Source organism: Lathyrus oleraceus, chromosome 3 (assembly GCF_024323335.1).
Source record: "Lathyrus oleraceus cultivar Zhongwan6 chromosome 3, CAAS_Psat_ZW6_1.0, whole genome shotgun sequence".
Classification (NCBI taxonomy): Eukaryota; Viridiplantae; Streptophyta; class Magnoliopsida; order Fabales; family Fabaceae; genus Lathyrus; species Lathyrus oleraceus.
The window spans coordinates 406,846,211-406,918,299 of record NC_066581.1 but is presented as its reverse complement, the minus strand read 5'-3'; positions in this window follow the sequence as shown (position 1 = coordinate 406,918,299).

The following is a 72,089-nucleotide window of genomic DNA, read 5'->3' as shown; positions in this document are numbered from 1 at the left end:
TTTTTTCTCCAAGGTCCTTTTACCTTGTTTGACCTATGATAAATCTCATAGCCTTTTATTTGGTGTCTTGAGGAGGTTTTAGGATTTTGACCAACCATACTTTAATTTAATGCATTTTTTTAATTAATTTTAATTGTTTAATTGCAAAATAATTTGTGTTGAGCTATTTATGTTTACTTGTTGAATTTGAATATTGTTGTTGGGCCTTGGTCAAGGTTGATTTGACTTTGTTGAGATAAAATCATTGGATTTAGGGGACTAATGAAATGTACATTTCATCTCCCAAAATGAATGAATGATTTTAATTTGATAAAAGTCCTCCTTTGACCAATTTGTGTTGATTCCATTTCCCCTCCCTCTTCGTATCAATCCTATTTTATTCCCATTCATTTCTTTGACCTATGATATCTCAATATCGTAAGGCTAGTTGATTGCAAAATAAACATAAGTATGGATGAGATTAGGTCCACCCCTTTTGCCATTTTCTTTTAAGTGTGGTATGTTTTAGGAGTATGGTTCATAATACCATATCTCTAACATGCATTAACACTAAAATTTCTATTGCCCAACCTCAAATAGTTGTCACTTCTACATAAGTCCAATTACGATTGTTTAACATATCGCTAAAGTTTGACCCGAAAGCATAGCATTCTAGTAAGTGAGATTGTAAGTCTCCCCCCTTTCATGGTATTGTGTGGAAACATGGTCTTTTTTCCTTCCTTTAGAAGATGTCTTGGTTCAAGGATCCATGCTTGTGAATAGAGGGTTGAGTGTTCCCAAAAGAATGACTTAAACATTGAAAAGCAAAAGCAATACTAACTTCTAATCAACTAACATTCAACTAAGATTTAATTTCAAGCACTTTACTTTTATGCACTTTAAATTCAAGTCTTTATTCATTTTCCATTATTCATACCATTTAACTTGTTTATTTTAATGTCATTTTCACTTTGCTCACTTGAGTTTTATTTTGTGATTATATTATGATTGTATATATTTCATTGTGTATTTTGTTTGGTTTGGTGGTCTTTTGACCTTAATGTACATAATAACAACAAAAACTCTAAAAAAGATTTGTGTGGACTGTTGGTTTTGATCTGAGACATTGGACTTAGAATTAGGCAACATTCCCTATGTAAAAGGACTTGGCCAATGCCAACTTTTCTGAAACCAAGTGCTTGTGAAGTGAACTTTCATCTGAAGCAATTATTGAAATCCCACTTGAGTTCACCTGCTACATGGTCTTATTGAAGCTGTTACTTTGAGCCTGTGACTAATGCCTATCTCTGAGCCATTCAAGGAGTATGTCATCTGGTGCATGGGAGATTATAAAGAAGATCATGAAGTTTCTAAGCTTGAATGTGGCTATCTTTATTTGATGTCTTTCTCTTCATCTTGCTATTTGTGTATTGATATTGCTTGATTCTAAAGTCCAAGGGAAATTTGGGTTTCTATATGACATTCTTGTCTATTGGATTGCAGCCCATTGGTCAGATCTTTTCAACTCTTAACTTTTAAATTTTTGCTTAGGATTAGCCTCTTCATCTCCGCCCACTTCTTTAATTTCAAATCTCTCACTCCTTTTAAAAATCTTCTTTGCTTGTGTTTTCTAAACCTTGACTTTATTGCAAATTAGAAACTTTGGCCTTATGCCATTGCATTTTTAAACTTCTTATTCTTAATCAAACTTGTAAAAAAATCTAACTATATTGACTTAAAATTTCAAAAAGACAAAAAGAACTAGCACTCATTCAAACCTTTTTAGGTCCACATATTTTAGCATTTTCTGGTTTTTAGTTTAATTTCTTTATTTTCATTAATTCATATTAATTTTAATATTGATCCAAAAAATATGAGACTTTCACCAAATAAATTCAAATAAATTCCTCTTTCATTTTCTGAATTAAAATTATTTTTTGGATCATTATTAATATTTTTCAGCATTTAATTGTTTCTGTGGATATTTTTAATTGTTTAAAAATACTTTTAAGTTTCAAGAAATGATGAAATTTTTTCTCCAAGGTCCTTTTACCTTGTTTGACCTATGATAAATCTCATAGCCTTTTATTTGGTGTCTTGAGGAGGTTTTAGGATTTTGACCAACCATACTTTAATTTAATGCATTTTTTAATTGATTTTAATTGTTTAATTGCAAAATAAATTGTGTTGAGCTATTTATGTTGACTTGTTGAGTTTGAATATTGTTGTTGGGCCTTGGTCAAGGTTGATTTGACTTTGTTGAGATAAAATCATTGGATTTAGGGGACTAATGAAATGTACATTTCATCTCCCAAAATGAATGAATGATTTTAATTTGATAAAAGTCCTCCTTTGACCAATTTGTGTTGATTCCATTTCCCCTCCCTCTTCGTATCAATCCTATTTTATTCCCATTCATTTCTTTGACCTATGATATCTCAATATCTTAGGGCTAGTTGATTGCAAAATAAACATAAGTATGGATGAGATTAGGTCCACCCCTTTTGCCATTTTCTTTTAAGTGTGGTATGTTTTAGGAGTATGGTTCATAATACCATATCTCTAACATGCATTAACACTAAAATTTCTATTGCCCAACCTCAAATAGTTGTGACTTCTACATAAGTCCAATTACGATTGTTTAACATATCGCTAAAGTTTGACCCGAAAGCATAGCATTCTAGTAAGTGAGATTGTAAGTCTCCCCCCTTTCATGGTATTGTGTGGAAACATGGTCTTTTTTCCTTCCTTTAGAAGATGTCTTGGTTCAAGGATCCATGCTTGTGAATAGAGGGTTGAGTGTTCCCAAAAGAATGACTTAAACATTGAAAAGCAAAAGCAATACTAACTTCTAATCAACTAACATTCAACTAAGATTTAATTTCAAGCACTTTACTTTTATGCACTTTAAATTCAAGTCTTTATTCATTTTCCATTATTCATACCATTTAACTTGTTTATTTTAATGTCATTTTCACTTTGCTCACTTGAGTTTATTTTGTGATTATATTATGATTGTATATATTTCATTGTGTATTTTGTTTGGTTTGGTGGTCTTTTGACCTTAATGTACATAATAACAACAAAAACTCTAAAAAAGATTTGTGTGGACTGTTGGTTTTGATCTGAGACATTGGACTTAGAATTAGGCAACATTCCCTATGTAAAAGGACTTGGCCAATGCCAACTTTTCTGAAACCAAGTGCTTGTGAAGTGAACTTTCATCTGAAGCAATTATTGAAATCCCACTTGAGTTCACCTGCTACATGGTCTTATTGAAGCTGTTACTTTGAGCCTGTGACTAATGCCTATCTCTGAGCCATTCAAGGAGTATGTCATCTGGTGCATGGGAGATTATAAAGAAGATCATGAAGTTTCTAAGCTTGAATGTGGCTATCTTTATTTGATGTCTTTCTCTTCATCTTGCTATTTGTGTATTGATATTGCTTGATTCTAAAGTCCAAGGGAAATTTGGGTTTCTATATGACATTCTTGTCTATTGGATTGCAGCCCATTGGTCAGATCTTTTCAACTCTTAACTTTTAAATTTTTGCTTAGGATTAGCCTCTTCATCTCCGCCCACTTCTTTAATTTCAAATCTCTCACTCCTTTTAAAAATCTTCTTTGCTTGTGTTTTCTAAACCTTGACTTTATTGCAAATTAGAAACTTTGGCCTTATGCCATTGCATTTTTAAACTTCTTATTCTTAATCAAACTTGTAAAAAAATCTAACTATATTGACTTAAAATTTCAAAAAGACAAAAAGAACTAGCACTCATTCAAACCTTTTTAGGTCCACATATTTTAGCATTTTCTGGTTTTTAGTTTAATTTCTTTATTTTCATTAATTCATATTAATTTTAATATTGATCCAAAAAATATGAGACTTTCACCAAATAAATTCAAATAAATTCCTCTTTCATTTTCTGAATTAAAATTATTTTTTGGATCATTATTAATATTTTTCAGCATTTAATTGTTTCTGTGGATATTTTTAATTGTTTAAAAATACTTTTAAGTTTCAAGAAATGATGAAATTTTTTCTCCAAGGTCCTTTTACCTTGTTTGACCTATGATAAATCTCATAGCCTTTTATTTGGTGTCTTGAGGAGGTTTTAGGATTTTGACCAACCATACTTTAATTTAATGCATTTTTTAATTGATTTTAATTGTTTAATTGCAAAATAAATTGTGTTGAGCTATTTATGTTGACTTGTTGAGTTTGAATATTGTTGTTGGGCCTTGGTCAAGGTTGATTTGACTTTGTTGAGATAAAATCATTGGATTTAGGGGACTAATGAAATGTACATTTCATCTCCCAAAATGAATGAATGATTTTAATTTGATAAAAGTCCTCCTTTGACCAATTTGTGTTGATTCCATTTCCCCTCCCTCTTCGTATCAATCCTATTTTATTCCCATTCATTTCTTTGACCTATGATATCTCAATATCGTAAGGCTAGTTGATTGCAAAATAAACATAAGTATGGATGAGATTAGGTCCACCCCTTTTGCCATTTTCTTTTAAGTGTGGTATGTTTTAGGAGTATGGTTCATAATACCATATCTCTAACATGCATTAACACTAAAATTTCTATTGCCCAACCTCAAATAGTTGTGACTTCTACATAAGTCCAATTACGATTGTTTAACATATCGCTAAAGTTTGACCCGAAAGCATAGCATTCTAGTAAGTGAGATTGTAAGTCTCCCCCCTTTCATGGTATTGTGTGGAAACATGGTCTTTTTTCCTTCCTTTAGAAGATGTCTTGGTTCAAGGATCCATGCTTGTGAATAGAGGGTTGAGTGTTCCCAAAAGAATGACTTAAACATTGAAAAGCAAAAGCAATACTAACTTCTAATCAACTAACATTCAACTAAGATTTAATTTCAAGCACTTTACTTTTATGCACTTTAAATTCAAGTCTTTATTCATTTTCCATTATTCATACCATTTAACTTGTTTATTTTAATGTCATTTTCACTTTGCTCACTTGAGTTTTATTTTGTGATTATATTATGATTGTATATATTTCATTGTGTATTTTGTTTGGTTTGGTGGTCTTTTGACCTTAATGTACATAATAACAACAAAAACTCTAAAAAAGATTTGTGTGGACTGTTGGTTTTGATCTGAGACATTGGACTTAGAATTAGGCAACATTCCCTATGTAAAAGGACTTGGCCAATGCCAACTTTTCTGAAACCAAGTGCTTGTGAAGTGAACTTTCATCTGAAGCAATTATTGAAATCCCACTTGAGTTCACCTGCTACATGGTCTTATTGAAGCTGTTACTTTGAGCCTGTGACTAATGCCTATCTCTGAGCCATTCAAGGAGTATGTCATCTGGTGCATGGGAGATTATAAAGAAGATCATGAAGTTTCTAAGCTTGAATGTGGCTATCTTTATTTGATGTCTTTCTCTTCATCTTGCTATTTGTGTATTGATATTGCTTGATTCTAAAGTCCAAGGGAAATTTGGGTTTCTATATGACATTCTTGTCTATTGGATTGCAGCCCATTGGTCAGATCTTTTCAACTCTTAACTTTTAAATTTTTGCTTAGGATTAGCCTCTTCATCTCCGCCCACTTCTTTAATTTCAAATCTCTCACTCCTTTTAAAAATCTTCTTTGCTTGTGTTTTCTAAACCTTGACTTTATTGCAAATTAGAAACTTTGGCCTTATGCCATTGCATTTTTAAACTTCTTATTCTTAATCAAACTTGTAAAAAAATCTAACTATATTGACTTAAAATTTCAAAAAGACAAAAAGAACTAGCACTCATTCAAACCTTTTTAGGTCCACATATTTTAGCATTTTCTGGTTTTTAGTTTAATTTCTTTATTTTCATTAATTCATATTAATTTTAATATTGATCCAAAAAATATGAGACTTTCACCAAAAAATTAAAATAAATTCCTCTTTCATTTTCTGAATTAAAATTATTTTTTCATCATTATTAATTTAATTTTTTGTGGATATTTTTAATTGTTTAAAAATACTTTTAAGTTTCAAGAAATGATGAAATTTTTTCTCCAAGGTCCTTTTACCTTGTTTGACCTATGATAAATCTCATAGCCTTTTATTTGGTGTCTTGAGGAGGTTTTAGGATTTTGACCAACCATACTTTAATTTAATGCATTTTTTAATTGATTTTAATTGTTTAATTGCAAAATAAATTGTGTTGAGCTATTTATGTTGACTTGTTGAGTTTGAATATTGTTGTTGGGCCTTGGTCAAGGTTGATTTGACTTTGTTGAGATAAAATCATTGGATTTAGGGGACTAATGAAATGTACATTTCATCTCCCAAAATGAATGAATGATTTTAATTTGATAAAAGTCCTCCTTTGACCAATTTGTGTTGATTCCATTTCCCCTCCCTCTTCGTATCAATCCTATTTTATTCCCATTCATTTCTTTGACCTATGATATCTCAATATCTTAAGGCTAGTTGATTGCAAAATAAACATAAGTATGGATGAGATTAGGTCCACCCCTTTTGCCATTTTCTTTTAAGTGTGGTATGTTTTAGGAGTATGGTTCATAATACCATATCTCTAACATGCATTAACACTAAAATTTCTATTGCCCAACCTCAAATAGTTGTGACTTCTACATAAGTCCAATTACGATTGTTTAACATATCGCTAAAGTTTGACCCGAAAGCATAGCATTCTAGTAAGTGAGATTGTAAGTCTCCCCCCTTTCATGGTATTGTGTGGAAACATGGTCTTTTTTCCTTCCTTTAGAAGATGTCTTGGTTCAAGGATCCATGCTTGTGAATAGAGGGTTGAGTGTTCCCAAAAGAATGACTTAAACATTGAAAAGCAAAAGCAATACTAACTTCTAATCAACTAACATTCAACTAAGATTTAATTTCAAGCACTTTACTTTTATGCACTTTAAATTCAAGTCTTTATTCATTTTCCATTATTCATACCATTTAACTTGTTTATTTTAATGTCATTTTCACTTTGCTCACTTGAGTTTTATTTTGTGATTATATTATGATTGTATATATTTCATTGTGTATTTTGTTTGGTTTGGTGGTCTTTTGACCTTAATGTACATAATAACAACAAAAACTCTAAAAAAGATTTGTGTGGACTGTTGGTTTTGATCTGAGACATTGGACTTAGAATTAGGCAACATTCCCTATGTAAAAGGACTTGGCCAATGCCAACTTTTCTGAAACCAAGTGCTTGTGAAGTGAACTTTCATCTGAAGCAATTATTGAAATCCCACTTGAGTTCACCTGCTACATGGTCTTATTGAAGCTGTTACTTTGAGCCTGTGACTAATGCCTATCTCTGAGCCATTCAAGGAGTATGTCATCTGGTGCATGGGAGATTATAAAGAAGATCATGAAGTTTCTAAGCTTGAATGTGGCTATCTTTATTTGATGTCTTTCTCTTCATCTTGCTATTTGTGTATTGATATTGCTTGATTCTAAAGTCCAAGGGAAATTTGGGTTTCTATATGACATTCTTGTCTATTGGATTGCAGCCCATTGGTCAGATCTTTTCAACTCTTAACTTTTAAATTTTTGCTTAGGATTAGCCTCTTCATCTCCGCCCACTTCTTTAATTTCAAATCTCTCACTCCTTTTAAAAATCTTCTTTGCTTGTGTTTTCTAAACCTTGACTTTATTGCAAATTAGAAACTTTGGCCTTATGCCATTGCATTTTTAAACTTCTTATTCTTAATCAAACTTGTAAAAAAATCTAACTATATTGACTTAAAATTTCAAAAAGACAAAAAGAACTAGCACTCATTCAAACCTTTTTAGGTCCACATATTTTAGCATTTTCTGGTTTTTAGTTTAATTTCTTTATTTTCATTAATTCATATTAATTTTAATATTGATCCAAAAAATATGAGACTTTCACCAAATAAATTCAAATAAATTCCTCTTTCATTTTCTGAATTAAAATTATTTTTTGGATCATTATTAATATTTTTCAGCATTTAATTGTTTCTGTGGATATTTTTAATTGTTTAAAAATACTTTTAAGTTTCAAGAAATGATGAAATTTTTTCTCCAAGGTCCTTTTACCTTGTTTGACCTATGATAAATCTCATAGCCTTTTATTTGGTGTCTTGAGGAGGTTTTAGGATTTTGACCAACCATACTTTAATTTAATGCATTTTTTAATTGATTTTAATTGTTTAATTGCAAAATAAATTGTGTTGAGCTATTTATGTTGACTTGTTGAGTTTGAATATTGTTGTTGGGCCTTGGTCAAGGTTGATTTGACTTTGTTGAGATAAAATCATTGGATTTAGGGGACTAATGAAATGTACATTTCATCTCCCAAAATGAATGAATGATTTTAATTTGATAAAAGTCCTCCTTTGACCAATTTGTGTTGATTCCATTTCCCCTCCCTCTTCGTATCAATCCTATTTTATTCCCATTCATTTCTTTGACCTATGATATCTCAATATCGTAAGGCTAGTTGATTGCAAAATAAACATAAGTATGGATGAGATTAGGTCCACCCCTTTTGCCATTTTCTTTTAAGTGTGGTATGTTTTAGGAGTATGGTTCATAATACCATATCTCTAACATGCATTAACACTAAAATTTCTATTGCCCAACCTCAAATAGTTGTGACTTCTACATAAGTCCAATTACGATTGTTTAACATATCGCTAAAGTTTGACCCGAAAGCATAGCATTCTAGTAAGTGAGATTGTAAGTCTCCCCCCTTTCATGGTATTGTGTGGAAACATGGTCTTTTTTCCTTCCTTTAGAAGATGTCTTGGTTCAAGGATCCATGCTTGTGAATAGAGGGTTGAGTGTTCCCAAAAGAATGACTTAAACATTGAAAAGCAAAAGCAATACTAACTTCTAATCAACTAACATTCAACTAAGATTTAATTTCAAGCACTTTACTTTTATGCACTTTAAATTCAAGTCTTTATTCATTTTCCATTATTCATACCATTTAACTTGTTTATTTTAATGTCATTTTCACTTTGCTCACTTGAGTTTTATTTTGTGATTATATTATGATTGTATATATTTCATTGTGTATTTTGTTTGGTTTGGTGGTCTTTTGACCTTAATGTACATAATAACAACAAAAACTCTAAAAAAGATTTGTGTGGACTGTTGGTTTTGATCTGAGACATTGGACTTAGAATTAGGCAACATTCCCTATGTAAAAGGACTTGGCCAATGCCAACTTTTCTGAAGCCAAGTGCTTGTGAAGTGAACTTTCATCTGAAGCAATTATTGAAATCCCACTTGAGTTCACCTGCTACATGGTCTTATTGAAGCTGTTACTTTGAGCCTGTGACTAATGCCTATCTCTGAGCCATTCAAGGAGTATGTCATCTGGTGCATGGGAGATTATAAAGAAGATCATGAAGTTTCTAAGCTTGAATGTGGCTATCTTTATTTGATGTCTTTCTCTTCATCTTGCTATTTGTGTATTGATATTGCTTGATTCTAAAGTCCAAGGGAAATTTGGGTTTCTATATGACATTCTTGTCTATTGGATTGCAGCCCATTGGTCAGATCTTTTCAACTCTTAACTTTTAAATTTTTGCTTAGGATTAGCCTCTTCATCTCCGCCCACTTCTTTAATTTCAAATCTCTCACTCCTTTTAAAAATCTTCTTTGCTTGTGTTTTCTAAACCTTGACTTTATTGCAAATTAGAAACTTTGGCCTTATGCCATTGCATTTTTAAACTTCTTATTCTTAATCAAACTTGTAAAAAAATCTAACTATATTGACTTAAAATTTCAAAAAGACAAAAAGAACTAGCACTCATTCAAACCTTTTTAGGTCCACATATTTTAGCATTTTCTGGTTTTTAGTTTAATTTCTTTATTTTCATTAATTCATATTAATTTTAATATTGATCCAAAAAATATGAGACTTTCACCAAAAAATTAAAATAAATTCCTCTTTCATTTTATGAATTAAAATTATTTTTTGGATCATTATTAATATTTTTCAGCATTTAATTGTTTTGTGGATATTTTTAATTGTTTAAAAATACTTTTAAGTTTCAAGAAATGATGAAATTTTTTCTCCAAGGTCCTTTTACCTTGTTTGACCTATGATAAATCTCATAGCCTTTTATTTGGTGTCTTGAGGAGGTTTTAGGATTTTGACCAACCATACTTTAATTTAATGCATTTTTTAATTGATTTTAATTGTTTAATTGCAAAATAAATTGTGTTGAGCTATTTATGTTGACTTGTTGAGTTTGAATATTGTTGTTGGGCCTTGGTCAAGGTTGATTTGACTTTGTTGAGATAAAATCATTGGATTTAGGGGACTAATGAAATGTACATTTCATCTCCCAAAATGAATGAATGATTTTAATTTGATAAAAGTCCTCCTTTGACCAATTTGTGTTGATTCCATTTCCCCTCCCTCTTCGTATCAATCCTATTTTATTCCCATTCATTTCTTTGACCTATGATATCTCAATATCGTAAGGCTAGTTGATTGCAAAATAAACATAAGTATGGATGAGATTAGGTCCACCCCTTTTGCCATTTTCTTTTAAGTGTGGTATGTTTTAGGAGTATGGTTCATAATACCATATCTCTAACATGCATTAACACTAAAATTTCTATTGCCCAACCTCAAATAGTTGTGACTTCTACATAAGTCCAATTACGATTGTTTAACATATCGCTAAAGTTTGACCCGAAAGCATAGCATTCTAGTAAGTGAGATTGTAAGTCTCCCCCCTTTCATGGTATTGTGTGGAAACATGGTCTTTTTTCCTTCCTTTAGAAGATGTCTTGGTTCAAGGATCCATGCTTGTGAATAGAGGGTTGAGTGTTCCCAAAAGAATGACTTAAACATTGAAAAGCAAAAGCAATACTAACTTCTAATCAACTAACATTCAACTAAGATTTAATTTCAAGCACTTTACTTTTATGCACTTTAAATTCAAGTCTTTATTCATTTTCCATTATTCATACCATTTAACTTGTTTATTTTAATGTCATTTTCACTTTGCTCACTTGAGCTTTATTTTGTGATTATATTATGATTGTATATATTTCATTGTGTATTTTGTTTGGTTTGGTGGTCTTTTGACCTTAATGTACATAATAACAACAAAAACTCTAAAAAAGATTTGTGTGGACTGTTGGTTTTGATCTGAGACATTGGACTTAGAATTAGGCAACATTCCCTATGTAAAAGGACTTGGCCAATGCCAACTTTTCTGAAACCAAGTGCTTGTGAAGTGAACTTTCATCTGAAGCAATTATTGAAATCCCACTTGAGTTCACCTGCTACATGGTCTTATTGAAGCTGTTACTTTGAGCCTGTGACTAATGCCTATCTCTGAGCCATTCAAGGAGTATGTCATCTGGTGCATGGGAGATTATAAAGAAGATCATGAAGTTTCTAAGCTTGAATGTGGCTATCTTTATTTGATGTCTTTCTCTTCATCTTGCTATTTGTGTATTGATATTGCTTGATTCTAAAGTCCAAGGAAATTTGGGTTTCTATATGACATTCTTGTCTATTGGATTGCAGCCCATTGGTCAGATCTTTTCAACTCTTAACTTTTAAATTTTTGCTTAGGATTAGCCTCTTCATCTCCGCCCACTTCTTTAATTTCAAATCTCTCACTCCTTTTAAAAATCTTCTTTGCTTGTGTTTTCTAAACCTTGACTTTATTGCAAATTAGAAACTTTGGCCTTATGCCATTGCATTTTTAAACTTCTTTTCTTAATCAAACTTGTAAAAAAATCTAACTATATTGACTTAAAATTTCAAAAAGACAAAAAGAACTAGCACTCATTCAAACCTTTTTAGGTCCACATATTTTAGCATTTTCTGGTTTTTAGTTTAATTTCTTTATTTTCATTAATTCATATTAATTTTAATATTGATCCAAAAAATATGAGACTTTCACCAAAAAATTCAAATAAATTCCTCTTTCATTTTCTGAATTAAAATTATTTTTTGGATCATTATTAATATTTTTCACCATTTAATTGTTTTGTGGATATTTTTAATTGTTTAAAAATACTTTTAAGTTTCAAGAAATGATGAAATTTTTTCTCCAAGGTCCTTTTACCTTGTTTGACCTATGATAAATCTCATAGCCTTTTATTTGGTGTCTTGAGGAGGTTTTAGGATTTTGACCAACCATACTTTAATTTAATGCATTTTTTAATTGATTTTAATTGTTTAATTGCAAAATAAATTGTGTTGAGCTATTTATGTTGACTTGTTGAGTTTGAATATTGTTGTTGGGCCTTGGTCAAGGTTGATTTGACTTTGTTGAGATAAAATCATTGGATTTAGGGGACTAATGAAATGTACATTTCATCTCCCAAAATGAATGAATGATTTTAATTTGATAAAAGTCCTCCTTTGACCAATTTGTGTTGATTCCATTTCCCCTCCCTCTTCATATCAATCCTATTTTATTCCCATTCATTTCTTTGACCTATGATATCTCAATATCTTAAGGCTAGTTGATTGCAAAATAAACATAAGTATGGATGAGATTAGGTCCACCCCTTTTGCCATTTTCTTTTAAGTGTGGTATGTTTTAGGAGTATGGTTCATAATACCATATCTCTAACATGCATTAACACTAAAATTTCTATTGCCCAACCTCAAATAGTTGTGACTTCTACATAAGTCCAATTACGATTGTTTAACATATCGCTAAAGTTTGACCCGAAAGCATAGCATTCTAGTAAGTGAGATTGTAAGTCTCCCCCCTTTCATGGTATTGTGTGGAAACATGGTCTTTTTTCCTTCCTTTAGAAGATGTCTTGGTTCAAGGATCCATGCTTGTGAATAGAGGGTTGAGTGTTCCCAAAAGAATGACTTAAACATTGAAAAGCAAAAGCAATACTAACTTCTAATCAACTAACATTCAACTAAGATTTAATTTCAAGCACTTTACTTTTATGCACTTTAAATTCAAGTCTTTATTCATTTTCCATTATTCATACCATTTAACTTGTTTATTTTAATGTCATTTTCACTTTGCTCACTTGAGCTTTATTTTGTGATTATATTATGATTGTATATATTTCATTGTGTATTTTGTTTGGTTTGGTGGTCTTTTGACCTTAATGTACATAATAACAACAAAAACTCTAAAAAAGATTTGTGTGGACTGTTGGTTTTGATCTGAGACATTGGACTTAGAATTAGGCAACATTCCCTATGTAAAAGGACTTGGCCAATGCCAACTTTTCTGAAACCAAGTGCTTGTGAAGTGAACTTTCATCTGAAGCAATTATTGAAATCCCACTTGAGTTCACCTGCTACATGGTCTTATTGAAGCTGTTACTTTGAGCCTGTGACTAATGCCTATCTCTGAGCCATTCAAGGAGTATGTCATCTGGTGCATGGGAGATTATAAAGAAGATCATGAAGTTTCTAAGCTTGAATGTGGCTATCTTTATTTGATGTCTTTCTCTTCATCTTGCTATTTGTGTATTGATATTGCTTGATTCTAAAGTCCAAGGGAAATTTGGGTTTCTATATGACATTCTTGTCTATTGGATTGCAGCCCATTGGTCAGATCTTTTCAACTCTTAACATTTAAATTTTTGCTTAGGATTAGCCTCTTCATCTCCGCCCACTTCTTTAATTTCAAATCTCTCACTCCTTTTAAAAATCTTCTTTGCTTGTGTTTTCTAAACCTTGACTTTATTGCAAATTAGAAACTTTGGCCTTATGCCATTGCATTTTTAAACTTCTTTTTCTTAATCAAACTTGTAAAAAAATCTAACTATATTGACTTAAAATTTCAAAAAGACAAAAAGAACTAGCACTCATTCAAACCTTTTTAGGTCCACATATTTTAGCATTTTCTGGTTTTTAGTTTAATTTCTTTATTTTCATTAATTCATATTAATTTTAATATTGATCCAAAAAATATGAGACTTTCACCAAAAAAATGAAAATAAATTCCTCTTTCATTTTCTGAATTAAAATTAATATTTTTCACCATTTAATTGTTTTTGTGGATATTTTTAATTGTTTAAAAATACTTTTAAGTTTCAAGAAATGATGAAATTTTTTCTCCAAGGTCCTTTTACCTTGTTTGACCTATGATAAATCTCATAGCCTTTTATTTGGTGTCTTGAGGAGGTTTTAGGATTTTGACCAACCATACTTTTATTTAATGCATTTTTTAATTGATTTTAATTGTTTAATTGCAAAATAAATTGTGTTGAGCTATTTATGTTGACTTGTTGAGTTTGAATATTGTTGTTGGGCCTTGGTCAAGGTTGATTTGACTTTGTTGAGTTAAAATCATTGGATTTAGGGGACTAATGAAATGTACATTTCATCTCCCAAAATGAATGAATGATTTTAATTTGATAAAAGTCCTCCTTTGACCAATTTGTGTTGATTCCATTTCCCCTCCCTCTTCATATCAATCCTATTTTATTCCCATTCATTTCTTTGACCTATGATATCTCAATATCTTAAGGCTAGTTGATTGCAAAATAAACATAAGTATGGATGAGATTAGGTCCACCCCTTTTGCCATTTTCTTTTAAGTGTGGTATGTTTTAGGAGTATGGTTCATAATACCATATCTCTAACATGCATTAACACTAAAATTTCTATTGCCCAACCTCAAATAGTTGTGACTTCTACATAAGTCCAATTACGATTGTTTAACATATCGCTAAAGTTTGACCCGAAAGCATAGCATTCTAGTAAGTGAGATTGTAAGTCTCCCCCCTTTCATGGTATTGTGTGGAAACTTGGCCTTTTTTCCTTCCTTTAGAAGATGTCTTGGTTCAAGGATCCATGCTTGTGAATAGAGGGTTGAGTGTTCTCAAAAGAATGACTTAAACATTGAAAAGCAAAAGCAATACTAACTTCTAATCAACTAACATTCAACTAAGATTTAATTTCAAGCACTTTACTTTTATGCACTTTAAACTCAAGTCTTTATTCATTTTCCATTAGTCATACCATTTAACTTGTTTATTTTAATGTCATTTTCACTTTGCTCACTTGAGCTTTATTTTGTGATTATATTATGATTGTATATATTTCATTGTGTATTTTGTTTGGTTTGGTGGTCTTTTGACCATAATGTACATAATAACAACAAAAACTCTAAAAAAGATTTGTGTGGACTCTTGGTTTTGATCTGAGACATTGGACTTAGAATTAGGCAACATTCCCTATGTAAAAGGACTTGGCCAATGCCAACTTTTCTGAAACCAAGTGCTTGTGAAGTGAACTTTCATCTGAAGCAATTATTGAAATCCCACTTGAGTTCACCTGCTACATGGTCTTATTGAAGTTGTTACTTTGAGCCTGTGACTAATGCCTATCTCTGAGCCATTCAAGGAGTATGTCATCTGGTGCATGGGAGATAATAAAGAAGATCATGAAGTTTTTAAGCTTGAATGTGGCTATCTTTATCTGATGTCTTTCTCTTCATCTTGCTATTTGTGTATTGATATTTCTTGATTCTAAAGTCCAAAGGAAATTTGGGTTTCTATATGACATTCTTGTCTATTGGATTGCAGCCCATTGGTCAGATCTTTTCAACTCTTAACATTTAAATTTTTGCTTAGGATTAGCCTCTTCATCTCCGCCCACTTCTTTAATTTCAAATCTCTCACTCCTTTTAAAAATCTTCTTTGCTTGTGTTTTCTAAACCTTGACTTTATTGCAAATTAGAAACTTTGGCCTTATGCCATTGCATTTTTAAACTTCTTTTTCTTAATCAAACTTGTAAAAAAATCTAACTATATTGACTTAAAATTTCAAAAAGACAAAAAGAACTAGCACTCATTCAAACCTTTTTAGGTCCACATATTTTAGCATTTTCTGGTTTTTAGTTTAATTTCTTTATTTTCATTAATTCATATTAATTTTAATATTGATCCAAAAAATATGAGACTTTCACCAAAAAAATTCAAATAAATTCCTCTTTCATTTTCTGAATTAAAATTATTTTTTGGATCATTATTAATATTTTTCACCATTTAATTGTTTTTGTGGATATTTTTAATTGTTTAAAAATACTTTTAAGTTTCAAGAAATGATGGAATTTTTTCTCCAAGGTCCTTTTACCTTGTTTGACCTATGATAAATCTCATAGCCTTTTATTTGGTGTCTTGAGGAGGTTTTAGGATTTTGACCAACCATACTTTTATTTAATGCATTTTTTAATTGATTTTAATTGTTTAATTGCAAAATAAATTGTGTTGAGCTATTTATGTTGACTTGTTGAGTTTGAATATTGTTGTTGGGCCTTGGTCAAGGTTGATTTGACTTTGTTGAGTTAAAATCATTGGATTTAGGGGACTAATGAAATGTACATTTCATCTCCCAAAATGAATGAATGATTTTAATTTGATAAAAGTCCTCCTTTGACCAATTTGTGTTGATTCCATTTCCCCTCCCTCTTCATATCAATCCTATTTTATTCCCATTCATTTCTTTGACCTATGATATCTCAATATCTTAAGGCTAGTTGATTGCAAAATAAACATAAGTATGGATGAGATTAGGTCCACCCCTTTTGCCATTTTCTTTTAAGTGTGGTATGTTTTAGGAGTATGGTTCATAATACCATATCTCTAACATGCATTAACACTAAAATTTCTATTGCCCAGTCTCAAATAGTTGTGACTTCTACATAAGTCCAATTACGATTGTTTAACATATCGCTAAAGTTTGACCCGAAAGCATAGCATTCTAGTAAGTGAGATTGTAAGTCTCCCCCCTTTCATGGTATTGTGTGGAAACTTGGCCTTTTTTCCTTCCTTTAGAAGATGTCTTGGTTCAAGGATCCATGCTTGTGAATAGAGGGTTGAGTGTTCTCAAAAGAATGACTTAAACATTGAAAAGCAAAAGCAATACTAACTTCTAATCAACTAACATTCAACTAAGATTTAATTTCAAGCACTTTACTTTTATGCACTTTAAATTCAAGTCTTTATTCATTTTCCATTATTCATACCATTTAACTTGTTTATTTTAATGTCATTTTCACTTTGCTCACTTGAGCTTTATTTTGTGATTATATTATGATTGTATATATTTCATTGTGTATTTTGTTTGGTTTGGTGGTCTTTTGACCTTAATGTACATAATAACAACAAAAACTCTAAAAAAGATTTGTGTGGACTGTTGGTTTTGATCTGAGACATTGGACTTAGAATTAGGCAACATTCCCTATGTAAAAGGACTTGGCCAATGCCAACTTTTCTGAAACCAAGTGCTTGTGAAGTGAACTTTCATCTGAAGCAATTATTGAAATCCCACTTGAGTTCACCTGCTACATGGTCTTATTGAAGCTGTTACTTTGAGCCTGTGACTAATGCCTATCTCTGAGCCATTCAAGGAGTATGTCATCTGGTGCATGGGAGATTATAAAGAAGATCATGAAGTTTCTAAGCTTGAATGTGGCTATCTTTATTTGATGTCTTTCTCTTCATCTTGCTATTTGTGTATTGATATTGCTTGATTCTAAAGTCCAAAGGAAATTTGGGTTTCTATATGACATTCTTGTCTATTGGATTGCAGCCCATTGGTCAGATCTTTTCAACTCTTAACTTTTAAATTTTTGCTTAGGATTAGCCTCTTCATCTCCGCCCACTTCTTTAATTTCAAATCTCTCACTCCTTTTAAAAATCTTCTTTGCTTGTGTTTTCTAAACCTTGACTTTATTGCAAATTAGAAACTTTGGCCTTATGCCATTGCATTTTTAAACTTCTTTTTCTTAATCAAACTTGTAAAAAAATCTAACTATATTGACTTAAAATTTCAAAAAGACAAAAAGAACTAGCACTCATTCAAACCTTTTTAGGTCCACATATTTTAGCATTTTCTGGTTTTTAGTTTAATTTCTTTATTTTCATTAATTCATATTAATTTTAATATTGATCCAAAAAATATGAGACTTTCACCAAAAAATTAAAATAAATTCCTCTTTCATTTTCTGAATTAAAATTATTTTTTGGATCATTATTAATATTTTTCACCATTTAATTGTTTTTGTGGATATTTTTAATTGTTTAAAAATACTTTTAAGTTTCAAGAAATGATGGAATTTTTTCTCCAAGGTCCTTTTACCTTGTTTGACCTATGATAAATCTCATAGCCTTTTATTTGGTGTCTTGAGGAGGTTTTAGGATTTTGACCAACCATACTTTTATTTAATGCATTTTTTAATTGATTTTAATTGTTTAATTGCAAAATAAATTGTGTTGAGCTATTTATGTTGACTTGTTGAGTTTGAATATTGTTGTTGGGCCTTGGTCAAGGTTGATTTGACTTTGTTGAGTTAAAATCATTGGATTTAGGGGACTAATGAAATGTACATTTCATCTCCCAAAATGAATGAATGATTTTAATTTGATAAAAGTCCTCCTTTGACCAATTTGTGTTGATTCCATTTCCCCTCCCTCTTCATATCAATCCTATTTTATTCCCATTCATTTCTTTGACCTATGATATCTCAATATCTTAAGGCTAGTTGATTGCAAAATAAACATAAGTATGGATGAGATTAGGTCCACCCCTTTTGCCATTTTCTTTTAAGTGTGGTATGTTTTAGGAGTATGGTTCATAATACCATATCTCTAACATGAATTAACACTAAAATTTCTATTGCCCAGTCTCAAATAGTTGTGACTTCTACATAAGTCCAATTACGATTGTTTAACATATCGCTAAAGTTTGACCCGAAAGCATAGCATTCTAGTAAGTGAGATTGTAAGTCTCCCCCCTTTCATGGTATTGTGTGGAAACTTGGCCTTTTTTCCTTCCTTTAGAAGATGTCTTGGTTCAAGGATCCATGCTTGTGAATAGAGGGTTGAGTGTTCTCAAAAGAATGACTTAAACATTGAAAAGCAAAAGCAATACTAACTTCTAATCAACTAACATTCAACTAAGATTTAATTTCAAGCACTTTACTTTTATGCACTTTAAACTCAAGTCTTTATTCATTTTCCATTATTCATACCATTTAACTTGTTTATTTTAATGTCATTTTCACTTTGCTCACTTGAGCTTTATTTTGTGATTATATTATGATTGTATATATTTCATTGTGTATTTTGTTTGGTTTGGTGGTCTTTTGACCTTAATGTACATAATAACAACAAAAACTCTAAAAAAGATTTGTGTGGACTGTTGGTTTTGATCTGAGACATTGGACTTAGAATTAGGCAACATTCCCTATATAAAAGGACTTGGCCAATGCCAACTTTTCTGAAACCAAGTGCTTGTGAAGTGAACTTTCATCTGAAGCAATTATTGAAATCCCACTTGAGTTCACCTGCTACATGGTCTTATTGAAGCTGTTACTTTGAGCCTGTGACTAATGCCTATCTCTGAGCCATTCAAGGAGTATGTCATCTGGTGCATGGGAGATTATAAAGAAGATCATGAAGTTTCTAAGCTTGAATGTGGCTATCTTTATTTGATGTCTTTCTCTTCATCTTGCTATTTGTGTATTGATATTTCTTGATTCTAAAGTCCAAAGGAAATTTGGGTTTCTATATGACATTCTTGTCTATTGGATTGCAGCCCATTGGTCAGATCTTTTCAACTCTTAACATTTAAATTTTTGCTTAGGATTAGCCTCTTCATCTCCGCCCACTTCTTTAATTTCAAATCTCTCACTCCTTTTAAAAATCTTCTTTGCTTGTGTTTTCTAAACCTTGACTTTATTGCAAATTAGAAACTTTGGACTTATGCCATTGCATTTTTAAACTTCTTTTTCTTAATCAAACTTGTAAAAAAATCTAACTATATTGACTTAAAATTTCAAAAAGACAAAAAGAACTAGCACTCATTCAAACCTTTTTAGGTCCACATATTTTAGCATTTTCTGGTTTTTAGTTTAATTTCTTTATTTTCATTAATTCATATTAATTTTAATATTGATCCAAAAAATATGAGACTTTCACCAAAAAAATTCAAATAAATTCCTCTTTCATTTTCTGAATTAAAATTATTTTTTGGATCATTATTAATATTTTTCACCATTTAATTGTTTTTGTGGATATTTTTAATTGTTTAAAAATACTTTTAAGTTTCAAGAAATGATGAATTTTTTCTCCAAGGTCCTTTTACCTTGTTTGACCTATGATAAATCTCATAGCCTTTTATTTGGTGTCTTGAGGAGGTTTTAGGATTTTGACCAACCATACTTTTATTTAATGCATTTTTTAATTGATTTTAATTGTTTAATTGCAAAATAAATTGTGTTGAGCTATTTATGTTGACTTGTTGAGTTTGAATATTGTTGTTGGGCCTTGGTCAAGGTTGATTTGACTTTGTTGAGTTAAAATCATTGGATTTAGGGGACTAATGAAATGTACATTTCATCTCCCAAAATGAATGAATGATTTTAATTTGATAAAAGTCCTCCTTTGACCAATTTGTGTTGATTCCATTTCCCCTCCCTCTTCATATCAATCCTATTTTATTCCCATTCATTTCTTTGACCTATGATATCTCAATATCTTAAGGCTAGTTGATTGCAAAATAAACATAAGTATGGATGAGATTAGGTCCACCCCTTTTGCCATTTTCTTTTAAGTGTGGTATGTTTTAGGAGTATGGTTCATAATACCATATCTCTAACATGCATTAACACTAAAATTTCTATTGCCCAGTCTCAAATAGTTGTGACTTCTACATAAGTCAATTACGATTGTTTAACATATCGCTAAAGTTTGACCCGAAAGCATAGCATTCTAGTAAGTGAGATTGTAAGTCTCCCCCCTTTCATGGTATTGTGTGGAAACTTGGCCTTTTTTCCTTCCTTTAGAAGATGTCTTGGTTCAAGGATCCATGCTTGTGAATAGAGGGTTGAGTGTTCTCAAAAGAATGACTTAAACATTGAAAAGCAAAAGCAATACTAACTTCTAATCAACTAACATTCAACTAAGATTTAATTTCAAGCACTTTACTTTTATGCACTTTAAATTCAAGTCTTTATTCATTTTCCATTATTCATACCATTTAACTTGTTTATTTTAATGTCATTTTCACTTTGCTCACTTGAGCTTTATTTTGTGATTATATTATGATTGTATATATTTCATTGTGTATTTTGTTTGGTTTGGTGGTCTTTTGACCTTAATGTACATAATAACAACAAAAACTCTAAAAAAGATTTGTGTGGACTGTTGGTTTTGATCTGAGACATTGGACTTAGAATTAGGCAACATTCCCTATGTAAAAGGACTTGGCCAATGCCAACTTTTCTGAAACCAAGTGCTTGTGAAGTGAACATTCATCTGAAGCAATTATTGAAATCCCACTTGAGTTCACCTGCTACATGGTCTTATTGAAGTTGTTACTTTGAGCCTGTGACTAATGCCTATCTCTGAGCCATTCAAGGAGTATGTCATCTGGTGCATGGGAGATAATAAAGAAGATAATGAAGTCTTTAAGCTTGAATGTGGCTATCTTTATCTGATGTCTTTCTCTTCATCTTGCTATTTGTGTATTGATATTTCTTGATTCTAAAGTTCAAAGGAAATTTGGGTTCCTATATGACATTCTTGTCTATTGGATTGCAGCCCATTGGTCAGATCTTTTCAACTTTTAACATTTAAATTTTTGCTTAGGATTAGCCTCTTCATCTCCGCCCACTTCTTTAATTTCAAATCTCTCACTCCTTTCAAAAATCTTCTTTGCTTGTGTTTTCTAAACCTTGACTTTATTGCAAATTAGAAACTTTGGACTTATGCCATTGCATTTTTAAACTTCTTTTTCTTAATCAAACTTGTAAAAAAATCTAACTATATTGACTTAAAATTTCAAAGAGACAAAAAGAACTAGCACTCATTCAAACCTTTTTAGGTCCACATATTTTAGCATTTTCTGGTTTTTAGTTAAATTTCTTTATTTTCACTAATTCATATTAATTTTAATATTGATCCAAAAAATATGAGACTTTCACCAAAAAAATTCAAATAAATTCCTCTTTCATTTTCTGAATTAAAATTATTTTTTGGATCATTATTAATATTTTTCACCATTTAATTGTTTTGTGGATATTTTTAATTGTTTAAAAATACTTTTAAGTTTCAAGAAATGATGGAATTTTTTCTCCAAGGTCCTTTTACCTTGTTTGACCTATGATAAATCTCATAGCCTTTTATTTGGTGTCTTGAGGAGGTTTTAGGATTTTGACCAACCATACTTTTATTTAATGCATTTTTTAATTGATTTTAATTGTTTAATTGCAAAATAAATTATGTTGAGCTATTTATGTTGACTTGTTGAGTTTGAATATTGTTGTTGGGCCTTGGTCAAGGTTGATTTGACTTTGTTGAGTTAAAATCATTGGATTTAGGGGACTAATGAAATGTACATTTCATCTCCCAAAATGAATGAATGATTTTAATTTGATAAAAGTCCTCCTTTGACCAATTTGTGTTGATTCCATTTCCCCTCCCTCTTCATATCAATCCTATTTTATTCCCATTCATTTCTTTGACCTATGATATCTCAATATCTTAAGGCTAGTTGATTGCAAAATAAACATAAGTATGGATGAGATTAGGTCCACCCCTTTTGCCATTTTCTTTTAAGTGTGGTATGTTTTAGGAGTATGGTTCATAATACCATATCTCTAACATGCATTAACACTAAAATTTCTATTGCCCAGTCTCAAATAGTTGTGACTTCTACATAAGTCCAATTACGATTGTTTAACATATCGCTAAAGTTTGACCCGAAAGCATAGCATTCTAGTAAGTGAGATTGTAAGTCTCCCCCCTTTCATGGTATTGTGTGGAAACTTGGCCTTTTTTCCTTCCTTTAGAAGATGTCTTGGTTCAAGGATCCATGCTTGTGAATAGAGGGTTGAGTGTTCTCAAAAGAATGACTTAAACATTGAAAAGCAAAAGCAATACTAACTTCTAATCAACTAACATTCAACTAAGATTTAATTTCAAGCACTTTACTTTTATGCACTTTAAACTCAAGTCTTTATTCATTTTCCATTATTCATACCATTTAACTTGTTTATTTTAATGTCATTTTCACTTTGCTCACTTGAGCTTTATTTTGTGATTATATTATGATTGTATATATTTCATTGTGTATTTTGTTTGGTTTGGTGGTCTTTTGACCTTAATGTACATAATAACAACAAAAACTCTAAAAAAGATTTGTGTGGACTGTTGGTTTTGATCTGAGACATTGGACTTAGAATTAGGCAACATTCCCTATATAAAAGGACTTGGCCAATGCCAACTTTTCTGAAACCAAGTGCTTGTGAAGTGAACTTTCATCTGAAGCAATTATTGAAATCCCACTTGAGTTCACCTGCTACATGGTCTTATTGAAGCTGTTACTTTGAGCCTGTGACTAATGCCTATCTCTGAGCCATTCAAGGAGTATGTCATCTGGTGCATGGGAGATTATAAAGAAGATCATGAAGTTTCTAAGCTTGAATGTGGCTATCTTTATTTGATGTCTTTCTCTTCATCTTGCTATTTGTGTATTGATATTGCTTGATTCTAAAGTCCAAGGGAAATTTGGGTTTCTATATGACATTCTTGTCTATTGGATTGCAGCCCATTGGTCAGATCTTTTCAACTCTTAACTTTTAAATTTTTGCTTAGGATTAGCCTCTTCATCTCCGCCCACTTCTTTAATTTCAAATCTCTCACTCCTTTTAAAAATCTTCTTTGCTTGTGTTTTCTAAACCTTGACTTTATTACAAATTAGAAACTTTGGCCTTATGCCATTGCATTTTTAAACTTCTTATTCTTAATCAAACTTGTAAAAAAATCTAACTATATTGACTTAAAATTCAAAAAGACAAAAAGAACTAGCAGTCATTCAAACGTTTTTAGGTCTACATGTTTTAGCATTTTCTGGTTTTTAGTTCAATTTCTTTATTTTCATTAATTCATATTAATTTTAATAGTGATCCAAAAAATATGAGACTTTCACCAAATAAATTCAAATAAATTCCTCTTTCATTTTCTGAACTAAAATTATTTTTTGGATCATTATTAATATTTTACATGATTTAATTGTTTTTATGGATAATTTTAATTGTTTAAAAATACTTTTAAGTTTCAAGAAATGATGAAATTGTTTCTCCAAGGTCCTTTTACCTTGTTTGACCTATGATAAATCTCATAGCCTTTTATTTGGTGTCTTGAGGAGGTTTTAGGATTTTGACCAACCATACTTTAATTTAATGCATTTTTTAATTGATTTTAATTGTTTAATTGCAAAATAAATTGTGTTGAGCTATTTATGTTGACTTGTTGAGTTTGAATATTGTTGTTGGGCCTTGGTCAAGGTTGATTTGACTTTGTTGAGTTAAAATCATTGGATTTAGGGGACTAATGAAATGTGCATTTCATCTCCCAAAATGAATGAATGATTTTAATTTGATAAAAGTCCTCCTTTGACCAATTTGTGTTGATTCCATTTCCCCTCCCTCTTCATATCAATCCTATTTTATTCCCATTCATTTCTTTGACCTATGATATCTCAATATCTTAAGGCTAGTTGATTGCAAAATAAACATAAGTATGGATGAGATTAGGTCCACCCCTTTTGCCGTTTTCTTTTAAGTGTGGTATGTTTTAGGAGTATGGTTTATAATACCATATCTCTAACATGCATTAACACTAAAATTTCTATTGCCCAGTCTCAAATAGTTGTGACTTCTACATAAGTCCAATTACGATTGTTTAACATATCGCTAAAGTTTGACCCGAAAGCATAGCATTCTAGTAAGTGAGATTGTAAGTCTCCCCCCTTTCAAGGTATTGTGTGTAAACTTGGCCTTTTTTCCTTCCTTTAGAAGATGTCTTGTTCAAGGATCCATGCTTGTGAATAGAGGGTTGAGTGTTCTCAAAAGAATGACTTAAACATTGAAAAGCAAAAGCAATACTAACTTCTAATCAACTAACATTCAACTAAGATTAAATTTCAAGCACTTTACTTTTATGCACTTTATATTCAAGTCTTTATTCATTTTCCATTATTCATACCATTTAACTTGTTTATTTTAATGCCATTTTCACTTTGCTCACTTGAGCTTTATTTTGTGATTATATTATGATTGTATATATTTGTTTGTGTATTTTGTTTGGTTTGGTGGTCTTTTGACCTTAATGTACATAATAACAACAAAAACTCTAAAAAAGATTTGTGTGGACTGTTGGTTTTGATCTGAGACATTGGACTTAGAATTAGGCAACATTCCCTATGTAAAAGGACTTGGCCAATGCCAACTTTTCTGAAACCAAGTGCTTGTGAAGTGAACTTTCATCTGAAGCAATTATTGAAATCCCACTTGAGTTCACCTGCTACATGGTCTTATTGAAGCTGTTACTTTGAGCCTGTGACTAATGCCTATCTCTGAGCCATTCAAGGAGTATGTCATCTGGTGAATGGGAGATTATAAAGAAGATCATGAAGTTGCTAAGCTTGAATGTGGCTATCTTCATTTGATGTCTTTCTCTTCATCTTGCGATTTGTGTATTGGTATTGCTTGATTCTAAAGCCCAAGGGAAATTTGGGTTTCTATATGACATTCTTGTCTATTGGATTGCAGCCCATTGGTCAGATCTTTTTAACTCTTAACTTTTAAATTTTTGCTTAGGATTAGCCTCTTCATCTCCGCCCACTTCTTTAATTTCAAATCTCTCACTCCTTTTAAAAATCTTTTGCTTGTGTGTGTTTTTAACCTTGACTTTATTGCAAATTCGAAACTTTGGCCTTATGCCATTGCATTTTTAAATTTCTTTTTCTTAATCAAACTTGTAAAAAATCTAAGTATATTGAATTAAAATTTAAAAAGACAAAAAGAACTAGCACTCATTCAAACCTTTTTAGGTCCACATATTTTAGCATTTTCTGGTTTTAGTTTAATTTCTTTATTTTCATTAATTCATATAATTTTAATATTGATCCAAAAAATATGAGACTTTCACCAAAAAATTCAAATAAATTCCTCTTTCATTTTCTGAATTAAAATTATTTTTGGATCATTATTAATATTTTTCACGATTTAATTGTTTTTGTGGATATTTTTAATTATTTAAAAATACTTTTAAGTTTCAAGAAATGATGAAATTTTTTCTCCAAGGTCCTTTGGCCTTGTTCAACCTATGATAAATCTCAGAGTCTTTTATTTGGTGTCTTGAGGAGGTTTTAGGATTTTGACCAACCATACTTTAATTTAATGCATTTTTTTATTGATTTTAATAGTTTAATTGCAAAATAAATTGTGTTGAGCTATTTATGTTGACTTGTTGAGTTTGAATATTGTTGTTGGGCCTTGGTCAAGGTTGATTTGACTTTGTTGAGTTAAAATCATTGGATTTAGGGGACTAATGAAATGTACATTTCATCTCCCAAAATGAATGAATGATTTCAATTTGATAAAAGTCCTCCTTTGACCAATTTGTGTTGATTCCATTTCCCCTCCCTCTTCATATCAATCCTATTTTATTCCCATTCATTTCTTTGACCTATGATATCTCAATATCTTAAGGCTAGTTGATTGCAAAATAAACATAAGTATGGATGAGATTAGGTCCACCCCTTTTGCCGTTTTCTTTTAAGTGTGGTATGTTTTAGGAGTATGGTTTATAATACCATATCTCTAACATGCATTAACACTAAAATTTCTATTGCCCAACATCAAATAGTTGTGACTTCTACATAAGTCCAATTACGATTGTTTAACATATCGCTAAAGTTTGACCCGAAAGCATAGCATTCTAGTATGTGAGATTGTAAGTCTCCCCCCTTTCATGGTATTGTGTGGAAACTTGGTCTTTTTTCCTTCCTTTAGAAGATGTCTTTGTTCAAGGATCCATGCTTGTGAATAGAGGGTTCAGTGTTCTCAAAAGAATGACTTAAACATTGAAAAGCAAAAGCAATACTAACTTCTAATCAACTATCATTCAACTAAGATTTAATTTCAAGCACTTTACTTTTATGCACTTTATATTCAAGTCTTTATTCATTTTCCATTATTCATACCATTTAACTTGTTTATTTTAGTGCCATTTTCACTTTGCTCACTTGAGCTTTATTTTGTGATTATATTATGATTGTATATATTTGTTTGTGTATTTTGTTTGGTTTGGTGGTCTTTTGACCTTAATGTACATAATAACAACAAAAACTCTAAAAAGATTTGTGCGGACTGTTGGTTTTGATCTGAGACATAGGACTTAGAATTAGGCAACATTTCCTATGTAAAAGGACTTGGCCAATGCCAACTTTTCTGAATCCAAGTGCTTGTGAAGTGAACTTTCACCTGAAGCAATTATTGAAATCCCACTTGAGTTCACCTGCTACATGGTCTTATTGAAGCTGTTACTTTGAGCCTGTGACTAATGCCTATCTCTGATCCATTCAAGGAGTAAGTCATCTGGTGCATGGGAGATTATAAAGAAGATCATGAAGTTGCTAAGCTTGAATGTGGCTATCTTCATTTGATGTCTTTCTCTTCATCTTGCGATTTGTGTATTGGTATTGCTTGATTCTAAAGCCCAAGGGAAATTTGGGTTTCTATATGACATTCTTGTCTATTGGATTGCAGCCTATTGGTCAGATCTTTTTAACTCTTAACTTTTAAATTTTTGCTTAGGATTAGCCTCTTCATCTCCGCCCACTTCTTTAATTTCAAATCTTTCACTCCTTTTAAAAATCTTCTTTGATTGTGTTTTCTAAACATTGACTTTATTGCAAATTCGAAACTTTGGCCTTATGCCATTTCATTTTTAAATTTCTTTTTCTTAATCAAACTTGTAAATAAATCTAAGTATATTGAATTAAAATTTAAAAAAGACAAAAAGAACTAGCACTCATTCAAACCTTTTTAGGTCCACATATTTTAGCATTTTCTAGTTTTTAGTTTAATTTCTTTATTTCCATTAATTCATATTTTAATATTGATCCAAAAAATATGAGACTTTCACCAAAAAATTCAAATAAATTCCTCTTTCATTTTCTGAATTAAAATTATTTTTTGGATCATTATTAATATTTTTCACGATTTAATTGTTTTTGTGGATATTTTTAATTATTAAAAATACTTTTAAGTTTCAAGAAATGATGAAATTTTTTCTCCAAGGTCCTTTAGCCTTGTTCAACCTATGATAAATCTCAGAGTCTTTTATTTGGTGTCTTGAGGAGGTTTTAGGATTTTGACCAACCATACTTTAATTTAATGCATTTTTTTATTGATTTTAATTGTTTAATTGCAAAATAAATTGTGTTGAGCTATTTATGTTGACTTGTTGAGTTTGAATATTGTTGTTGGGCCTTGGTCAAGGTTGATTTGACTTTGTTGAGTTAAAATCATTGGATTTAGGGGATTAATGAAATGTACATTTCATCTCCCAAAATGAATGAATGATTTCAATTTGATAAAAGTCCTCCTTTGACCAATTTGTGTTGATTCCATTTCCCCTCCCTCTTCATATCAATCCTATTTTATTCCCATTCATTTCTTTGACCTATGATATCTCAATATCTTAAGGCTAGTTGATTGCAAAATAAAACATAAGTATGGAAGAGATTAGGTCCACCGCTTTTGCCGTTTTCTTTTAAGTGTGGTATGTTTTAGGAGTATGGTTCATAATAACATATCTCTAACATGCATTAACACTAAAATTTCTATTACCCAGTCTCAAATAGTTGTGACTTCTACATAAGTTCAATTACGATTGTCTAACATATCTCTAAAGTTTGACCCGAAAGCATAGCATTGTAGTAAGTGAGATTGTATGTCTCCCCCCTTTCATGGTATTGTGTGGTAACTTGGCATTTTTTCCTTCCTTTAGAAGATGTCTTTGTTCAAGGATCCATGCTTGTGAATAGAGGGTTGAGTGTTCTCAAAAGAATGACTTAAACATTGAAAAGCAAAAGCAATACTAACTTCTAATCAACTAACATTTAACTAAGATTTAATTTCAAGCACTTAACTTTTATGCACTTTAAATTCAAGTCTTTATTCATTTTCCATTATTCATACCATTTAACTTGTTTATTTTAATGCCATTTTTACTTTGCTCACCTGAGCTTTATTTTGTGATTATATTATGATTGTATATATTTGTTTGTCTATTTTGTTTGGTTTTGTGGTCTTTTGACCTTAATGTACATAATAACAACAAAAACTCTTAAAAAGACTTGTGCGGACTGTTGGTTTTGATCTGAGACATTGGACTTCGAATTAGGCAACATTCCCTATGGAAAAGGACTTGGCCAATGCCAACTTTTCTGAAACCAAGTGCTTGTGAAGTGAACTTTCATCTTAAGCAATTATTGAAATCCCACTTGAGTTCACCTGCTACATGGTCTTATGGAAGCTGTTACTTTGAGCCTGTGACTAATGCCTATCTCTGAGCCATTCAAGGAGTATGTCATCTGGTGCATGGGAGATTATAAAGAAGATCATGAAGTTGCTAAGCTTGAATGTGGCTATCTTCATTTGATGTCTTTCTCTTCATCTTGCTATTTGTGTATTGGTATTGCTTGATTCTAAAGTCCAAGGAAAATTTGGGTTTCTATATGACATTCTTGTCTATTGGATTGCAGCCCATTAGTCAGATCTTTTCAACTCCTAACTTTTAAATTTTTGCTTAGGATTAGCCTCTTCATCTCCGCCCACTTCTTTAATTTCAAATCTCTCATTCCTTTTAAAAATCTTCTTTGATTGTGTTTTCTAAACCTTGACTTTATTGCAAATTCGAAACTTTGGCCTTATGCCATTGCATTTTTAAACTTCTTTTTCTTAATCAAACTTGTAAATAAATCTAAGTATATTGACTTAAAATTTCTAAAAGACAAAAAGAACTAGCACTCATTCAAACCTTTTTAGGTCCACATATTTTAGCATTTTCTGGTTTTTAGTTTAATTTCTTTATTTTCATTAATTCATATTTTAATATTGATCCCAGAAATATGAGACTTTCACCAAAAAAATTCAAATAAATTCCTCTTTCATTTTATGAATTAAAATTATTTTTTGGATCATTATTAATATTTTTCACGATTTAATTGTTTTTGTGGATATTTTTAATTGTTTAAAAATACTTTTAAGTTTAACGAAATGATGAAATTTTTTCTCCAAGGTCCTTAGACCTTGTTTGACCTATGATAAATCTCAGAGTCTTTTATTTGGTGTCTTGAGGATGTTTTAGGATTTTGACCAACCATTCTTTAATTTAATGCATTTTTTAATTGATTTTAATTGTTTAATTGCAAAATAAATTGTGTTGAGCTATTTATGTTGACTTGTTGAGTTTGAATATTGTTCTTGGGTCTTGGTCAAGGTTGATTTGACTTTGTTGAGTTAAAATCATTGGATTTAGGGAACTAATGAAATGTACATTTCATCTCCCAAAATGAATGAATGATTTTAATTTGATAAAAGTCCTCGTTTGACCAATTTGTGTTGATTCCATTTCCCCTCCCTCTTCAAATCAATCTTATTTTATTCCTATTCATTTCTTTGACCTATGATATCTCAATATCTTAAGGCTAGTTGATTGCAAAATAAACATAAATATGGATGAGATTAGGTCCACCCTTTTTGCCGTTTTCTTTTAAGTGTGGTATATTTTAGGAGTATGGTTTATAATACCATATCTCTAACATGCATTAACACTAAAATTTCTATTACCCAACCTTAAATAGTTGTGATTTCTGCATAAGTCTAATTATGATTGTTTAACATATCGCTAAAGTTTGACCCGAAAGCATAGCATTCTAGTATGTGAGATTGTAAGTCTCCCCCCTATCATGGTATTGTGTGAAAACTTGGCCTTCTTTCCTTCTTTTAGAAGATGTCTTTGTTCAAGGATCCATGCTTGTGAATAGAGGGTTGAGTGTTCTCAAAAGAATGACTTAAACATTGAAAAGCAAAAGCAATACTAACTTCTAATCAACTAACATTCAACTAAGATTTAATTTCAAGCACTTTACTTTTATGAACTTTATATTCAAGTCTTTATTCATTTTCCATTATTCATACCATTTAACTTGTTTATTTTAATGCCATTTTCACTTTGCTCACTTGAGCTTTATTTTGTGATTATATTATGATTGTATATATTTGTTTGTGTATTTTGTTTGGTTTGGTGGTCTTTTGACCTTAATGTACATAATAACAACAAAAACTCTAAAAAAGATTTGTGTGGACTGTTGGTTTTGATCTGAGATATTGGACTTAGAATTAGGCAACATTTCCTATGTAAAAGGACTTGGCCAATGCCAACTTTTCTGAAACCAAGTGCTTGTGACATGAACTTTCACCTGAAGCAATTATTGAAGTCCCACTTGAGTTCACCTGCTACATGGTCTTATTGAAGTTGTTACTTTAAGCCTGTGACTAATGCCTATCTCTGAGCCATTCAAGGAGTATGTCATTTGGTTCATGGGAGATTACAAAGAAGATCATGAAGTTGCTAAGCTTGAATGTGGCTATCTTGATTTGATGTCTTTCTCTTCATCTTGCGATTTGTGTATTGGTATTGCTTGATTCTAAAGTCCAAGTGAAATTTGAGCTTCTATATGACATTCTTGTCTATTGGATTGCAGCCCATTCGTCAGATCTTTTCAACTCTTAACTTTTAAATTTTTGCTTAGGATTAGCCTCTTCATCTCCGCCCACTTCTTTAATTTCAAATCTCTCACTCCTTTTAAAAATCTTCTTTGATTGTGTTTTCTAAACCTTGACTTTATTGCAAATTCAAAACTTTGGCCTTATGCCATTGCATTTTTAAACTTCTTTTTCTTAATCAAACTTGTAAATAAATCTAAGTATATTGACTTAAAATTTCAAAAAGACAAAAAGAACTAGCACTCATTCAAACCTTTTTAGGTCCACATATTTTAGCATTTTCTGGTTTTTAGTTTAATTTCTTTATTTTCATTAATTCATATTTTAATATTGATCCAAAAACTATGAGACATTCACAAAAAAAATTCAAATAAATTCCTCTTTCTTTTTCTGAATTAAAATTATTTTTTGGATCATTATTAATATTTTTCACGATTTAATTGTTTTTGTGGATATTTTTAATTATATAAAAATACTTTTAAGTTTCAAGAAATGATGAAATTTTTTCTCCAAGGTCCTTTGACATTGTTTGACCTATGATAAATCTCAGAGTCTTTTACTTGGTGTCTTGAGGAGGTTTTAGGATTTTGACCAACCATACTTTAATTTAATGCATTTTTTAATTGATTTTAATAGTTTAATTGCAAAATAAATTGTGTTGAGCTATTTATGTTGACTTGTTGAGTTTGAACATTGTTGTTGGGCCTTGGTCAAAGTTGATTTGACTTTGTTGAGTTAAAATCATTGGATTTAGGGGACTAATGAAATGTACATTTCATCTCCCAAAATGAATGAATGATTTTAATTTGATAAAAGTCCTCCTTTGACCAATTTGTGTTGATTCCGTTTCCCCTCCCTCTTCTTATCAATCCTATTTTATTCCCATTCATTTCTTTGACCTATGATATCTCAATATCTTAAGGCTAGTTGATTGCAAAATAAACATAAGTATGGATGAGATTAGGTCCACCCCTTTTGCCGTTTTCTTTTAAGTGTGGTATGTTTTAGGAGTATGGTTTATAATACCATATCTCTAACATGCATTGACACTAAAATTTCTATTGCCCAGCCTCAAATAGTTGTGATTTCTACATAAGTCCAATTACGATTGTTTAACATATCGCTAAAGTTTGACCCAAAAACATAGCATTCTAGTATGTGAGATTGTAAGTCTCCCCCCTTTCATGGTATTGTATGGAAACTTGGCCTTCTTTCCTTCCTTTAGAAGATGTCTTTGTTCAAGGATCCATGCTTGTGAATAGAGGGTTGAGTGTTCTCAAAAGAATGACTTAAACATTGAAAAGCAAAAGCAATACTAACTTCTAATCAACTAACATACAACTAAGATTTAATTTCAAGCACTTTACTTTTCTGCCTTTATATTCAAGTCTTTATTCATTTTCCATTATTCATACCATTTAACTTGTTTATTTTAATGTCATTTTCACTTTGCTCACTTGAGCTTTATTTTGTGATTATATTATGATTGTATATATTTGTTTGTGTATTTTGTTTGGTTTGGTGGTCTTTTGACCTTAATGTACATAATAATAACAAAAACTGTAAAACAGATTTGTGTGGACTGTTGGTTTTGATCTGAGACATTGGACTTAGAATTAGGCAACATTTCCTATGTAAAAGGACTTGGCCAATGCCAACTTTTCTGAAACCAAGTGCTTGTGAAGTGAACTTTCACCTGAAGCAATTATTGAAATCCCACTTGAGTTCACCTACTACATGGTCTTATTGAAGCTGTTACTTTAAGCCTTTGACTAATGCCTATCTCTGAGCCATTCAAGGAGTATGTCATCTGGTGCATGGGAGATTACAAAGAAGATCATGAAGTTGCTAAGCTTGAATGTGGCTATCTTTATTTGATGTCTTTCTCTTCATCTTGCGATTTGTGTGTTGGTATTGCTTGATTCTAAAGTCCAAGGGAAATTTGAGCTTCTATATGACATTCTTGTCTATTAGATTGCAGCCCATTGGTCAGATCTTTTCAACTCTTAACTTTTAAATTTTTGCTTAGGATTAGCCTCTTCATCTTCGCCCACTTCTTTAATTTCAAATCTCTCACTCCTTTTAAAAATCTTCTTTGATTGTGAATTCTAAACCTTGACTTTATTGCAAATTCGAAACTTTGGCCTTATGCCATTGCATATTTAAACTTCTTTTTCTTAATCAAACTTGTAAATAAATCTAACTATATTGACTTAACATTTCAAAAAGACAAAAAGAACTAGCACTCATTCAAACCTTTTTAGGTCCACATATTTTAGCATTTTCTGGTTTTTAGTTTAATTTCTTTATTTTCATTAATTCATATTTTAATATAGATCTAAAAAATATGAGACTTTCACAAAAAAAATTCAAATAAATTCCTCTTTCATTTTCTGAATTAAAATTATTTTTTGGATCATTATTAATATTTTTCACGATTTAATTGTTTTTGTGGATATTTTTAATTATTTAAAAATACTTTTAAGTTTCAAGAAATGATGAAATTTTTTCTCCAAGGTCCTTTGACCTTGTTTGGCCTATGATAAATCTCAGAGTCTTTTATTTGGTGTCTTGAGGAGGTTTTAGGATTTTGACCAACCATACTTTAATTTAATGCATTTTTTAGTTGATTTTATTTGTTTAATTGCAAAATAAATTGTGTTGAGCTATTTATGTTGACTTGTTGAGTTTGAGTATTGTTGTTGGGCCTTGGTCAAGGTTGATTTGACTTTGTTGAGTTAAAATCATTGGATTTATGGGACTAATGAAATGTACATTTCATCTCCCAAAATGAATGAATGATTTTAATTTGATAAAAGTCCTCCTTTGACCAATTTGTGTTGATTCCATTTCCCCTCCCTCTTCTTATCAATCCTATTTTATTCCCATTCATTTCTTTTACCTATGATATCTCAATATCTTAAGGCTAGTTGATTGCAAAATAAACATAAGTATGGATGAGATTAGGTCCACCCCTTTTGCCGTTTTCTTTTAAGTGTGGTATGTTTATTGTGAAAATCAGTTTCTGCATTAAAGAACAAGAAATGCAAAGCAAAAAATACAGAATGAAGAAGAAGAAGAAAGAAGTTTTCAGGGAAAAGAAAATAATAGCTTGTTATGTTTTTACACGTGTGGTAGCCATGTCCTTATATAGTGTATGGTTATCTCTTAACTACCAATCAAAAGTTAGCTAACAAACCGAAGCTAACTAAAAGATATTGTCCACATAAAACTCTTATCCACATAACTCCTATAAGCTATATTATATTCTCAACAGCCCCTCTCAAGCTAAGCATGGTGAATGTTGATCATGCCAAGCTTGGAAATGAATTTATTCATGGTTGAAGTGGATAAAGCTTTGGTTAGGAAATCAGCTAGTTGTTCATGAGTTGAAATTGGTAGAAGCCGTAGTAAGCCTTGCTGCAATTTTTCACGAACTAAATGGCAGTCAATTTCAAGGTGTTTTGTTCGCTCGTGGAAAACTGGATTGAGTGCAATGTGGCTGTCACAGTACAAGACAGGGAGCTAAAGATTGGTTTTTCCACAGAAAGTACAAACACGAGCTCCATGCTTGAATGAATTGTTTCTTGCAACAAACATTTTGGAATCAACAACATTAATCAGAGTATGGGACTCATCATTGGGGATGGTAAGCTGAAGTTGTCTTTCATGCTGAATGACCATGGAAAATATCTTATTCATGTTAGACAAAGGATCCATTAACAAGATTTGGGATTTAACAACAGAAAATTGATCATTCAAACCGGTTAAAAATCTGATGACTTGCATCAGTTGATGGTTGGATCTTGCACTACACATAGCTTCATAAGAACATTTGATGCTACATGTGAAAGTGGGTAAAGGCAAATACAAATCTAACTCCTCCCAAAGAATTTTAAGTTCAGAAAAGAAATCAGTTACCGATTTGGTTTCTTGCTTTAGATTGTATATTTCTTGCTGTAACTCAGAAATACGTATGAGATCACCCTGAGAGAATCTTTCCTTCAAATCGTTCCATACATCAAGCGCATTCTCCATGAAGACGATGGACTGAGAAATGGAATCTGAAACTGAATTCATGATCCAAGAATGGACTAACATGTTGCAGCGATTCCAAGCACGCAAGGATGGATCGAAGGAATCAACTGGAGCAGGAAGAGAACCATCAATGAACTCAATCTTCATCTTTCCACCGAGCGCTCTCTTCATGCTTCGAGCCCATGAATGATAGTTAGAACCAGTAAGCTTGGGAAGAACTGTAACTAAACCAGGACCATCGCTAGGATGAACAAAGTATGGGGAAGTTTGATCCAAAGCTGGATCAAGAGGTGAATTTCGTGGAGGAGCCTTGAAAGTAAAGAAAGAATGAACAAGCTAAAGATTCAATTAGAAGAGCAGCGGAAGAAGGATCGAAATGGCGAATGATACCATATTGTGAAAATCAGTTTTTGCATTAAAGAACAAGAAATGCAAAGCAGAAAATACAGAATGAAGAAGAAGAAGAAAAAAGTTTTCAGGGAAAAGAAAATAATAGCTTGTTATGTTTTTACACGTGTGGTAGCCATGTCCTTATATAGTGTATGGTTATCTCTTAACTACCAATCAAAACTTAGCTAACAAACTGAAGCTAACTAAAAGATATTGTCCACATAAAACTCTTATCCACATAACTCCTATAAGCTATATTATATTCTCAACAATGTTTTAGGAGTATGGTTCATAATACCATATCTCTAACATGCATTAACACTAAAATTTCTATTGCCCAGTCTCAAATAGTTGTGACTTCTACATAAGTCCAATTACGATTGTTTATAATATCGCTAAAGTTTAACCTGAAGGCATAGCATTCTAGTAAGTGAGATTGTAAGTCTCCCCCCTTTCAAGGTATTGTGTGTAAACTTGGCCTTTTTTCCTTCCTTTAGAAGATGTCTTGTTCAAGGATCCATGCTTGTGAATAGAGGGTTGAGTGTTCTCAAAAGAATGACTTATACATTGAAAAGCAAAAGCAATAATAACTTCTAATCAACTAACATTCAACTAAGATTTAATTTCAAGCACTTTACTTTTATGCACTTTATATTCAAGTCTTTATTCATTTTCCATTATTCATACCATTTAACTTGCTTATTTTAATGTCATTTTCACTTTGCTCACTTGAGCTTTATTTTGTGATTATATTATGATTGTATAGATTTGTTTGTGTATTTTGTTAGGTTTGGTGGTCTTTTGACCTTAATATACATAATAACAACAAAAACTCTCAAAAAAATTTGTGTGGACTGTTGGTTTTGATCTGAGACATTGGACTTAGAATTAGGCAACATTTCCTATGTAAAAGGCCTTGGCCAATGCCAACTTTTCTGAAACCAAGTGCTTGTGAAATGAACTTTCATCTGAAGCAATTATTGAAATCCCACTTGAGTTCGCCTGCTACATGGTCATATTGAAGCAGTTACTTTGAGCCTGTGACTAATGCCTATCTCTGAGCCATTAAGGGAGTATGTCATCTGGTGCATGGGAGATTATAAAGAAGATCATGAAGTTGCTAAGCTTGAATGTGGCTATCTTTATTTGATGTCTTTCTCTTCATCTTGCTATTTGTGTATTGGTATTGCTTGATTCTAAAGTCCAAGGGAAATTTGGGTTTCTATATGACATTCTTGTCTATTGGATTGCAGCCCATTGGTCAAATCTTTTCAACTCTTAACTTTTAAATTTTTGCTTAGGATTAGCCTCTTCATCTCCGCCCACTTCTTTAATTTCAAGTCTCTCACTCCTTTTAAAAATCTTCTTTGATTGTGTTTTCTAAACCTCGACTTTATTGCAAATTCGAAACTTTGGCCTTATACCATTGCATTTTTAAACTTCTTTTTCTTAATCAAACTTGTAAATAAATCTAACTATATTGACTTAAAATTTCAAAAAGACAAAGAGAACTAGCACTCATTCAAACCTTTTTAGGCCCACATATTTTAGCATTTTCTGGTTTTTAGTTTAATTTCTTTATTTTCATTAATTCATATTTTAATATTGATCCAAAAAATATGAGACTTTCACCAAAAAAATTCAAAAAAATTCCTCTTTCATTTTCTGAATTAAAATTATTTTTTGGACCATTATTAATATTTTTCACGATTTAATTGTTTTTGTGGATATTTTTAATTATTCAAAAATACTTTTAAGTTTCAAGAAATGATGAAATTTTTTCTCCAAGGTCCTTTGACCTTGTTTGACCTATGATAAATCTCAGAGTCTTTTATTTGGTGTCTTTAGGAGGTTTTAGGATTTTGACCAACCATACTTTAATTTAATGCATTTTTTAATTGATTTTAATTGTTTAATTGCAAAATAAATTGTGTTGAGCTATTTATGTTGACTTGTTGAGTATGAATATTGTTGTTGGGCCTTGGTCAAGGTTGATTTGACTTTGTTGAGTTAAAATCATTGGATTTAGGGGACTAATGAAATGTACATTTCATCGCCCAAAATGAATGAATGATTTTAATTTGATAAAAGTCCTCCTTTGACCAATTTGTGTTGATTCCATTTCCCCTCCCTCTTCATATCAATCCTATTTTATTCCCATTCATTTCTTTGACCTATGATATCTCAATATCTTAAGGCTAGTTGATTGCAAAATAAACATAAGTATGAATGAGATTAGGTCCACCCCTTTTGCCATTTTCTTTTAAGTGTGGTATGTTTTAGGAGTATGGTTCATAATACCATATCTCTAACATGCATTAACACAAAAATTTCTATTGCCCAGTCTCAAATAGTTGTGACTTCTACATAAGTCGAATTACGATTGTTTAACATATCGCTAAAGTTTGACCCGAAAGCATAGCATTCTAGTAAATGAGATTGTAAGTCTCCCCCCTTTCAAGGTATTGTGTGTAAACTTGGCCTTTTTTCCTTCCTTTAGAAGATGTCTTGTTCAAGGATCCATGCTTGTGAATAGAGGGTTGAGTGTTCTCAAAAGAATGACTTAAACATTGAAAAGCAAAAGCAATACTAACTTCTAATCAACTAACATTCAACTAAGATTAAATTTCAAGCACTTTACTTTTATGCACTTTATATTCAAGTCTTTATTCATTTTCCATTATTCATACCATTTAACTTGTTTATTTTAATGCCATTTTCACTTTGCTCACTTGAGCTTTATTTTGTGATTATATTATGATTGTATATATTTGTTTGTGTATTTTGTTTGGTTTGGTGGTCTTTTGACCTTAAGGTACATAATAATAACAAAAACCCTAAAAAAGATTTGTGTGGACTGTTGGTTTTGATCTGAGGCATTGGACTTAGAATTAGGCAACATTTCCTATTTAAAAGGACTTGGCCAATGCCAACTTTCTGAAACCAAGTGCTTGTGAAATGGACTTTAATCTGAAGCAATTATTGAAATCCCACTTGAGTTCGCCTGCTACATGGTCTTATTGAAGCAGTTACTTTGAGCCTGTGACTAACGCCTATCTCTGAGCCATTCAAGGAGTATGTCATCTGGTGAATGGGAGATTATAAAGAAGATCATGAAGTTGCTAAGCTTGAATGTGGCTATCTTTATTTGATGTCTTTCTCTTCATCTTGCTATTTGTGTATTGGTATTGCTCGATTCTAAAGTCCAAGGGAAATTTGGGTTTCTATATGACATTCTTGTCTATTGGATTGCAGCCCATTGGTCAGATCTTTTCAACTCTTAACTTTTAAATTTTTGCTTAGGATTAGCCTCTTCATCTCCGCCCACTTCTTTAATTTCAAGTCTCCCACTCCTTTTAAAAATCTTCTTTGATTGTGTTTTCTAAACCTCGACTTTATTGCAAATTCGAAACTTTGGCCTTATGCCATTGCATTTTTAAATTTCTTTTTCTTAATCAAACTTGTAAATAAATCTAACTATATTGACTTAAAATTTCAAAAAGACAAAAAGAACTAGACCTCATTCAATCCTTTTTAGGCCCACATATTTTAGCATTTTCTGGTTTTTAGTTTAATTTCTTTATTTTCATTAATTCATATTTTAATATTGATCCAAAAAATATGAGACTTTCACCAAAAAAATTCAAATAAATTCCTCTTTCAGTTTCTGAATTAAAATTATTTTTGGGATCATTATTAATATTTTTCACGATTTAATTGTTTTTGTGGATATTTTTAATTATTCAAAAATACTTTTAAGTTTCAAGAAATGATGAAATTTTTTCTCCAAGTTCCTTTGACCTTGTTTGACCTATGATAAATCTCAGAGTCTTTTATTTGGTGTCTTTAGGAGGTTTTAGGATTTTGACCAACCATACTTTAATTTAATGCATTTTTTAATTGATTTTAATTGTTTAATTGCAAAATAAATTGTGTTGAGCTATTTATGTTGACTTGTTGAGTATGAATATTGTTGTTGGGCCTTGGTCAAGGTTGATTTGACTTTGTTGAGTTAAAATCATTGGATTTAGGGGACTAATGAAATGTACATTTCATCGCCCAAAATGAATGAATGATTTTAATTTGATAAAAGTCCTCCTTTGACCAATTTGTGTTGATTCCATTTCCCCTCCCTCTTCATATCAATCCTATTTTATTCCCATTCATTTCTTTGACCTATGATATCTCAATATCTTAAGGCTAGTTGATTGCAAAATAAACATAAGTATGAATGAGATTAGGTCCACCCCTTTTGCCATTTTCTTTTAAGTGTGGTATGTTTTAGGAGTATGGTTCATAATACCATATCTCTAACATGCATTAACACAAAAATTTCTATTGCCCAGTCTCAAATAGTTGTGACTTCTACATAAGTCGAATTACGATTGTTTAACATATCGCTAAAGTTTGACCCGAAAGCATAGCATTCTAGTAAATGAGATTGTAAGTCTCCCCCCTTTCAAGGTATTGTGTGTAAACTTGGCCTTTTTTCCTTCCTTTAGAAGATGTCTTGTTCAAGGATCCATGCTTGTGAATAGAGGGTTGAGTGTTCTCAAAAGAATGACTTAAACATTGAAAAGCAAAAGCAATACTAACTTCTAATCAACTAACATTCAACTAAGATTAAATTTCAAGCACTTTACTTTTATGCACTTTATATTCAAGTCTTTATTCATTTTCCATTATTCATACCATTTAACTTGTTTATTTTAATGCCATTTTCACTTTGCTCACTTGAGCTTTATTTTGTGATTATATTATGATTGTATATATTTGTTTGTGTATTTTGTTTGGTTTGGTGGTCTTTTGACCTTAAGGTACATAATAATAACAAAAACCCTAAAAAAGATTTGTGTGGACTGTTGGTTTTGATCTGAGGCATTGGACTTAGAATTAGGCAACATTTCCTATTTAAAAGGACTTGGCCAATGCCAACTTTCTGAAACCAAGTGCTTGTGAAATGGACTTTAATCTGAAGCAATTATTGAAATCCCACTTGAGTTCGCCTGCTACATGGTCTTATTGAAGCAGTTACTTTGAGCCTGTGACTAACGCCTATCTCTGAGCCATTCAAGGAGTATGTCATCTGGTGAATGGGAGATTATAAAGAAGATCATGAAGTTGCTAAGCTTGAATGTGGCTATCTTTATTTGATGTCTTTCTCTTCATCTTGCTATTTGTGTATTGGTATTGCTCGATTCTAAAGTCCAAGGGAAATTTGGGTTTCTATATGACATTCTTGTCTATTGGATTGCAGCCCATTGGTCAGATCTTTTCAACTCTTAACTTTTAAATTTTTGCTTAGGATTAGCCTCTTCATCTCCGCCCACTTCTTTAATTTCAAGTCTCCCACTCCTTTTAAAAATCTTCTTTGATTGTGTTTTCTAAACCTCGACTTTATTGCAAATTCGAAACTTTGGCCTTATGCCATTGCATTTTTAAATTTCTTTTTCTTAATCAAACTTGTAAATAAATCTAACTATATTGACTTAAAATTTCAAAAAGACAAAAAGAACTAGACCTCATTCAATCCTTTTTAGGCCCACATATTTTAGCATTTTCTGGTTTTTAGTTTAATTTCTTTATTTTCATTAATTCATATTTTAATATTGATCCAAAAAATATGAGACTTTCACCAAAAAAATTCAAATAAATTCCTCTTTCAGTTTCTGAATTAAAATTATTTTTGGGATCATTATTAATATTTTTCACGATTTAATTGTTTTTGTGGATATTTTTAATTATTCAAAAATACTTTTAAGTTTCAAGAAATGATGAAATTTTTTCTCCAAGTTCCTTTGACCTTGTTTGACCTATGATAAATCTCAGAGTCTTTTATTTGGTGTCTTTAGGAGGTTTTAGGATTTTGACCAACCATACTTTAATTTAATGCATTTTTTAATTGATTTTAATTGTTTAATTGCAAAATAAATTGTGTTGAGCTATTTATGTTGACTTGTTGAGTATGAATATTGTTGTTGGGCCTTGGTCAAGGTTGATTTGACTTTGTTGAGTTAAAATCATTGGATTTAGGGGACTAATGAAATGTACATTTCATCGCCCAAAATGAATGAATGATTTTAATTTGATAAAAGTCCTCCTTTGACCAATTTGTGTTGATTCCATTTCCCCTCCCTCTTCATATCAATCCTATTTTATTCCCATTCATTTCTTTGACCTATGATATCTCAATATCTTAAGGCTAGTTGATTGCAAAATAAACATAAGTATGAATGAGATTAGGTCCACCCCTTTTGCCATTTTCTTTTAAGTGTGGTATGTTTTAGGAGTATGGTTCATAATACCATATCTCTAACATGCATTAACACAAAAATTTCTATTGCCCAGTCTCAAATAGTTGTGACTTCTACATAAGTCGAATTACGATTGTTTAACATATCGCTAAAGTTTGACCCGAAAGCATAGCATTCTAGTAAATGAGATTGTAAGTCTCCCCCCTTTCAAGGTATTGTGTGTAAACTTGGCCTTTTTTCCTTCCTTTAGAAGATGTCTTGTTCAAGGATCCATGCTTGTGAATAGAGGGTTGAGTGTTCTCAAAAGAATGACTTAAACATTGAAAAGCAAAAGCAATACTAACTTCTAATCAACTAACATTCAACTAAGATTAAATTTCAAGCACTTTACTTTTATGCACTTTATATTCAAGTCTTTATTCATTTTCCATTATTCATACCATTTAACTTGTTTATTTTAATGTCATTTTCACTTTGCTCACTTGAGCTTTATTTTGTGATTATATTATGATTGTATATATTTGTTTGTGTATTTTGTTTGGTTTGGTGGTCTTTTGACCTTAATGTACATAATAATAACAAAAACCCTAAAAAAGATTTGTGTGGACTGTTGGTTTTGATCTGAGGCATTGGACTTAGAATTAGGCAACATTTCCTATTTAAAAGGACTTGGCCAATGCCAACTTTCTGAAACCAAGTGCTTGTGAAATGAACTTTCATCTGAAGCAATTATTGAAATCCCACTTGAGTTCGCCTGCTACATGGTCTTATTGAAGCAGTTACCTTGAGCCTGTGACTAATGCCTATATCTGAGCCATTCAAGGAGTATGTCATCTGGTGAATGGGAGATTATAAAGAAGATCATGAAGTTGCTAAGCTTGAATGTGGCTATCTTTATTTGATGTCTTTCTCTTCATCTTGCTATTTGTGTATTGGTATTGCTCGATTCTAAAGTCCAAGGGAAATTTGGGTTTCTATATGACATTCTTGTCTATTGGATTGCAGCCCATTGGTCAGATCTTTTCAACTCTTAACTTTTAAATTTTTGCTTAGGATTAGCCTCTTCATCTCCGCCCACTTCTTTAATTTCAAGTCTCTCACTCCTTTTAAAAATCTTCTTTGATTGTGTTTTCTAAACCTCGACTTTATTGCAAATTCGAAACTTTGGCCTTATGCCATTGCATTTTTAAACTTCTTTTTCTTAATCAAACTTGTAAATAAATCTAACTATATTGACTTAAAATTTCAAAAAGACAAAAAGAACTAGAACTCATTCAAACCTTTTTAGGCCCACATATTTTAGCATTTTCTGGTTTTTAGTTTAATTTCTTTATTTTCATTAAATCATATTTTAATATTGATCCAAAAAATATGAGACTTTCACCAAAAAAATTCAAATAAATTCCTCTTTCAGTTTCTGAATTAAAATTATTTTTTGGATCATTATTAATATTATTCACGATTTTATTGTTTTTGTGGATATTTTTAATTATTCAAAAATACTTTTAAGTTTCAAGAAATGATGAAATTTTTTCTCCAAGGTCCTTTGACCTTGTTTGACCTATGATAAATCTCAGAGTCTTTTATTTGGTGTCTTTAGGAGGTTTTAGGATTTTGACCAACCATACTTTAATTTAATGCATTTTTTAATTGATTTTAATTGTTTAATTGCAAAATAAATTGTGTTGAGCTATTTATGTTGACTTGTTGAGTTTGAATATTGTTGTTGGGCCTTGGTCAAGGTTGATTTGACTTTGTTGAGTTAAAATCATTGGATTTAGGGGACTAATGAAATGTACATTTCATCTCCGAAAATGAATGAATGATTTTAATTTGATAAAAGTCCTCCTTTGACCAATTTGTGTTGATTCCATTTCCCCTCCCTCTTCATATCAATCCTATTTTATTCCCATTCATTTCTTTGACCTATGATATCTCAATATCTTAAGGCTAGTTGATTGCAAAATAAACATAAGTATGAATGAGATTAGGTCCACCCCTTTTGCCATTTTCTTTTAAGTGTGGTATGTTTTAGGAGTATGGTTCATTATACCATATCTCTAACATGCATTAACACTAAAATTTCTATTGCCCAGTCTCAAATAGTTGTGAATTCTACATAAGTCCAATTACGATTGTTTAACATATCGCTAAAGTTTGACCCGAAAGCATAGCATTCTAGTAAGTGAGCTTGTAAGTCTCCCCCCTTTCAAGGTATTGTGTGTAAACTTGGCCTTTTTTCCTTCCTTTAGAAGATGTCTTGTTCAAGGATCCATGATTGTGAATAGAGGGTTGAGTGTTCTCAAAAGAATGACTTAAACATTGAAAAGCAAAAGCAATACTAACTTCTAATCAACTAACATTCAACTAAGATTAAATTTCAAGCACTTTACTTTTATGCACTTTATATTCAAGTCTTTATTCATTTTCCATTATTCATACCATTTAACTTGTTTATTTTAATGCCATTTTCACTTTGCTCACTTGAGCTTTATTTTGTGATTATATTATGATTGTATATATTTGTTTGTGTATTTTGTTTGGTTTGGTGGTTTTTTGACCTTAATGTACATAATAATAACAAAAACTCTAAAAAATATTTGTGTGGACTGTTGGTTTTGATCTGAGGTATTGGACTTAGAATTAGGCAACATTTCCTATTTAAAAGGACTTGGCCAATGCCAACTTTTCTGAAACCAAGTGCTTGTGAAATGAACTTTCATCTGAAGCAATTATTGAAATCCCACTTGAGTTCGCCTGCTACATGGTCTTATTGAAGCAGTTACTTTGAGCCTGTGACTAATGCCTATCTCTGAGCCATTCAAGGAGGAGTATGTCATCTGGTGAATGGGAGATTATAAAGAAGATCATGAAGTTGCTAAGCTTGAATGTGGCTATCTTTATTTGATGTCTTTCTCTTCATCTTGCTATTTGTGTATTGGTATTGCTCGATTCTAAAGTCCAAGGGAAATTTGGGTTTCTATTCGACATTCTTGTCTATTGGATTGCAGCCCATTGGTCAGATCTTTTCAACTCTTAACTTTTAAATTTTTGCTTAGGATTAGCCTCTTCATCTCTGCCCACTTCTGTAATTTCAAGTCTCTCACTCCTTTTAAAAATCTTCTTTGATTGTGTTTTCTAAACCTCGACTTTATTGCAAATTCGAAACTTTGGCCTTATGCCATTGCATTTTTAAACTTCTTTTTCTTAATCAAACTTGTAAATAAATCTAACTATATTGACTTAAAATTTCAAAAAGACAAAAAGAACTAGAACTCATTCAAACCTTTTTAGGCCCACATATTTTAGCATTTTCTGGTTTTTAGTTTAATTTCTTTATTTTCATTAATTCATATTTTTAATATTGATCCAAAAAATATGAGACTTTCACCAAAAAAATTCAAATAAATTCCTCTTTCAGTTTCTGAATTAAAATTATTTTTTGGATCATTATTAATATTTTTCACGATTTAATTGTTTTTATGGATATTTTTAATTATTCAAAAATACTTTTAAGTTTCAAGAAATGATGAAATTTTTTCTCCAAGGTACTTTGACCTTGTTTGACCTATGATAAATCTCAGAGTCTTTTATTTGGTGTCTTTAGGAGGTTTTAGGATTTTGACCAACCATACTTTAATTTAATGCATTTTTTAATTGATTTTAATTGTTTAATTGCAAAATAAATTGTGTTGAGCTATTTATGTTGACTTGTTGAGTTTGAATATTGTTGTTGGGCCTTGGTCAAGGTTGATTTGACTTTGTTGAGTTAAAATCATTGGATTTAGGGGACTAATGAAATGTACATTTCATCTCCCAAAATGAATGAATGATTTTAATTTGATAAAATTCCTCCTTTGACCAATTTGTGTTGATTCCATTTCCCCTCCCTCTTCATATCAATCCTATTTTATTCCCATTCATTTCTTTGACCTATGATATCTCAATATCTTAAGGCTAGTTGATTGCAAAATAAACATAAGTATGAATGAGATTAGGTCCACCCCTTTTGCCATTTTCTTTTAAGTGTGGTATGTTTTAGGAGTATGGTTCATAATACCATATCTCTAACATGCATTAACACTAAAATTTCTATTGCCCAGTCTCAAATAGTTGTGACTTCTACATAAGTCCAATTACGATTGTTTAACATATCGCTAAAGTTTGACCCGAAAGCATAGCATTCTAGTAAGTGAGATTGTAAGTCTCCCCCCTTTCAAGGTATTGTGTGTAAACTTGGCCTTTTTTCCTTACTTTAGAAGATGTCTTGTTCAAGGATCCATGATTGTGAATAGAGGGTTGAGTGTTCTCAAAAGAATGACTTAAACATTGAAAAGCAAAAGCAATACTAACTTCTAATCAACTAACATTCAACTAAGATTAAATTTCAAGCACTTTACTTTTATGCACTTTATATTCAAGTCTTTATTCATTTTCCATTATTCATACCATTTAACTTGTTTATTTTAATGCCATTTTCACTTTGCTCACTTGAGCTTTATTTTGTGATTATATTATGATTGTATATATTTGTTTGTGTATTTTGTTTGGTTTCGTGGTTTTTTGACCTTAATGTACATAATAATAACAAAAACTCTAAAAAATATTTGTGTGGACTGTTGGTTTTGATCTGAGGCATTGGACTTAGAATTAGGCAACATTTCCTATTTAAAAGGACTTGGCCAATGCCAACTTTTCTGAAACCAAGTGCTTGTGAAATGAACTTTCATCTGAAGCAATTATTGAAATCCCACTTGAGTTCGCCTGCTACATGGTCTTATTGAAGCAGTTACTTTGAGCCTGTGACTAATGCCTATCTCTGAGCCATTCAAGGAGTATGTCATCTGGTGAATGGGAGATTATAAAGAAGATCATGAAGTTGCTAAGCTTGAATGTGGCTATCTTTATTTGATGTCTTTCTCTTCATCTTGCTATTTGTGTATTGGTATTGCTCGATTCTAAAGTCCAAGGGAAATTTGGGTTTCTATTCGACATTCTTGTCTATTGGATTGCAGCCCATTGGTCAGATCTTTTCAACTCTTAACTTTTAAATTTTTGCTTAGGATTAGCCTCTTCATCTCTGCCCACTTCTGTAATTTCAAGTCTCTCACTCCTTTTAAAAATCTTCTTTGATTGTGTTTTCTAAACCTCGACTTTATTGCAAATTCGAAACTTTGGCCTTATGCCATTGCATTTTTAAACTTCTTTTTCTTAATCAAACTTGTAAATAAATCTAACTATATTGACTTAAAATTTCAAAAAGACAAAAAGAACTAGAACTCATTCAAACCTTTTTAGGCCCACATATTTTAGCATTTTCTGGTTTTTAGTTTAATTTCTTTATTTTCATTAATTCATATTTTTAATATTGATCCAAAAAATATGAGACTTTCACCAAAAAAATTCAAATAAATTCCTCTTTCAGTTTCTGAATTAAAATTATTTTTTGGATCATTATTAATATTTTTCACGATTTAATTGTTTTTATGGATATTTTTAATTATTCAAAAATACTTTTAAGTTTCAAGAAATGATGAAATTTTTTCTCCAAGGTACTTTGACCTTGTTTGACCTATGATAAATCTCAGAGTCTTTTATTTGGTGTCTTTAGGAGGTTTTAGGATTTTGACCAACCATACTTTAATTTAATGCATTTTTTAATTGATTTTAATTGTTTAATTGCAAAATAAATTGTGTTGAGCTATTTATGTTGACTTGTTGAGTTTGAATATTGTTGTTGGGCCTTGGTCAAGGTTGATTTGACTTTGTTGAGTTAAAATCATTGGATTTAGGGGACTAATGAAATGTACATTTCATCTCCCAAAATGAATGAATGATTTTAATTTGATAAAATTCCTCCTTTGACCAATTTGTGTTGATTCCATTTCCCCTCCCTCTTCATATCAATCCTATTTTATTCCCATTCATTTCTTTGACCTATGATATCTCAATATCTTAAGGCTAGTTGATTGCAAAATAAACATAAGTATGAATGAGATTAGGTCCACCCCTTTTGCCATTTTCTTTTAAGTGTGGTATGTTTTAGGAGTATGGTTCATAATACCATATCTCTAACATGCATTAACACTAAAATTTCTATTGCCCAGTCTCAAATAGTTGTGACTTCTACATAAGTCCAATTACGATTGTTTAACATATCGCTAAAGTTTGACCCGAAAGCATAGCATTCTAGTAAGTGAGATTGTAAGTCTCCCCCTTTCAAGGTATTGTGTGTAAACTTGGCCTTTTTTCCTTACTTTAGAAGATGTCTTGTTCAAGGATCCATGATTGTGAATAGAGGGTTGAGTGTTCTCAAAAGAATGACTTAAACATTGAAAAGCAAAAGCAATACTAACTTCTAATCAACTAACATTCAACTAAGATTAAATTTCAAGCACTTTACTTTTATGCACTTTATATTCAAGTCTTTATTCATTTTCCATTATTCATACCATTTAACTTGTTTATTTTAATGCCATTTTCACTTTGCTCACTTGAGCTTTATTTTGTGATTATATTATGATTGTATATATTTGTTTGTGTATTTTGTTTGGTTTCGTGGTTTTTTGACCTTAATGTACATAATAATAACAAAAACTCTAAAAAATATTTGTGTGGACTGTTGGTTTTGATCTGAGGCATTGGACTTAGAATTAGGCAACATTTCCTATTTAAAAGGACTTGGCCAATGCCAACTTTTCTGAAACCAAGTGCTTGTGAAATGAACTTTCATCTGAAGCAATTATTGAAATCCCACTTGAGTTCGCCTGCTACATGGTCTTATTGAAGCAGTTACTTTGAGCCTGTGACTAATGCCTATCTCTGAGCCATTCAAGGAGTATGTCATCTGGTGAATGGGAGATTATAAAGAAGATCATGAAGTTGCTAAGCTTGAATGTGGCTATCTTTATTTGATGTCTTTCTCTTCATCTGGCTATTTGTGTATTGGTATTGCTCGATTCTAAAGTCCAAGGGAAATTTGGGTTTCTATATGACATTCTTGTCAATTGGATTGCAGCCCATTGGTCAGATCTTTTCAACTCTTAACTTTTAAATTTTTGCTTAGGATTAGCCTCTTCATCTCCGCCCACTTCTTTAATTTCAAGTCTCTCACTCCTTTTAAAAATCTTCTTTGATTGTGTTTTCTAAACCTCGACTTTATTGCAAATTCGAAACTTTGGCCTTATGCCATTGCATTTTTAAACTTCTTTTTCTTAATCAAACTTGTAAATAAATCTAACTATATTGACTTAAAATTTCAAAAAGACAAAAAGAACTAGAACTCATTCAAACCTTTTTAGGCCCACATATTTTAGCATTTTCTGGTATTTAGTTTAATTTCTTTATTTTCATTAATTCATATTTTAATATTGATCCAAAAAATATGAGACTTTCACCAAAAAAATTCAAATAAATTCCTCTTTCAGTTTCTGAATTAAAATTATTTTTTGGATCATTATTAATATTTTTCACGATTTAATTGTTTTTGTGGATATTTTTAATTATTCAAAAATACTTTTAAGTTTCAAGAAATGATGAAATTTTTTCTCCAAGGTCCTTTGACCTTGTTTGACCTATGATAAATCTCAGAGTCTTTTATTTGGTGTCTTTAGGAGGTTTTAGGATTTTGACCAACCATACTTTAATTTAATGCATTTTTTAATTGATTTTAATTGTTTAATTGCAAAATAAATTGTGTTGAGCTATTTATGTTGACTTGTTGAGTTTGAATATTGTTGTTGGGCCTTGGTCAAGGTTGATTTGACTTTGTTGAGTTAAAATCATTGAATTTAGGGGACTAATGAAATGTACATTTCATCTCCCAAAATGAATGAATGATTTTAATTTGATAAAAGTCCTCCTTTGACCAATTTGTGTTGATTCCATTTCCCCTCCCTCTTCATATCAATCCTATTTTATTCTCATTCAATTCTTTGACCTATGATATCTCAATATCTTAAGGCTAGTTGATTGCAAAATAAACATAACTATGAATGAGATTAGGTCCACCCCTTTTGCCATTTTCTTTTAAGTGTGGTATGTTTTAGGAGTATGGTTCATAATACCATATCTCTAACATGCATTAACACTAAAATTTCTATTGCCCAGTCTCAAATAGTTGTGACTTCTACATAAGTCCAATTACGATTGTTTAACATATCGCTAAAGTTTGACCCGAAAGCATAGCATTCTAGTAAGTGAGATTGTAAGTCTCCCCCCTTTCAAGGTATTGTGTGTAAACTTGGCCTTTTTTCCTTCCTTTAGAAGATGTCTTGTTCAAGGATCCATGCTTGCGAATAGAGGGTTGAGTGTTCTCAAAAGAATGACTTAAACATTGAAAAGCAAAAGCAATACTAACTTCTAATCAACTAACATTCAACTAAGATTAAATTTCAAGCACTTTACTTCTATGCACTTTATATTCAAGTCTTTATTCATTTTCCATTATTCATACCATTTAACTTGTTTATTTTAATGCCATTTTCACTTTGCTCACTCGAGCTTTATTTTGTGATTATATTATGATTGTATATATTTGTTTGTGTATTTTGTTTGGTTTGGTGGTCTTTTGACCTTAATGTACATAATAATAACAAAAACTCTAAAAAATATTTGTGTGGACTATTGGTTTTGATCTGAGGCATTGGACTTAGAATTAGGAAACATTTCCTATTTAAAAGGACTTGGCCAATGCCAACTTTTCTGAAACCAAGTGCTTGTGAAATGAACTTTCATCTGAAGCAATTATTGAAATCCCACTTGAGTTCGCCTGCTACATGGTCTTATTGAAGCAGTTACTTTGAGCCTGTGACTAATGCCTATCTCTGAGCCATTCAAGGAGTATGTCATCTGGTGAATGGGAGATTATAAAGAAGATCATGAAGTTGCTAAGCTTGAATGTGGCTATCTTTATTTGATGTCTTTCTCTTCATCTTGCTATTTGTGTATTGGTATTACTTGATTCTAAAGTCCAAGGGAAATTTGGGTTTCTATATGACATTCTTGTCTATTGGATTGCAGCCCATTGGTCAGATCTTTTCAACTCTTAACTTTTAAATTTTTGCTTAGGATTAGCCTCTTCATCTCCGCCCACTTCTTTAATTTCAAGTCTCTCACTCCTTTTAAAAATCTTCTTTGATTGTGTTTTCTAAACCTCGACTTTATTGCAAATTCGAAACTTTGGCCTTATGCCATTGCATTTTTAAACTTCTTTTTCTTAATCAAACTTGTAAATAAATCTAACTATATTGACTTAAAATTTTAAAAAGACAAAAAGAACTAGAACTCATTCAAACCTTTTTAGGCCCACATATTTTAGCATTTTCTGGTTTTTAGTTTAATTTCTTTATTTTCATTAATTCATATTTTAATATTGATCCAAAAAATATGAGACTTTCACCAAAAATATTCAAATAAATTCCTCTTTCAGTTTCTGAATTAAAATTATTTTTTGGATCATTAATAATATTTTTCACGATTTAATTGTTTTTGTGGATATTTTTAATTATTCAAAAATACTTTTAAGTTTCAAGAAATGATGAAATTTTTTCTCCAAGTTCCTTTGACCTTGTTTGACCTATGATAAATCTCAGAGTCTTTTATTTGGTGTCTTTAGGAGGTTTTAGGATTTTGACCAACCATACTTTAATTTAATGCATTTTTTAATTGATTTTAATTGTTTAATTGCAAAATAAATTGTGTTGAGCTATTTATGTTGACTTGTTGAGTTTGAATATTGTTGTTGGGCCTTGGTCAAGGTTGATTTGACTTTGTTGAGTTAAAATCATTGGATTTAGGGGACTAATGAAATGTACATTTCATCTCCCAAAATGAATGAATGATTTTATTTTGATAAAAGTCCTCCTTTGACCAATTTGTGTTGATTCAATTTCCCCTCCCTCTTCATATCAATCCTATTTTATTCCCATTCATTTCTTTGACCTATGATATCTCAATATCTTAAGGCTAGTTGATTGCAAAATAAACATAAGTATGAATGAGATTAGGTCCACCCCTTTTGTCATTTTCTTTTAAGTGTGGTATGTTTTAGGAGTATGGTTCATAATACCATATCTCTAACATGCATTAACACAAAAATTTCTATTGCCCAGTCTCAAATAGTTGTGACTTCTACATAAGTCCAATTACGATTGTTTAACATATCGCTAAAGTTTGACCCGAAAGCATAGCATTCTAGTAAGTGAGATTGTAAGTCTCCCCCCTTTCAAGGTATTGTGTGTAAACTTGGCCTTTTTTCCTTCCTTTAGAAGATGTCTTGTTCAAGGATCCATGCTTGTGAATAGAGGGTTGAGTGTTCTCAAAAGAATGACTTAAACATTGAAAAGCAAAAGCAATACTAACTTCTAATCAACTAACATTCAACTAAACTTTACTTTTATGCACTTTATATTCAAGTCTTTATTCATTTTCCATTATTCATACCATTTAACTTGTTTATTTTAATGCCATTTTCACTTTGCTCACTTGAGCTTTATTTTGTGATTATATTATGATTGTATATATTTGTTTGTGTATTTTGTTTGGTTTGGTGGTCTTTTGACCTTAATGTACATAATAAGAAGAAAAACTCTAAAAACGATTTGTGTGGACTGTTGGTTTTGAACTGAGGCATTGGACTTAGAATTAGGCAACATTTCCTATGTAAAAGTACTTGGCCAATGCCAACTTTTCTGAAACCAAGTGCTTGTGAAGTGAACCTTCATCTGAAGCAATTATTGAAATCCCACTTGAGTTCGCCATCTACATGGTCTTATTGAAGCAGTTACTTTGAGCCTGTGACTAATGCCTATCTCTGAGCCATTCAAGGAGTATGTCATTTGGTGCATGGGAGATTATAAAGAAGATCATGAAGTTGCTAAGCTTGAATGTGGCTATCTTTATTTGATGTCTTTCTCTTCATCTTGCTATTTGTGTATTGATTATGCTTGATTCTAAAGTCCAAGGGAAATTTGGGTTTATATATGACATTCTTGTCTATTGGATTAGCCTCTTCATCTCCGCCCACTTCTTTAATTTCAAATGTCTCACTCCTTTTAAAAATCTACTTTGCTTGTGTTTTCTAAACCTTGACTTTATTATTAAATTCGAAACTTTGGCCTTATGCCATTACATTTTTAAACTTCTTTTTCTTAATCAAACTTGTAAATAAATCTAACGATATTGACTTAAAATTTCAAAAAGACAAAAAGAACTAACACTCATTAAAACCTTTTTAGTCCTTTTGTGCCTTTGTTAAACTTAAATTTTTGTTAAAAGCAATGCACTCACTTTGAAATTGATACCACAAACTACGAGTTTTTGATCTCCCATTTTATGTTGGTACGTAGGCACAAGTCCGAAGGTCTTGTGAAACACAAAAATATAATGGATGAATTCTTTTCTCATCCCTCCATTCTATTTATTGCAAACATCATTTTGTACAAAAACACATATACACACAAAAAAGGGTGTAGCGGTAAATTCATGATCATCAAGCTATGGATAAGCAAGACAAATAACAAGAGTCGCCACCGGGCTTTTATTGTTTCCAAGGGAAAAGGGAAAAGTACGAACAAATCCCAAAAATAAGAATTTTTCAAATCAAGACTAATAAAATGCCAAAGATTACAAGTAATTGGGTTGGTTACACAAAGGGAAGGTGTTAGCACCTAAAGTGTCCTAGGTACTCCTAGGGAGTCCTTTCTTGTGCGCATATGTGTTTTTGTACAACTGATGTTTGTAAACAAATAGAATGGGGGGGATGATAGTATGATGAACTATGCTCATGAAACATACCACACACAAAAAGAATATGAAAATGTGTAGGCCTAATCTCATCCATACTTATGTTGATTTTGCAATCAACTAGCCTTAGGATATTAAGATATCATAGGTCCAATGACATGAATGCATAAAGAAGGGGAATGAGATGAAGAGGGAGGGGAAATGGATCAAACTCAAATTGGACAAAGGAGGACTTTTACCAAGTTAAGATCATTCATTCATTTTGGGAGATGGAATGTACATTCCATCAATCCCCTAAATCGAATGATCTTAACCTATCAAAGTCAAATCAACCTTGACCATGGCCCAAAATCACAAGTCAAACTTACAAAGGCAATTAAAATGGCTCAACATAATTAATTTGACATTTATTCAATTAAAAATAATAAAAATAATACATAAAATTAAATATGGTTGGTCAATTTCCTAAGACCTCATCAAAACACCAAATAAATGACCATGAGATTTATCATAGGTCAAACAAGGTCAAAGGACCTTGGAGAAATTTTTTTAGAATTTTTGGAAACTTAAAAGTATTTTTAAACAATTAAAAATATTCACAAAATCAATTAAATCATGAAAAATATTAATAATGATCCAAAAAATAATTTTAATTTAGAAAATGAAAGAGGATTTTATTTTAAAAAATTTGGTGAAACTCTCATTTTTTTTGGATCAATATTAAAATTATGAATTAATGAAAATCAAAGGAATAAAAAATAAAATGAGATAATCAAAAAGACGTGGACCACTTGATCTGCCTCATTAATTGAAGTGGTAGATCAAGGGGTTGAGCGCGCGCGTTCCATGATGCGCTTGAGTCAACATGATGTACCAAAGGTAATCACAATGTACGCTTATGATTAAAACAATTTAAATCAGATCATTGGCTCTAGACCACGCCACATCATTGCTGGAGCAAAGCACCGGTCGTATTCTCAAGCGACCTTGGCCGGACTGGTCCACTCATCACCATCATAAAAATGAAAAAGGAGGACATGATCTGAAAGATAAAATGGCGTAGATCACGAATATCACCTTAATTTTAATTAACTCCAAATATATAGAGAGAGATACGTGGGGTTGAATTTTGAGGTGTGTCAACTGAGTTGCTTTAATTTGACCTCAAAGCAACTCAATCTTCTTGCCTACATTGGTAGGACTTCAGACAACCAAGGATCCAAGAGAATTGATGAGAATTGAGAGAGAATCGAAGAGAAGAAAATTCTGGAAAATTACCTTCAATGCTGTACAGAAATGGATCTTTCTTGCTTCAATTCGTGCTTAATCTTACTTATGGAGCTTATGGAAGTGGCTTAAGAACAATGCAAAGCTTTGGATCCTGGAGTTTTTGAATCTCCAAACATTAAGATTCAAACTCAATTTTCAAATGAAAATTTTCAGGTTTTCCTTTCAAATGTGTGGGTTTGAAGTGTGGAGGCAAAGCTGACGCGCAAAGGTCCTTTGAGTTGATGCAGGGGACCTCTATTTATAGCCAAGAGAAGTGTTATTTGCACACTTGAAAAATTCTCTAAGTTTGGTAATGCAATGCACATGCTTGCATGGGCGTGTGCAGGCCCATCAAGTAATCCATTTAGGTCCATAATCGACTGAAACGAGGTCTGCATGAAGCTTGAATGGCAAGGCAAAGTTGTTTGATCATTTGAAGCTTTGATTTTGCCAACTAATACAAGTTTTTTTACACCATGCACAAACCTATCAAACTTAGTCCAAAATGAATGAATTAAGACTCTTTGGAAATCTTAGATCAAGAGGAACAACTCTTATGTTGAACACGTTTCAATTTGGAACTTATATCATGGTGAATTTTGAGGTGTAATTTTGGAAATTTCAACATGTCAAAATATTTTCTATGTGTCAAGTCACATATTCAATTATTCCACCTTGCTTAATTTTTTATGTGAGCTCCAAATGAGAAAAGTGTCTTCATAAATGTTGTAGCTCTTTCAAATACCTTTAAAATTGTCACCAATTTGACATTATTTGGATTTAAAATGAGTGAGTTATGCATTTTTGAAGTTAAGTAAAATCACTTATTCAAGGGTATTGGTCCAAAATGACCTAGAATGTATCCTCATATCACATGCTCATAAAAGTTGATTTAGCTCTCACTACAAACTTCAAAGTTGAAGTAGATATCTTGAATTTGATTGTGAAACTTGGAAATCTTTCATCTCATAAACATTGAGCAAGTTATGGCCTCGGGAAGCTGACTTTGAAATTAGGGTTTAGACAAAATGACCTATAATGTTTCAACATAGAAAATGACTTTCCAAGAAAAATTAGCTCTAGACATCAACATAGAAGTTGTTTGGAATGTCATTTACAGTAACGTTTCCCTTGAAATAATTTTCATATGATGAAAATTGTAGGAGATAGGGTCTAGGGAGACCCAATTTTGATCAGATGAATCCATCTAGTCAACCACCATCAACCAACTTGCTAACTTGCAATTCTCTTGACTTTTTAGGCTCATGGTAGATCATATATGCATAAGATGATGAAATTTGATCAATTCATGAGGAATCTTGTTGAAGAAGTTACTCAAGATACCCAGATGAACTAGGGTTTCCAAGGGAAACCAAATCCAAAATCTTGAAGAATCCTTGATCAAAATAACATGTAGAGATAATTGGGAGTCATATATGATGCTTAGAGATCTTGTCGATCATTCCTTGGTTGTGCTCATAGCCATGAGGGTCTTAAACCCTAGATTTGAACTTGATAGATCAATGGTGATCATGCCCTACCTACAAAAGAGTTAGGCAAATGCAAAGACATATTTTTGGTATTTTGGTTATTAAAATGATAATATACAAGTATGATACAATCACATGGTGCTTGGTGATCTCTCCCAATACAAACCCAATGAATGAGGGGTAAGGAGCATGCCAAGGTATGATCACAATGTTAATGCATGTGATGAGATGGCATGAGGGATCTTAGGGTAAAAATTGGGGTCTTACAAAGGGCTCCCTAGGAGTACCTGGGACACTTTGGGTGCTAACACCTTCCGTCTGTGTAACCAACCCCCTTACTTGTAATCTCTAGAATTTTATTAGTTTTGATTTGAAAACTTCTTATCATTGGGTTTTGTTCGTACTTTTCCCTTTTCCCTTGGAAATAATAAAAGCGCGGTGGCGACTCTGATTTTATTGACGTTAAGTTTATCCATAGCTTAATGGTCATGAATTTACCACTACAAAAATTAAATGGCGACTCTGCTGGGTAGTAGTCTCTAGTGGGCTTAGCCTCCTTTTTTAGGTGTATATGATTGTATATTTTATGTATGTATATTTGTTTATAGGATATAATCTGCTTGTTGTGCTTGGTGATCTCTGAGTGGTGAGATAAGTTCTAACCCGAACTTGAGTACAATTAAGATAGGAGGATGGTATAGTCATGTTCGACTTGTGTGGAGTATTCCTTAATAAGTTGGCTTGAGATCCATCTACTCAGTGGAGACCCTTTTGGAGTTACTGATGTCACACAAGTTATTTATGGTTAGGCATTACTCTCTCTGATTTGGGGTCCGAGAAGCTGAGGACCGTAGAACACTTAACCCCTCTTGGCCTATTTAGGAAGTAGTACAGAGACTGTTCAAGTGTGGACTTGATAACAGTTGTTACGCGATACTACACTCAGACGAGTTTCTCTTGAGAATATTATGGGTTGATGACTCAGTCATCCTAACCTGTAAAATCCAATAGATGGAATTAAGACTCTGGGAACTTTTTAGAACATGATCTATAGGTTTTTATCCTTAGTACACTCCTTCAGGATAGTTCTTAACCTGACTCCATGCTCGTGACTCACAACAAACCCCTTGATTCTTGGTTGATCCAATCAAGTCTTGTCAATATCAATGGGACTTGGATGTTGATAAGGTGAAAACCATAATCCACCAAAATGGATGATTGATCTTGACAATGACTTGATTCACCCCTTGACCTTTGTTTGCCTTGCGTGTGATCCCTTATTTGTGATTGTTGCATTCATGCATTCATGTGCATCATTACATTCATCACACGAAAAATAAATTCGAGGAACTGAGGTTTTATTTGCAAATACTTTCAAACCATGGATTATGGACGAAGGAACACTAAGAAGTACAGTTTCAGATGTCCCGACTTGAAAGAGTTGAGGAAGCTATCATCCTTTGTATTAGATCCCTTGGAATTCAAGCAACATCATGGGAAACTTCTATCTGTTTTGTTTTCTAATATGGTCAAAAGACTCTTGAGTGTTTTGGTTCAGTTCTATGATCCTCTCTACCATTGCTTCCCTATTCATGATTATCAACTTGTGCCTATGTTGGAGGAGTATGCCTATCTCTTCGGGATGCCTATTTTTGACAAGGTGCCTTTTAGTGGATTAGAAGAGATTCCCAGATCTCATATTATAGTTAAAGCTCTTCATCTGAAGAAGTCTGAGATTGAGGCTCATTGGGTGAACAAAGGAGGACTATTTGGGTTGACTTCTAAGTTCCTCATCAAGGAAGCTACTACCTTTGATCAAGCTGGTAGTGTGGATGCTTTTGAAGCTATCTTTGTGTTGCTCATCTATGGTTTAGCTTTGTTCCCTAACATTGATGGTTTTGTTGATGTTAATGCCATTAGAATCTTCTTGATTGGGAACTTGTGCCTACTTTGTTGGGTGATATGTATTTGTATTTGCATCTAAGGAATTCTAAAGGTGGTGGGACAATTGTGTGATGTGTTCCTCTTCTGTACAAGTAGTTTATTTTGCACTTGCCTCAGACACCTGCTTTTATGGAGAACAAAAAATGTCTACAGTGGTCTCAGAGACTTATGTATCTCACTAATGATGATATAGGTTGGTATGATTCTTCATTGAGTAGATTGGATATTATTGATTGTTGTGGTGAATTATCTAATGTGCCTCTCATTGGTACACAAGGAGGAATTAACTACAACCCTGCTTTGGCTCGTCGTCAACTTGGGTTCCCCTTGAGAGACAAGCCTAATAACACTTTGTTAGAAGGTTTTTTCTATCAAGAGGGTAAAGATCCCAAACATTTGAAGCAGAAGATTATGCATGCTTGGAATAATGTGCATAGGAAAGGAAGATCCGAGCTTGTTCCGTGCAATTGTGTCGCTTTGGAAGCTTACACTCTTTGGGTGAAGAAGAGAGCTTTGTAATTGAAGATGCCTTATGCTTGTGAAAGACCTATGTATATGGTTGTGGCTGAGCCATTAACTCTCCCTAACCAATATGTAGAGGAGTTGGAAGGCGCACTCTCCAGGATGAAGCAAGATAAGGATATGTGGGAAGAGTGTTTCCATGCTTTGAGCAGAAAGCATGAAGAGTTGCAGCTTGAGTGTAAGGACAAGGATGCACTTATTGAGCTTCTTGAAGACCGAGTAGTGAAGAGACAAAGAGAGCCAGAGGTTTCATCTTCCTCAAGTGTGCCTTAGCCTTTCGTTGCCTAGAAGAAGATTGTTTACCAGCTTGTCCTCGAGAATACTCAGATGAAGACTTTTTCGAGTCCGAGATTCGATGCATCCGAAGGAAGTACGCGCCTGTAACCAGATCATTTGACACCGTTGTTAGGGATCCTTACGATGATTAGTCTCCTTTTCTCTTGTATTTTGTATTTTGGTTTCTGAAAATACTCAGTGTAATCCTTCCAATTATATAAATAAAAGAGATTTTTTATGGTCAATCAGATTGTGCAATTGTTATTATTATATATTTGCAAATAAAATAGTATGTTCCTTGAAAATAAAAAAAATCAAAGCATTGCATTTCATGAATCATTTGCATAATAGATTTTTTTTCCGCCAGATGTCTCATTGGTTATTCTTCTGTGCTTCAGCCAAGCTGACTTATCGATACAATACCCGCGTCAATCATTCGTGAATCATGGAACACTTAGACCAAGAGAACAGTGACTTTAAGGACGAGATTGCCTGCCTGACTTCCATGATGGAGTCAATTCTAGCTGCTCAGAGTCAATCTTCTCCAATGCCTACAACTCCTTCTCCTTAGAGGACTGTCATTTCAGAGGTTGTTTCTTCAACCGTGCCTGCCACTCAGTTTGCTCTTGCCATGCCTACAGAATTCCCGTGGGGAATACCGCCCAACTTTGTGCCCGAGGGTTTCGCGCCTACCTTTGCTTCCATGCCGGCATCTAGCCTGGCCATGTCCGTGCCACCACCAGTTTTTTTTACTTTGCCTCGTGTTAAGGATACCATCTACCATTCCAAACCGTCTGAGGGTCCGGATGTCTATGAGAAGATGGATGAAATGAAAGACCAATTCCTTGAGTTGCGAAAGGAGTTGAAGACCTTGAGGGGAAAAGGATTTGTTGGTAAGCGACATGTCGTCTTTCTCTTACATAGAAGCTGAGGATGAGGTTGGAACTCCATTCCAAGCTCTATCTATTACAGAAGAAAAGATAGTTGAGGAACCCATGTCCTCTTTCAAAGACGCGCATAAAGTTATTGAAGACGGTAATTCTGATCAGTGGGGCCAGATGATAGAGGTCGCCAAGAACAAGAGCATAGCCGATTTGGGTTTCCAACAAGGTTCGCCTGTGATTAAGGCTAAAGATGTGCAACCTAGTTTCCGTAGCGGAGGGTTCATTCATGGTAATGAACAACACTTAGCTGATGTAATCGAGGGGGATGAAGATGAAGACTGCACCAATTTTGTGACACATGGAAAAGCTTGCAACAATTGGATTGATGTCGATGTTCTTGTTATTATGCATCGTTCTAAGTAATTGCTTTTATTGTTTTGAAAATCCTTCTCCTATGCCTAAGGGGGAAGTGAACATTGTTTGGCATTTTCAAATTTGATCCTTAGTAAAATGCAATTCTATTCATCCACATCTATGATGTTTTATTTTTACTTTTTGCTTTTTCTGAAAAATGGTAATCACAAAAACCTCAAATAAATAAATATAATTGCCCATCTGCATAATATTTGATCACAAATTACTTATCTAAAATTAAAATATCAAGTCATTATGCAGGTTGGTTTCTAAACCCATTGAATACAATGATCCTACTCCTTCTCCAAACTTTGAATTCCCTGTGTTTGAGGCCTAGGAAGAAAGTGATGAAGAAGTGTGATGAGTTGTCTCGTCTACTTGAGCACAAGGAAAAAGCCATCCAGCCATTCGAAAAGAAGATTGAGTTAGTCAACTTGGGTTCCAAGGATGATGTGAAGGAAGTCAAGATTAGGTCTCAACTGTGTCCAGAGGTTAATAAGGGGTTGATTGATCTTCTCTGAGAGTATTCAGATGTGTTTGCTTGGTCCTATCAAGACATGCCTGATTTTGATTCTGAGATTGTGGAGCATAGATTTCTATTGAAGCCAGAATGGCCGTCAGTCAAGCAGAAATTGAGGAGGACTCATCCTGATATGGCAGTAAAGATCAAAGAAGAAGTGCATAAGCAGATTGATGATGGTTTCCCTGTTGCTGCTGAGTATCCGCAGTGGGTGGCCAACATTGTGCTTGTTCCAAATAAGGATGGAAAAGTTTGTATTTATGTCGATTATAGAGATTTGAATAAAGCCAGTCCGAAAGATGATTTCCCTCTGCCACAAATTGATATGTTAGTAGATAACACATATAAATTTAAATTCTTTTCGTTTATAGACGGATTTTCTGGATATAATCAGATCAAGATGGCACCTGAAGATATGGAGAAGACCACATTCATTACAACCTGAGGAACATTTTGTTATAGAGTGTTGCCTTTCGGTTTAAAGAATGTTGGTGCAACTTACCCGAGAGCAATGACTACTCTTTTTCATGATATGATGCATAAAGAGATCAAAGTTTATGTTGATGATATGATTTCCAAATCCATTGATGAAGCGGAGCATGTTGAACATTTGTTGAAGCTATTTTAGCATTTAAGGAAGTATAAACTTTGCTTGAATCCCAATAAATGTACATTCGGTGTTCGTTCTGGTATGTTGTTGGGCATTATTGTCAGTGAGAAGGGTATTGAAGTTGATCCTGCCAAGGTCAACGCAATACAAGAGATGCATGCGCCCAAAACTAAGAAGCAAGTTAGAGGTTCTCTCGGCTGCTTGAATTATATCACGAGATTCATATCGCATATGACTTCCACATGTGCGCCTATATTCAAGCTTCTTCGGAAAGATCAGTCTTGTGATTGAACTGAAGATTGCCATAAAGCTTTTGATAGTATCAAAGGGTATCTGCTTGAGCCTCTGATTCTGTCTCCGCCTGTTAAAGAAAGACCATTGATCATGTATTTGACTGTGCTTGAGGAGAGTATGGGTTGTGTTCTTGGTCAGCAAGATGAGACTGGAAAGAAAGAGTATGCTATTTACTACCTCAGTAAGAAATTCACCGATTGTGAGACTCAATATTCTATGCTTGAGAATATTTGTTACGCATTGGCTTGGGCTACTAAGCGTCTGCGTCAGTACATGTGGAACCATACCACTTGGTTGATATCCAAAATGGATCCAATCAAGTATATTTTTTAGAAGCCTGCTTTAACTGGGAGGATGGCCCGTTGGCAGATATTGTTATCAGAGTATGATATTGAATACCGATCTCAGAAAGCAATCAAAGGTAGTGTCTTGGTTGACCATTTGGCTCACCAACCGATTGAAGGTTAACAATTAGTGCAATTTGATTTTCCTGACGAAGAGATCTTGTACTTAAAGATGAAAGATTGTGATGAACCATTGCTTGAAGAAGGGCCAGAACCTGGTTCCCGTTGAGGCATGGTATTTGATGGAGCTGTTAATCAATATGCTAATGGCATTGGGACAGTGATTATTACTCCTCAAGGCACGCATTTTCCGTTACTAACTAGATTGACCTTCAAGTGTACAAACAACATGGATGAGTATGAAGCTTGCATTACGGGGATTGAAGAGGCCATTGATCTCAAAATCAAATATATTGACGTCTATGGAGATTCAACTTTGGTTGTGAATCAGATCAAAGGTGAATGGGAGACGAATCAACCCGATTTGATACCATATAGAGATTATGCGAGGAGGATTTCAACTTTCTTTACAAAGGTTGAGTTTCATCATATCCCTCGAGATAAAAACCGGATCGCAAATGCTCTTGCAACGTTGGCTTCAATGATTGTGGTGAGGTATTGGAATGAAGTTCCCAATTTGACTGTGATGCGTCTTGATAGGCCAGCTCATGTGTTTGTTGTTGAAGAAGTCAAAGATGGAAAGTCGTGGTATTTTGATATCAAATGTTTTCTCCAAAGTCAGATTTTACCACCTGGGGAACCTTTGAAAGATATGAAAACTTTGAGGAGATTAGCCGGCAACTTCTACCTAAATGGTGATGTGCTATACAAGAGAAATTTTGATATGGTTTTGCTCAGATGCGTGGATATACACGAAGAAGACCTATTGATGACTGAAGTCCCTGAAGGTTCCTTTGGTACTCATTCCAATGGACATGCTATGGCTAAGAAGATGTTGAGGGCAGGTTACTATTGGCTGACAATGGAATCTGATTGTTGCAAGTTTGTCAAGAAATGCCACAAGTTTCAAATTTATGCAGATAAGATTCAAGTTCCTCCGACACTTTTGAATGTTATCTCTTCCCCATGGCCCTTCTCCATGTGGGGAATTGATATGATTGGCATGATTGAACCTAAAGCTTCGGACGAACATTGTTTCATTCTAGTGGCTATTGACTACTTCACGAAGTGTGTTGAAGCGGCATCGTATGCAAATGTAACCAAGCAAGTTGTTGTAAGGTTTATCAAGAATTAGATTATATGCCGGTATGGTGTGCCAAGTAAGATCATCACTGATAATGGATTGAACTTGAATTACAACATGGTGGAAGCTCTTTGCAAAGACTTCAAGATTGCACACCATAATTCTTCTCCCTGCGGACCCAAGATGAATGGGGTTATTGAAGCTGCAAATAAGAACATCAAGAAGATTATTCAGAAGATGGTTGTAACATAAACGGATTGGCATAAGATGCTCCCATTTTCTTTGCATGAGTATCGTACATCCATCTGCACTTCAAAAAGGGCAACCCCTTTCTCACTTGTTTAGGGCATGGAAGTTGTACTCCCAGTATAGGTTGAGATCCCATCATTACGTGTCTGGATGAAATCGAAGTTGACTAAGGCTGAATGGTGTCAGACCAGGTATGACCAACTGAATTTGATTGAAGAGAAGAGGTTAACTGCCATGTGTCATGGTCAGTTATATCAGCAAAGGATGAAGAAAGCATTTGATAAGAAGGTCAGACCTTGTGTATTCAGAGAAGGTGACCTTGTGCTCAAGAAGATCTTATCTTTCTAACCAGATTCTAGGAGCAAATGAACTACTAATTATGAAGGCCCATATGTTGTTAAGAGAGCCTTTTTAGGCGGTGCTTTGATTCTTACATCTATGGATGGTGAAGAGTTCACTCGTCCTGTGAATGCCGATGTAGTCTGTAAGAACAAAAATTGTTCTACAACAGATTCCTTGATTTTGATGATAACAAAGGATGAAACCAAAAATGGCACCCTAACGAAAAGTTTCTAAGTGTGCAGGGTTCTAAAGAAAGAAGGAAGAAATCTGATGACGTCATCAGATACAGAACCAGATCAGATACAAATTATCAAATGATCAGAAGCATCTGAAGTTGAAACACGTTCAAGAAAGTCTAACTCTGAGCAAAACAGCAAAATATCAGAAGCATCTGAACAAGAAGTAAGCTCTAGAAGTTCTGATTCTGAACAACAGTATGTCAAACTTCAGAAGCTCTTGGCACTATCTGAAGAAATCATCAGAACTCAAAAGATCAACATCAGAAGCTAGATAGCAGATTCCAAGATCTCCAGAAACATGAAGACTCTGATTATGGAATTGCTAATTATGAAAGAGTAACGTTAAAGTCAAGTAAAGTTTTGCAAATGGATTTCCTAATACAGAAAGAGATGTTAATCTCCAATTTCAATAAAGAAGGTACTATATGTGGTAAGTAGTCATTTCAAGGAGAGAAAGTTATCCTGGCAGAAGCTATTTATGTTATGGCGTAAATTCATTTTATTACTCATCAGTTTCAACTACTACCTCACTGATCTATATAAAGGACTGCAGATCAACATTCAGTACATAACACATACAAGGAAAAATTATACTGAAACATCAACGCTCAAGAAAACACTCTTGCTCTCTAAACCTTCACGAAGCTTTTGCTTATAACGTGAATCACCTTGTTCTTACTATTGTAATATTTGCTTTCTTAGAAGCACTCTAGATTACATAAATCTTTTATCTATTGTTTGTTTATTTCCTCAAGTGACTCTGTGTAGTCTGTATACTTGAGAGGACTAAGAGATCTTTCTCTTAGACGTTGTCTGTAATCAATCTTTCAAGATTAGTGGATTAAGTCCTTGTTGAAGGCGAAATCACCTCGGCCGGGTGGACTGGAGTAGCTTTGTGTTATAAGCGAACCAGTATAAAATCCTTGTGTGATTTTCATTTTGAAAAAGCGCTTATTTTTCCAAACAATTCAAACCCCCCCTTTCTTGTTTTTCTCACCTTCAATTGGTATCAGAGCTCCGGCTCTGTTATTGATTTTCTAATCAAACACTTAATAGTGTAGAGAGATCCAGAAAGAGAAAAACTATGGCCCACACAAATGAAAAGGATAGTTACAATGCTAAGCCTCCTGTCTTTGATGGAGAGAAATTCGATTACTGGAAAGATAGAATTGAAAGTTTCTTTCTAGGCTATGATGCTGAACTCTGGGACATTGTCACAGATGGATACAAACCTCCTTTCACAGAGGATGGAGCTGAAGTTCCCAGAAGTAAGATGTCAGATGATCAGAAACGAGTTTTCAAGAATCATCACAAGGCCAGAACCATACTCCTAAATGCTATATCTTACAACGAGTATGAAAAGATCACCAACAGAGAAACAGCCAAAGACATACTTGACTCTCTAAGGATGACTCATGAAGGAAACTCTCAAGTCAAAGAGACAAAGGCTCTGGCGCTTATCCAGAAATATGAAGCCTTCAAAATGGAGGATGATGAAGCCATAGAGGCAATGTTCTCTAGATTTCAAACTCTGATTGCAGGTCTCAAGGTTCTAGACAAAGGATACACAACTGCAGACCATGTCAAAAAGATAGTCAGAAGTCTGCCAAAGAAATGGAGACCTATGGTTACTGCTCTGAAGCTGTCAAAGGATCTGAACAATATTAGCCTTGAAGAACTTGTCAGTTCTCTCAGAAGCCATGAGATAGAACTAGAGGAAGATGAGCCTCAGAAAAGGAACAAGTCTGTAGCATTAAAGTCCAGACCTGAAAGACGCAAACTTGACAGAACCAAAGCTCTCCAGGCAGAAACTGAAGATGCTGACAACTCTGAACCAGAAGACTCTGATGATGAAGAAGAATTGTCCCTACTAACCAGAAGAGTTAAGCAACTCTGGAAAAAGAGGAACAACAACTTCAGAAGACCAAGACCCAGAGGGGATCGATCAGAATCAACTTCAAAAGGTAAATCTAACAAAGATATTACCTGTTATGAATGTAAAGAAACAGGTCATTACAGGAATGAATGCCCCAAGCTAAAGAAAGACAACCCTAGAAAAGAAAGCTTCAAGAAAAATACCTTAAGGACAAAGAAAGGACTGATGGCTACCTGGGATGATAGTGAATCTGGATCATCAGAATCTGACTCTGATGAACAGGCCAATGTGGCACTTATGGCTACCACATCCAGGAGTAGCTCAGATGAAGAATCTGAAGAGGTATTTTCTGAACTTTCTCGATCTGATCTAGAATCTTGTTTGTCAGAAACTCTTAGCTCATATCAGAAATTAAAACAAAAGTTTAAAAACATTAAAGGCTGTCTTAAAGCAAAATTTGAAGAATGTGGCAAGCTTGAGATGACAATTCTAGCACAAGAAGATACAATCAGATTGTTAACATTAGAAAGAGATGGAGCAAAAAGAAAAAGCTTAGAATTAGAAGAAGCGTTATCTCAAACTCCACAAACTTCAAATGCAATAATTTATAAATACGAAGAAGCCTTTCAAGAATTTCTGAAAAATGGAATAGGTAGGAGTATTATGGCATCCATGATTTATGGAGTCAGTCAGAACAATAAAAAGGGAATTGGGTATGATCCTAAGGAAGTTAAAACTCCTTCTAGTGACCAACTTAAATCTCCATTTTCATATCACTATACACACACACAAGAACAAAAATTTGAAAATGCTAGAAAACCCAAAGTTATGAGAAACTCTGGGAAGACTAATCAAAGAGGACCCAAGAGATTCTGGGTACCAAAAGATAAGATTGTGTATGTTGCAGATATCCTATGCAGCAAAGTTCAGACACCAGTCATGGTACCTGGACTCTGGATGCTCGCGACACATGACGGGAAGAAAGTCTATGTTCCAAAGCCTGGAACTTAAAGATGCTGGATTCGTAGGTTTCGGAGGAGATCAGAAAGGAAGGATCAGAGGCTCCGGAACTATTGGTAATGGTACTCTTCCCTCTATATCTGATGTTCTTTACGTAGAAGGATTAATGCATAACTTGTTATCCATAAGTCAATTAAGTGATAACCGTTATGATGTAATCTTTAATCAAAAAACATGTAAAGCCATTAATCAGAACAATGGCTCTGTCCTTTTCACAGGCAAGAGGAAAAACAACATCTATAAAATTAATCTTTCTGATCTAAAAGAACAAAATGTTAAATGTCTGATGTCTGTTCATAAAGAGCAATGGGTGTGGCATAGACGCTTGGGCCACATTAGCATGAGGAAACTTTCTCAGCTAAATAAACTCGAGTTAGTCAGAGGCCTACCTAAACTGAAGTTTTCTTCAGATGCTCTGTGTGAAGCATGTCAGAAAGGAAAATTTTCAAAAACTTCCTTTAAAAAGAAAAATGTTGTTTCTACCTCTAAGCCTCTGGAACTTCTTCACATTGACTTATTTGGTCCTGTGAAAACAGCATCAGTTAATGGAAAGAAGTATGGACTAGTCATTGTTGATGATTACAGTCGCTGGACATGGGTAAAATTCCTAAAGCACAAGAGTGAGTCTCACTCTGTATTCACTAGTTTCTGCTCCAAAGTGCAAAAAGAGTTTGATGCTAAAATTGTTAGAGTCAGAAGTGATCATGGTGGAGAATTTGAAAACAAAGATTTTGAAGAATTATTTGACTCTAATGGAATATCCCATGATTTCTCCTGCCCTAGAACTCCACAACAAAATGGAGTTGTAGAGAGGAAGAATAGGACACTCCAAGAGATGGCCAGAACCATGATCAATGAAACTAATGTGGCAAAGCATTTTTGGGCAGAAGCTGTAAATACAGCGTGTTACATTCAGAATAGAATCTCTATAAGACCCATTCTGGAAAAGACTCCCTATGAACTGTGTAAAGGAAGAAAACCAAACATTTCATATTTTCATCCTTTTGGATGTTCTTGCTTTATTTTAAACACTAAAGAACATCTGAACAAGTTTGATTCCAAAGCACAGAAAGGTATTATGTTAGGATACTCAGAACGCTCTAAAGGCTACAGAGTATACAACACAGAAACCAAAATTATGGAAGAATCAATTCATGTCAGATTTGATGATAAGCTTGACCCTGAAAAGTCAAAGCTAGTTGAAGATTTTGCAGATTTAGAAATCACCCTTGCAGGTTCTGATAAAGCTCCAGAAGCAACTGTCACTCAGAACTCTGAAGAAATTAAAACCCCAGAAATCCCAAAGAAAGTTAAAAGTCGTATCAACGTATCTGAAGATTTGATTCTGGGAAACAAGGAGGAACCTGTCAGAACCAGATCTACCTTCAGAACCTCTGAAGATACTCCTTTGGGACTAGTGTCTCTGATTGAGCCTACGTCCTGTGATGAAGCACTTCAAGATAACGACTGGGTTTCATCCATGCAAGAAGAATTAGATCAATTCACAAAGAATGATATCTGGGATCTTGTTCCAAAGCCCAGAGGCACTCACGTTATTGGAACCAGATGGGTATTCAGAAACAAGCTGAATGAGAAAGGAGAAGTCGTCAGAAACAAAGCTCGACTGGTAGCTCAAGGTTATAGTCAACAAGAAGGTATTGATTATAATGAAACTTTTGCTCCAGTCGCAAGGTTAGAATCTATTCGTCTTCTTGTATCTTTTGCTATTAACCATTCTATTAAATTATATCAAATGGATGTCAAGAGTGCATTCCTTAATGGTTATATATCAGAAGAAGTGTATGTCAACCAACCTCCAGGTTTTGAAAATCCAAACTTTCCAGAACATGTTTTTAAACTTAAAAAATCTTTATATGGACTTAAACAAGCCCCCAGAGCTTGGTACGAACGTTTAAGCAATTTTCTTTTGGAACACAATTTTATCAGAGGGAAAGTTGACTCCACACTTTTCTGTAAGAACCTTAACAATGATCTCATGATATGCCAGATATACGTTGATGACATTATTTTTGGTTCAGTTAACGCCTCTGTTTGTCAAGAATTCTCTAAGTTAATGCAGGCAGAATTTGAAATGAGTCTAATGCAAGAACTAAAGTTCTTTCTGGGAATTCAAATTAACCAAACTTCAGAAGTTACATATGTTCATCAAAGCAAATATATTAAAGATGTTCTGAAGAAATTTGACATGGCTAACTGCAACTCTGCAAAAACTCCAATGCATCCAACATGCATTCTTGAAAAAGAAGAAGTAAGCTCAAAGGTTTGTCAGAAGCTCTATCGAGGTATGATAGGCTCTCTTCTCTATCTGACTGCTACTCGTCCTGATATTCTCTTTAGTGTCTGTCTCTGTGCCAGATTCCAATCAGATCCTAGAGAATCTCATTTAACAGCAGTTAAGAGAATTCTTAAGTATCTGAAAGGAACTCCTAACCTGGGCCTGATGTATAAGAAAACATCAGAGTATAGACTTTCTGGTTATTGTGATGCAGATTATGCAAGAGATAGACTAGAACGAAAAAGCACATCTGGAAATTGCCAGCTTCTGGGAAACAATATAATCTCCTGGGCTAGCAAAAGACAGTCAACTATCGCTCTATCAACTGCAGAAGCAGAATATATCTCAGCATCACTGTGCACAACTCAGATGCTCTGGATGAAGCATCAGTTAGAAGATCTGCAAATTTTTGAGAGTAACATTCCTATCTTCTGTGATAATACTGCTGCCATTTCTCTAAGTAAGAATCCCATTCTATATTCCAGAGCTAAACACATTGAAATAAAACATCATTTTATCAGAGACTATGTTCAGAAAGGGATAGTAACATTGAAGTTCATTGATACAGATCATCAATGGGCAGATATCTTTACTAAGCCTCTAGCTGAAGATAGATTTCTTTTTATCTTAGAAAATCTGAACATTCAAAATTGTCCAGAATGAAGTGTGGCTCTGAAAATGTAAAATGAGACTCTGACATAAACAAATGTGTTTCTGCCTCTGACTCTGATACTTCTACCAAGTTAAGAAGATATCTGAGTTAAAAATCTCCAGGAACCAATCCTTTGGTATTCCTGAAGATCAGATACATCAGAACACGTGGAGCACTTTGCGTCCAACCCTAGAACTTCTAGACAGCTGTCCAGAAGAAAATCAAAGGGAAACGTTTGAAGATCTCCTCGAGCAGTGTGCATACTGTTGGGATTAGACATTCATTAATTAGCCTTAATCATTTCTCCCCCAAGCGTGCTTACTTGAGCTTTGTGCTAACGCAATATTGTGTGTCGTTTTGCATGTGTTTTAACTTAGGGTATTTAAACACTTTTCTCACTTTTCACACACTTATCACTCTCACTCACTCTCAAACCCTCTCTAAAACCCTAAACCTCTCTGAAGCATTTCTGCAAACTCTTCATCTTCTTCTTCAACTATGGATGCTCAACAACAAGAAGTTTTTAACTTTTCTCAACAAATGGAATCAAGCTCAACTGCTCAAACTTCAAGCATTCCAACTCCAACTGTTACAGGAGTCTCCATCACCCCAGTTTACAAAGAACCCCATATCCTTGATCGTTTACCTCACATCAACCTAGCAACTCCCTTTGAGGGATTGGATGTGTATGTGAAACACTGGTGGACTTTGACAACTTGAGAAGAAATGGAGTTGATCTTACTGAAGAACTTCGTCAACAAGGTTGGGGAAACTACTTCCAAAGGCTCTATGGCCCTGTTTACCCACTTCTCATCAAGGAGTTCTGGAGATTTGCAGATGCTGATGACCATTTCATCGTCTCCTATGTTTTGGGGGTAAAGATAGTAATTACTGAAGAGTCAATTGCTTCTTTGTTGAACATGGAGAAAGATGGAGGAAAAAGGATTTACAATATCAACCCTAGATCAAGGCGCGTTGCTGAAGTAATCAATCCAACCATCTTCAAACCCAACACTGAAGGAAATCTTTCAAAGAACAAAGAGCTGCATCAGAACCTCAGAGTGTGGCTCAAGATCATTCTGGGAACTATTCACCACCGCCCAGCATCAAACTCCTCTGATTACATCAATGCAGATCAGAAGTGCATTCTGTATTGCATTCACAAGGGTGTGAAGATCTGCCTTCCTGCACTACTCTTCAGATACCTAAGAGACTCTGTTAGGGAGACCAGAAACAACATGAAGCCCAGATCCTACATCCCTCTGGGAAGATTGTTATCTGATGTTTTCATCGAGAATGGGCTGGTAGATCATCTGGAGAAGGCCAAGATGATGCAAGATCTGGAAATAGATACTGGGAAGCCTCTGAACGCCAGAAATCTCAAGAGTATGGGAATAATAAAGAAGATTCAAGTCAGACCCACGCTGGACACATCCTGGGATTCCTTGAAAGATCAGAGGAAGCTGCCTCATGGTCTTGCTAGGTTCTACAAGAATGAACCTAGAGATGCGGTTGCTATCTATCTTAATCGTCTGCTGGATGAAGGTGTTGACATCTCTGACTTCAGCCTCGACGATTGTCTAGATTCAGAAGAAGACTTCGTCAGGTACAAGAGAGGTCTCTCTGAGAAGAAAATAACATCACAGGCAAAGAAGG